Source organism: Lipophrys pholis, assembly GCF_963383615.2.
Source record: "Lipophrys pholis genome assembly, chromosome: 6".
Lineage (NCBI taxonomy): Eukaryota > Metazoa > Chordata > Actinopteri > Blenniiformes > Blenniidae > Lipophrys > Lipophrys pholis.
The window spans coordinates 12,883,718-12,955,806 of NC_137629.1; positions in this window are offsets into that span (position 1 = coordinate 12,883,718).

Sequence of the window (72,089 nt, forward strand, 5' to 3'; positions counted from 1 at the left end):
TATATTATTGTTTGATACAGAGCGTGACAGTACATAAAACAGAACTTTACAAATTAAAAAATACATTTTGGAGATGATTTTGTCACAAAGGCAAAGTTGTGGGAACATTAGAGCTGAGATCAAGTCTCTCACCACAACATCAGCAGTGTCTCTAAAGGCTGAGAACATTTACAAATCATTTCAAAAGTGCTGTAAACACACGCAATCATAAGTATCTGCAATGTTTCCAGGCATTGTAAATCACTCTGGAAGTTGTAAATGCATCGGTTAGCAGAAACTCCTGCATGATCTGGTACACAAATCCCATATTACAGATTTAAAAAGGCAAACGTGTTAAATCAATAGTGTGAGTTACTCTGTGTCTATCAGAAGTGATCCCCATTAGTGGATCAAAATATCAAGTTTGCACCCATCTTTAAAGGTGCAGACCTTTAGTAGATGTGTTGTGATTATTATACACAGTTACTAGATGTTCATGAAAAAGTTCCAAACCTCATATGAGCAATTTTGGGAAAGCCACAGACCAGTGATATTTCATTTTTTGAAAGGGGTTATATTAAACAGTTTTTCAACACTTCCACACGGTCTCGTTGGTCCAAAAGCATTGTATTCAATGTTTATTGTCTCAAATCCACTTTTTCCTTGATCTTCATTCATTTGAATATTGGATCATAGGAGCTGCATTCAGAATCTGCTGTGTCGGTGTGAGCTGGACTGGCTCCGCCCACACATGTCCATCTTGGAAAGAGGAGGAAGTACTTCATCTCATGGTGCCATGTGACAGAGCAGAGCTGCCTAATTGTGGGAGGGTCAAAGGAAGGGCCTACCTTGATTGGGATTGGCTAAACCCCAGATGACACTATATAGGGTTTGATTTCTGATTTACTAGTTGGAGCAACACACTTTTTAAAAATAGAAACAAGCCATTGGAGAGAGAGGACAGACTTTCCTTTCTTCTGGGGCGTCATTCCCAGGAAAGGAGACACATATTACTGTCGGAAAACCATTGGAAAGTGAATTTTGCATAATATGACCCCTTTAAACTTTCCTTTTTTGCCAGTCAATTTATTCTGAGGAAGTTGCAAAATACGTGTGCGCTGCAGCTCGATTCCCTCGCGACCAACAGGGACAGTTAATCTATAAACTGGAAGCGCACACTTGTTTATCGGACACAGAAAGACATTTGGCAATAATTCTATCAGATTGTACCATATCAGGTTTTTTTTCTGTAAATAACCGATAAACTGTTTGCGAGAAATGGTCTTTTTTGTAGTCGGCACCTGCACTGCCGCCACTTGTGTGACGGTGAGCAGGAGGTGAACCCGTCACACAAGTGGCTCTCTGCTATTTTACTGTCAAGGACCACTCAGAGCTCTTTCCTCCCTGTTCAGACCAGGTCAGCGATGCACCACAGGATGAAAACATCCTCTTCAGCAGCACTCAGTCCTTTTGTTGTCCATCAGACTGCGTCTGTTTTTCACCAACAGGAGAAAAATGCTTAACATTTCCTTGGTTGGATTGACGAAGCAGGAGGTCAGAGCCGGGCTGATTGATCTCATCTTTCTCAGGAGGTGGCTGAAGAAGTCGATGGTTGTGCTTCCTGCCTGATATCGCTGCGGACCATCTTACAATATATGAACGGCTCCTTCAAAATCAATCTCTTTGGAAGAGCAGGACAAGCTAATGTGCTCTATCCGCTCAAGCTAATTTCATTCGAGGTGCTGTGGATTTGCTGCTGGTGATTCTGCACCTCCCACACGAGGACATTCGTTTCCTCAGTAAGGTCCAGATTGTTTTCTTCATTATGTGTTTTTTTTTGGGCACTGAGGAGAACAGAGTGGTGCTTTTCAAGGAATGGGGGAATAAAAACAAGTGATTTACTTGGTCATAAAAGGGACCAGCATTACTGCACATGCTGATTATAGTCTATATATTACTACTAAACCTTCCCTGTCACCTGGTCCCTGATGTCTCTTCTCCTCTCTGCCCATGTCATCAGGTAGTGACTGTGGCGAGCATCACACGGACACGTGAGGTCTCAGCACCAACGAAGCCCAGATCAGTTAAAACTCATTCTTGACTCATCGCTATGCATTTTTTTTTATTGACACATGACATCATTTTGTGAGGACATTAGACGAGTGATTACAGTCCAGGAATGTGTCAACGTCTGTACAGCAAAAGGCCTGAGTCACTGAGATCTTGTAGAGCCTGCAGTTTTCATGGAAATAGATCAGATTTCACTTTGCAATCAAACCGGATCAGACCATGAATGACATCAATGCAAACAGCACTATTCAAATAAGGGTTTTGTGTGTGTCTATACTTATGGATTAACTAGTTTATATATGGACATTATATCATTTTAAATCAGATTCCGTTTAAATTAAACAACCCAATAACACAAAGTGTGTGTGTGTGTGTGGGGGGGGGGGGGGGGGGTTATCTTTCACAAGTTCAAGCGACAAGTGGATAATTAGTTTTAACTATGTACAATGGGGTTTTTGTTACGCCACATTAATCATCCTTCATCTTCTTCACCACTTTATGTAGAGTGAGGGCGACAAACGACAGTCTCCTGGATGAAAGCCAAATTTCATCCACAAAATCTGTCCTGTCTAGATTCTCTCTAGATCTTTGAGCTCAAAGGAGGTACAGATAAACCGTTCTGATCTGCCTCGAACTGCTCAGTGACTGTCTGAACCCTCATTCAGCTGGTGCTTTGTATGTCCGGCATAGCCAATATGACATTTTTATTCAGTGTGGTAATCAACTGCTTCTCAAGTCTGTGGTATACATTGCTGTTGGGGCGAGAGGGAGTAAAATCTGAAAACATAATTGTGATATATAATGTGCACACAGCATAATAAAATGTGCTGGACTTTGACTTTTGTCTGCTATTTTTGCTGTATGACATGATTATGTGTGATTAAGACAGAGTAGCTAAATTATTTGGTTATACAAAATAAGTACCAAATCATTTCTGCCTCTACTTTAGGAACATTTAGCAGGCTGCCTTGTAGAGTCACTGAACTTCGTTGAGAAATTGGCTTCAGAACAGAACAGAGCCCAGAGACTGAAGAGGGATTGTTTGTTTTTGCACAAATATATGTACAGGTGCTGCATGAATTCAGCTGCAGGACAGTGTGGGAGTGTGAAAGGCTGTGTGTGTGTGTGTGTGTGTGTGTGTGTGTGTGTGTGTGTGTGTGTGTGTGTGTGTGTGTGTGTGTGTGTGTGTGTGTGTGTGTGTGTGTGTGTGTGTGTGTGTGTGTGTCACATTTGCATCTCATTGTGTGTTTCTCCAATTAGATAGAGCCAGCACAACTCGCACGCGCACAAACACACACACACACACACACACACACACACACACACACACACACACACACAGCTGTGAGATGCAGCAGTAGTGTGTTTCTTCTCTCTCCTCCACATGCTCATCGTGCTCTTCCTCTCTAATTACAGAATGAGCGGCGTGGGCAGCTCTCCCCAATCTAGAACACTCAGTCACTGACATTTACAGAGAAATGGGCCAGCGTGGATATAAACAGGCTCCAGAATGTTGTTTGTGTCTGTCTGTTCCGGTTAGACTGCCTGAGAATGACAAACTCATCCTTGCACTCATGTGTAGGCCAGCCATACTCTCTTTGGGGTGTCTATCTGTTTCTCCAGACTTATCATGAATGATGATGACATCAGTAACACGCCATACGACACGAAACATGTATCAAAATGAAATTAACCTAAAAATGAGGCGCTGAAATAAGCTCCTGCAGCATCAGTCCTGAGAAAAGTAGGTATCACTGGAGGAAAGTTGGAGACTTAAACTTCTTAGCATTCAGTTTTTGTAAAGAAGAGTACTTTTCTTCTTGAACTCTCATGGTGAAAACAGTGAGCAGAACATAGTGAATCACCAGATACGTTCTTCCACCCATGACAGAAGCAGCAGGATGGCTGCATATAAACTCTCAAAATAAGGAAGTACAACTGGAGCCGGAGCCAAACTTTTTGGGTTGATACTTTAAGATGTTGGCTCAAAACCAGTACACACACACACACACACGCATACACGCATACACGCATACGCATACGCACACACACACACACACACACACACACACACACACACACACACACACACACACACACACACACACACACACACACACACACGGCAAATATTTTTACACTTGTTTAAACAACTCTTATTAAAACCACTCCATTTTTTCAGTTTAAACTGAACTGTCAAATACTGATACTGATCGGCTGCTACACAAAGTGGAGGAGGTTAATGCAGTAAAAGGGCTGAACACTTGGATCATACTGGCAGAGAAAATCGTTATAAAGCAGTGTTTCCTACTATGGCCAATACCAACCAAAACTATATTTAAAGAAGGACAGCGGGTATGCCAACAGCATCGCCCTGGCCTAAACGGTCCTTGCGGTCAAGAAAAGATGGATAATTGGCAGTTTGCTAAAGTTATGGTATAACCAAGGTGCTAAGTTGGTCAAATAGATTGACATACAGAGTAAAGTAGAGCATGTAGACTCTGTGTGATGTTCTGCTGTAAAATACTGAGTCCATAATTGTTCTGGATGCTGTATAGACACACAGCACCGTTCATTCAGTTGAACTCCACATACTCCATGCAAAGAAGATTGGAAGGATAAAACAACCAGACACACCACACAACAATGTTCAGCATGACATGTCCCAGACATACATAAGGAAGAGTTCAAGAAAGTGATTGAGCCTCCAAAATCTTTAGATCTTCATCTCAATTTTCTCAATTCTCATTTGCAATTAGGAACCCTCATGAAAACGTCACCTTACAACTTAAAGGACATTTAAACAAATGGCATGGTGCAAAATAACACAGAGAGCTCTTTAAGGGTGGCTTCCATTTCAGAAAAGAAAAACAAGATCCAATTATGTGAAAATATCAGTCAAAAAATAAAAAATAAATAAAAAGCTGGATGTTGGGTCTTAGGTTAGATTGAAGAGATCAGCTGTGAGTTTGAGAAACTGACTTCTCGAAGTCTTTATCATGGTTTGCAAAGTGTTCCTAAACGTTTTTGTTTGTAATTGTCAGCTCCATCATGAGTTGGTTTCCATGAAGGTACCAACAGAATCTGCACCAATGTTTAGTTAGATTGTTCTTGTCCAGCTCATCCCAACATCCAGAAAACAAAGATCCACTTAAAAATCATCCAATAGGGTCAAACGGCTCTGATTGAAGTGTACTGTAGGATGAATCTCTCTGAAACCTTTCTCTTTTTTTATTTCATAGCCCTGTATTAATCCCAAGAGGGGAAATGTGTTTGAACCCACGACCTTCTCAGTGTGAGGCGAGAGCATTAACCAATGCCCCACCACCACTGGGGCCCCGGTTTATTCCTGAGAATGAATAAATAAATAACATAATTATTCAAGATGAACATGGCAATAAATTGTGTATTGAATTATGCACCAGATACACAAAAAATAACATTCATATCTTTGAATAAATCATTGTTCTGTTCAGTCCATCACAGCTGCTCTGCCGAAGTGATTTTCTGTTAAAGAAATGCAAACAGCCGTCCATAAATGTCCAGAGTATCTCATAAACATTAATTTAACACTTCAACACTGATTTAATTTAACACTTCAACACTGATTGGAAAACTGTTATTATGGTCTATAATTTGACAGTTTTCACCTCAGACAGCCAGAAAAAACTTCATGTTTGTCTGTGACTAATTCTATCAATGAAAGTGATCAGAGAGAGTCTAAACTCAGAGCCAGCTGTAGTTTAGACATATTTTAAAGTTAAAACTGTAGTGTTTGTAGTTGGAAGAAGGGATACACAAAGACAGAGTAACCATTGGCCTGCTTTCCGTTTGATTCCAACAAGCAAGAAGCCCACAAGAACATGGGCCATAGTCAACTGGACTACGTCAAGATCATTAAAGGGCATTTAATGCTTTTATTCTCTACAAAACCAAATTCAATTGCAGAAACTGAATACTGACAACATTGTATTTACTCAAACTTACTGTACCAGAAAAATGTTTTAAAAATACTTCCCGTAAAAGGCATCACTTCTGCACACAGAATAAACCAATAAATGAAAACCAGATCATCACCACTCATTTCCACAAATTTTGAACCCGCAGTTGCCCAAATCGATCACAACAAAGTCGATATGTTTACAAAAACAAACCAGAACTTGTCGCCATCAAATTGTGTTTATGTTTCACATCATTTTCAGGAGTTTCCATGACGCTAAGCCGTCAACAAAACCGGGTAAGTTTGGCGAAATTTAAATGCTGGAAGTACGTGTTTGTATGAGTATAAAGAGGAATTTCTTTCAGAGAGTTATTGACATCGTATTAGAGATCTACATCAACAACTGAAACTGGGTCCTAATTTTTGGACTCTGGTAGAGTAACTTTAATGTAAATAACTCCCACAGCCCAAGTGCAATCCCTGTGGATCACCGGGGGGCTGCGGCCCAGACTTTGCCAATCACTGATGTCACCATGCTATGTAATGTTGTGGCTGACTGATGTAATATCATGAGACAATGTGCATGTCGCTCACCTGAGGATGCTGAAAATAACATAATCCATCCGTCTTTGACAATGATTTGTCCTTTTTCATGGTCATGGAGCGCTGACCAAAACTATGGACAAGGGTAGGTTCACCTGGACAGGGACACATAGACACGTCTCCAGTCCATCATGAGACAAACAATCACACACACTCACATTCACGCCTTGGGACAACTTAGGGTCACTAATTAACCTCACATGCATGTTTTAGACAGTCGGAGGAACCTGTAGAACCCAGAGGAAACCCACGGACAACGTCGTGAGACAGGTTAGTTTTACCCTACTGATGATGTGTTGTTGCAATAGTAATCCTGCTCTGGTGCTACGCTGGCCCCACTTCGTTGCTGCGCCAAAGAGAAACCAGACTGGGGCCAGACTCGTCACCAGGTGGGGGCGGAGTTATCGCTACCTAAAAGGCGGAAGCGAGGTTGAACCAGCTTTCTGAAAACTACAGCGAACACGGAGCCACAGAGTGGTTATAGAGAAAAAAAGAAAAATAACGCGTGGGAACGATATAATAAGTCGCTACCTGAAGTTAATAATATCAGGGAACGAGGTTATTTACTCCGTATTCGCGGAGCTCCTCCGCTGTTAGTCAGCGACATCGGATATAAGCTAGAAGCAGTTTTCCATTGTCATTTATTTTTCACACTTTTCATGGTAACATTATTATAACGAACGTCACGTCCAGGTCTTGTTTCGCGTTCTGACCGCCAGCTGAGGTCTGCAGCCGCTGCAGCCGCTGCAGCCGCTGCGCAATCCAGTGTGCTGCTGCTCCGAGACGCTCCAATATTATTTTCTAACCACAGAACTTCTTTATAATAAATACTTTTGGTTTATCAGCAACTAAAAAACAAACTACATACCACTGTAAATGAAAGTTTGGATTTTATAGGCATAAAATGAGCCTTTTAACAGCTTCATGTGAAAGAACTTTAATCAGTGTGTTTACGGAGGTTACCATTGGAAACGTCTGTAGAGCGGCGTTCTATCATTCCACACCTGCACTCTTCTCCAATGTTGAAGCATTTGATTCAGACACACCCAGAAATAAAGTGAAAAGAGCAGAAATTCACAATGTAATGCTGAAATGTTGAAAAATAAGCCCCAAGCTCATACACGAGTTATTTTTTTTTCTCTCATTGGCCACTCCGGGGCTCCGGACTAAAACAAGACAGACGTAAAAAAAACACCAATAGAGAGACGAGGAGACGGAATGTTTTCTGGCTCTTTGGTGCATCTGAGGTTCAGGCCAAACTAGATGGAGCGACCCGGACTAAACCAATGACTATAGTCCGTCTCCTGGTACCTGGATGAGCGCTGTCAGCGTGAAATTGTTGAAATCAGTGAAGTATCACGTTTTGGAGTGACGCGATGACGTGGCTCTCACTTGGCTCCGTTAATGGTGGAAAAAGAACCGGTTCTTTGGTGGTGCTCATTTAAGAACTGGCCCTGGCACCAGCCCTGAACTAGAACCTGGTTCTTTTTGGTGGAAAAGCCCTAACGGGGAGAACATGCAATCTCCACACAGGAAGGCCCCGGCTGGTATTTGAACTCAGACCTTTTTGTTGTGAGGTGAGACTGCTAACCACTGCACCTTCGTGCAGCACGTCCACAACATAATGACTTCAGATGATGAGTAACTCCTTGAGACAATTCTCTAAAATACTCTTTGTGAAGTGTCAGACTTATAATTCAAGAGTACTCTGCAGGATGTTTGAATTGTGAAATGATATACTACACCTCAGACAGAACAAATATTACTTGAGTGAAGCTCCTGGAAGTGAATCCTGGAAGGTGCTTTTGTCACTGTAAGACTTACCTGTAAGTGAACACTGTAAGCTCACAGTCCTAAAGGTAAAACCCCAAAAAAACTCAGTCTCCGTCTGTCATTCCAACATTATATCCCTCAAATCACCTCCTTCTCCAAAAGAAGGTGATTTCCAGTCTTACTTCCTGCACCTACACACAACAACAAATGGCCACTCATGCAGGTGCAGACATGTTTAATTCTAAATAAAATAGTTGCGTGTAATTGTAGATAATGTAGTGAGGAAAGACAGATGTGCTCATTAATGATGGATGGCGCAGCCTGTTGATGTGTATGTATTCAGCATTTCATTTGTGATGGCTTTTAATTGCATTGTAACTAAGGTAGAAGAGAGACAAACAGACACATGTCGTGTTGAGCAAAATGTATGATGGCTGCATGTGGTATCAATAAAACCTTACATAAAAGGACTGCTGTGTGTGTGTGCACTTTGATAGAAAGATGTGGATGTTTATTTACCCCCCATTGTCCCGACAGGCAGGCTGACACTGACATCAATCGTTGTTTGTGATCAATGGGAGCCGCCCTGCTCTGAATTATCTCTGTGTGAGGACGGAGGCAGGTGCTGCAGATGGAGAAGGCTCCCATTCATTACAAGCACCTCCATTACCATCATTACCGGACGGATGGAGGGAAGCAAGGAAGTGCAGAGTCCAATTCTGTCCCGCTCATCAACAACACAGGACATTAAGACACGGACCCACTTCTCAACTGGAAGCAGAGCTGCAGTGTTCAAACTTTACCTGGCTGTAAACTCAGTCATGAGTGCAGCGGGTCAGAGATGGACGGAGCAAATCAATGTCCTCAAAGGTCCTGAAAGGTCCCGCATGTTCTCAAAGTCCTTGAAAGGTCCCGATAGTTCCTGATACCAGTTGAGTTTCTGTCCACTTATGTATTGTGTTTCAAGTAGCTGTATTTTCAACTCAAGGTTTTATGGAAGTGCTGTTTTTTGGTAGAGTTTAATCAGTTCATTTCTATTTGACCCTGAAGGCAACAGACACTAACCAAACTCAGGCAGCGGCGTGCCTCGTCAGTGTGGGTTAAGGGATTGGCACTCTCTTGAACAAAGGTTAACTGTGGATGAACGCCGTTTATGAATACCAGAAAGAATGAGCATGCTCACTGTAACCTTCGTCAGGGAGAAATACAGTAAGCTCGATTCACGTTTGCCCAAAATACGAACAAGTTTATTGAACAATCGCTCCTGAAGGCACAACACGGGTCAAGACCCGTTCTTAAACAGATGTAATAATCCTCTGGGCCAACTGATCCAGTCCCCTCTAGACCGCAGTTTACAGTTAACAATAGTTTGCCCAATCATACATTAAGGGCTGAAAGATGTTGAATAAAAAGCAGACAGCAAAGTTTTAGAGGGCATATTCGGCTCAAGAGCTTTGACAATTTCAACAAAAGTGCTGTGTGCTGTGCTCAGTGATGTGGGAATGCAGCTGTGGTGGCATGTTTACAAGCTGCAAAGTCATCAAGATCTTAAAAAAACATAAAAGAGTCCAAACACCACCACTGAAGATCCGTTGCAAGGATGGGATCAGCTTGGCTCTGTCTGTCACATCTTCTGTCTGCTCCATGAAGACATCCTTGGTTCACGCTGCATTCGCTTCCTAATCGATCTGCATACGTTTGCTCAGTCGCGGCTCCACTTTTCAAATGGTCTCTGCCAGCTTGGCCAGAAACATCCTGAAATGAGCGGCACCGGCAGAGCAGAGCAGACCAAAGGCAGCGTGATTTGTTTGAATCGGGTCATACACGCTCTGAGGCGAGCTCTGCATTACTTCAAAAACACTCGGCATGAAGAAATGAGTGGGGTCGTTTCTCACTCCCTTTCTCCATTTGAAGCACAACTCCCACTTCATGCTCGATGGCGAAGAATGATATACAACGAGGAGAGCTGGCTCCGTCTCTCCATCTGTCTATCTATAGCTCTCCCTCCCTCTGGCCTCTGACAAGAATCAATGCAATCTTCTTACCTTTGAACTGTTCTCCTTCCTCACATCAAGCCACGATAGCCTGTAGCAAGGTGTTCTTCCATTTTGAAAAGTGTTGGACAAGTGGGATGATCGATGTTTACAGCCTGTAAAACAGCTACTATTAGACCTCAGTGTTTTACTTAAGCTTTGGATTCACTTGTCAGTTGTCTGTCTGTAACCCTCAGGAGCTGATAACACCATCTTCGACATTAGCTTTTTTTTCTTCCAGAAAAAGGTCTGAGACAGCCTCCCTTCAAACCCGGGCCGGCCTCCAGGGCCACAGAAACACAGCAAACAAACAGAAATCTATTTCATTTTTCTTCTTCTCTCTGTCTCTCTCTCGCTCTCTCTGTTGGTCTGGTGAATAGGTAGGGTTAGGGAGCTTAAGGGAGATGTTTGTTGAGTGAAAAAGTCAATGCGTTTCATCAAACGCAAGACAAAAAAACAGAAGAAAGAAAAAGAGTCGCTCCATTCAAGATAAATGCATGCAATATGTGGGCCCATATGGTGCAATCTCATTAGCCTCTGCAGCCTTGCATGTTGAGGTTTGTCATGAGCAGACTGCGTGTAATAAATGTTTAGGGAGGGAAAGAGGCTTCTGTTTACTCTGGGAGACTGGAGCGAGGCACTTCCCCTCACTGATACAGACTTTTGGTGAGCTGATACTTGCACGGATCTCGCATTATACCGGCAATAATGAAGTTCTGTATCGTCCTCCATCACCCCGAGATAATGTACATTACAGGAAAAAAGGAAACTTGCTCAGGGTGGGGAAACATTTACACGCACTGCAATGAAACTACATCGGAATTTATAAACTCTGGAATCTGTTGTCCCTGAATTCAGTAAAATTGTATTACCTGATTTATTGATTGTTTGAATATTTCTTTCTTCGCGCATAAAATATAAACCCTGGTTTATGGTTTTCGACAGGGTGAAGTTAACTGGTGACTGTAAAACTCTAGGTGTGTGTTTGTGTGTGTGTGTGTGTGTGTGTGTGTGTGTGTGTGTGTGTGTGTGTGTGTGTGTGTGTGTCCTGTGATGGACTGCTCACCTGTCCAGTCCTGTCCAGTTGGATCGGATCAGCACAAATGATGATCGCATCACATTCAAAATAAACCCCAAAATTCCCAAAATGAACAACAATGACTTTAATATGTCGGGTTTCAAGTTTGGTTCTAAGCATTAGATTACTGTAACTATAGAGTACTGAAAGTGATAAATCACTGAAAGTAATTTATGAAAATTGTAAATTATTAATTGAAGCAAATTGTCATTTTCTCATTAATAACTACAGTAAAGTAAGTGAATAATTACTTGAGTTTGATAAATGATTAAAAACAATTTATTGATTGAAATTATTAATTAAAACAAAAGTTTATTTATTCATTAGTAATTGTTGGGTACCACTGGGAAACCGGAATTCACCAAACTATCAGGCTCAGTTGAAAGAATTGACTTCATGTTCATTGGTTTGTCTCTTTAGTCTCTCAGAATAAAGGAACTTATGCTCATGGCCCCTCTGCCAAGACATATAAGGCCTAAGAAGTCTTTGAGATGTTTTAATTCAAAGGATTTCCAAGATTTGATCATTTCATTGACAAAACCTTTACATCATCGACCTTAGGGGAAGCTGGCTCATCAATAAAAGTGTTTTGTGTTTGCTCTGAACCAGCATTGCAGTCCTGCTTGTTTCAGCCACCATGAAACAGAAAACTTCAGCTTACTGACCCTTTATTCCCCCAGGAATAAAGATAAGGTGAGTTCTACATGGGAAATATATGTTCTGCAAATCCAATGGTCAGAATTTAAGTAAGTATCTCTAAGGCATTATGTTGTGATTAGGATATTATTGCCTTTTCTACATCCATATTAAACAAGGTTTTCAGTCGCTGACATTCTGAACGAACTCTCCAGATGGCTCCTCAGACCTTCCTACCTGTTGCCTTGCTCATCCACCTGTGCTGTATTAACCTCTGTTAGCCATCACCTGACCTGTCACACTCACTTGGACATCTGTTCCCATTCCACCAGGAGAGTCGTCTCCATTCACACCTTTTCCTTCCCACCTGCTCCCTGTCATTCAGCTCTGCAGCTCTCCCTCTTTCCATCCATCTGTACTGCTTCTTTCTCTGTCTGAACGGCTTGGAAATCTCTAGATATCTCCTGAATCTATCTCTCTTCTCTTTGCTTAAACCACCCCTTTGACAGTTGTAGTATTCTTCTAGACAGTGTTGTAAACTTTTTACAGAAAGTTGCAATAACATATCCACACACACACACACACACACAAATACACACACACACACACACACACACACACACACACACACACACACACACACACACACACACACACACACACACACGCACACACGCGGGGGAGAGCCAGAGAGAGAGAGAGAGAGAGAGAGAGAGATGACACACACTCACACACACATATACAGGAGAGCGAGGGAAAGAAAGAGAGAAGAAATTAATAATTCACCCACAAGTATTTTATCCAGTTTTAGCAGTTTGGTGAGCTGCTGGTCAGCCAACATGGCAACCTGCTGTTTAGCTGCAGAATTACTTCTGTGGTCATTAAATTTGGCTTTACAAATACTTCACAAATTGCTGGACTAATTGTATATATATATATACACACACAATTAGTCCAGCAATGATAAAGTCTTTAATGAAAGAAGCAGCGTTACATTCATTATATCAGAGGTGGTGATATATCAGTGGGACAGGGGCAAAAGAGAGGCTGCTATAAAACCTCTGTTTATGAAAAATTGCTTTTATTGCGCGGAGTGTTGAAGGTTGATGACTGTGAGATATGGGCCAACAAAGTGAGGAAAGCCTTTCTCCCTTCTGTCTCGACTGCCTTCAAGATCCCAATCTGAGATGTTCCTGTGCATAAGCTTTATTAATGTTGCATGTAGCCGAGGAAGACAAGCCCTGTGGCGGTCGATAGCACAGTGGTTACGTGATTCTGTCACCCCCACCACCTCCCTTACACACACTCTCATTTACCCCTGCTCTCACACAGCCGCGTGGAGGCTGCTAGACATTATTTGAAGGAACATCACTTTCTATGAAAGATAATAGCCTTGCAGCTGGGAGCCAGCAGTCAGGATACGATGTGCAATCATTAGAAGTTCAGGGTGAGATATCAGCTGGAGGAGGCATCCTGTGCTCAGAAGGTCACAGAATTGATGTCAATTAAAGATAATGTACATCTAAATGTATCATTGGGGCTGTTTAGAAAAGGTAAGCTTTATTTAAACTTTGTTATACAGACTGCAGAGAGACGGCAGACAAACGTGTGAAAGATCACTGGCGTGGAGATCTGTTTCAAATGGAGCTGACCTGTTCAGGAAAAGATTCAAGTTACATTACCTCTTTGTGCGATCCTTTATGCTCTGGTCACTGAGGTCATGCGGATTGTTTCACAGTTCAATCTTCATTTGGGTTGTTAAGCTGTCTTCGAACCATTTACATGAAGAGTCAGCCAGTCTTCCCTCGCACACCTCCAGGTAGTCCAGAACGCTGCAGCATGCCTTCTCACTGGAGCACCTCAGAGGGAACACATCACTCCCGTTCTGGCTTCCCTCCACTGGCCGCCCGTGCATTTTAGAATTCATTTTAAGATTCTTTTATTTGTTTTTAAATCTCTCTGAGCTGCAACACCCCTCCACTCCTGCTTGGTGCCTCAGGTCAGCTCAGAGGGACGGAGCTTTTTCTGTTGCCGCCCCTCTGTTGTGGAATGAGCTGCCACTGCCCGTCAGACAATCCCCTTCACTGTCCACTTTTAAAACCAATATTAAGACCCACTTTCATTCACTGGCTTTTAACCATGTTTGAGACTTTGCACCTGTTTCTTTGTTGCCAATTTTATAGTTTGTTTTACTATATTATATTGTTTATTGCTTACTCTTTTCTTGTTAATATTATTAGTCTATTTATGAAAAGCACTTTGGCTTCAGCCGCAGTTGTTGTAAAGTGCTCTATAAATAAAGATGACTGGACTTGACCTGACTGGATTGAAGGGTTACGAGACACTGGCGAGGTACGTCACACAATCAGAGGCACGGAGGAAGGACACACAGGGAGGACAAGTGAGACGAGACAGAGACTACAGACCAAGTACAAAATAAAACAAGAAGGAGGAAAACACACTGGCAAGACGAAGACAGACTGGGAGTACTGGCAGAGAGAGCATTCAGCCAGAAGGGAGTGGTAAAAAGCAAGCTCAGAAATCGGACGTCGTTGCAGAGCTTTAACTCCACCCTGTACATCTGGTATGGACTGAAGCTGTCTGATGAAGCTTGCTATCAGCACCAGCTTCCTGATAATGTTTTGTGGCTTTTTGGCTCATCAGCTGCTGACCATCGTGACCCATATCTGATTGTCACAATTGAACATCCATCTTCTATCCTGCTTATGCTGTCCAGGGCCACAGGATGCTGAAGCCAATCCCAGCAAACTGTGGGCTACGTCAGAAAGACTCTTCTTCAACACAAAGGGCTGGACTGAAAAGCCATGGATGATGACATAGGTTTATTAAAGTCTTTTTTTAATTTTATTCAGCCTTTATTTAGCCAGGAGAACCACATTGAGATTAATATTCTCTTTTTTTAATTAATTTGTCTTTTTTTTTTAAGTGTCTCCTGGAGTACTGAGGGGGCCCCCAGTGCGGGTTTTTTGTACTCTGGGGGAATTAGAGAGCCGACATGGCAACCTGCTGTTTTGCTGCTCTGTAGTCATGGTGCTACGTGGAAGTTAACAAAACTAAGTTAATTATATTAAACGATTCAAATCAATTAACACACACACACACACACACACACACACACACACACACACACACACACACACACACACACACACACACATATATATATACACATCTACATTGAAAAAATGAAAAAAAAAATGCACACAGTTTACATTAAAAATTTTAAGGGAGTATATATATATATATATATATATATATATATATATATATATATATATATATATATACTCACAATCATGGTTTTCTCCATTGTCCCTTAAAATTTTTAATGTAGACTGTGTGCATTTTTTTTTTTTTTACATTTTTTCAATATGTTGGATTAGGTTCAAGTGTCAAGGTCTGGATGACGACTGAACATATGGAAACATGATTACTTAAAGAGTTCTGATGAACACTGAAACAGGAAAAAACGTGATGGTGCTTTAAAGACCCACTCAGACATCCTCAAAATAGATCACTCTCACTGTAGATATAGAATGTAAACATGCATATTTTAACTGTACGTTAAAATATGCATGTTTTAATAGTTTTAACTGAGCTTTTCCTGCCAGGACCAACCAGAAGGTCTCCTTCAATTTACTGCATCTAAAGAAAAAGAGCTTAATTTCAAACTGAAAGTAAACACAGACGTACCTGTGAATCTTGACGCCACATCACCAGCTTTCCACTATTAAATTTCCGACATTTGAGCGTAATGCAATACATCCTTGGTTGTTATGTCTACTGGAAGCGTGTGCAGGTTAGAGAGAGCAAGAGAAGCAGAATTTGATGTGATGAATTGACACGAGAGCATCGGCACGGCTCCCGTGGGTGCTCCGGTGCTTGATCACCCACTGAACAGGTTGAGCACCCACTGAGGAATAGCCCATAAAAACAAAGCAAAAAAAAAATCTGCGTATTTAAAATGAACATTTATGTTATTACATTAAAGGTTTTTTTGAAAGGTTTTTTTTGGGATAGGCAGGCAAGACTTCTACCACTGAACCACAGCTATACTGCATGATAGGACTTTTAGGCTATTCCTATTATTTAGGAACCCACAGGCAAAACTAAAAAATAACATCCCATGCAAGTATGAGAAAAGCAGACCGTCGTCTGGATTTGATGCATGTTGAGCTGGTCACAGTTTGAGCGTGAGAGAATTCAGGTGTGTTGCTGAGGTCAAAAGTGAAGACAGCTATGCAAACAGAGAAATGGCCTTTTATGTCAAGGTAGGAACTTGGTGGACATAATTCGTAGGTCTGGGAAATATGGAACAGCTACATCTTACCTCCATGTTTATCCGAGGGGAAAGTAGGTTTGAGGGCCTCTTTCTACACGCCACAGAACTGCAACTTTGCAAAGTTTGAGCTCCTTCCCCTGATTTCTTTCCAAAACCGCTTCACCACAAATGACTAACGATTCCAACAGAAATAGACTGAAAACGTGGAAGATATTAAAAAGAAATTATAATAATATAATATTATGTATAATAATATAATGTTTAATACATGTATCAAAATATATATATATATATTTATTTATTTATTTATTTTTTGACATATTTTATCATTTAAACATCTCAATGTCTCTGTGGAGATGGTTCACATGTTTGTTTGCTCTGTGCTCCGTTTTTGTTGCTTTGAATTTTATTTACACTTACAAGACATTTCTTAGTCTTTTCGAGAGGAAAACTATTAAAAAGTTATTATTAGAATTTTTTTCTGTGTGCAGTGGTTAGCACTATCACCTCACAGTGAAACAGTCATGGGTTCAAATACCGGACTGTTGCTTCATTGTTAATTTATGCTTCTGCTTGAAAATCATGTTACCGTCTAGATAGAACTGCTCAGGCTTGTTTAACCTAACAACAGATGGAAAGTATTTGGAACAGTGTGATAACTGTAAATAATATTTGCAGCACTAACAAGGGTATTGTATGTTGTCCCCCCCCCCCCACCCCCACCCTCTCGCCCTCTCTCCTCAATCTCCTCTCTCTCTTTGAGCGTTCCCCCCCGGTCGTGTACAGCAGCCATGCCAACTTCTAATAAAGGAGGAGACTCTTAGTCTCTTCCTGTTGCAAGAGCAAAAACTGTTCTGACACCTTAAGGCTCTCAATCGCATAATATTGTTTGCCCAAGCTGCCGAACAGGACAAGGGAAGAAGAAAACAAACAAAATACCGGACGGTCCTTTCAGTGTGTTGTTTGCGTGTTCTTCCCATGTGAGCATGGGTTTTCCTCCGTGTACTCAGGTTTCTTCCCACAGTCCAAAAACATGTATATGAGGTTAATTGGCGACTCTAAATTGTCTCGAGGTATGAAGGTGAGTGCATGCGATTGTTTTTCTCTGCGCGTTTGCCCTATAGACTGGGTCCACAGTGTACCTGTCCTCACCTGTCCAGGGTGGACACTGCCCTCGGCTATAGTTAGCTGGGATCAGCTCCAGCACCCTGCAACTCTGCGCAGAATAAATATGGAAGTATATTGATTGAATTTAGATATATCACCAAGAGGTTAAATTCCTCTCCAAAGAAGTTATATTTATTTATTACTCTCTGGTAATATTGACCCGAACTTGAAGTTGTCTGCACAATGTTTCCTTGCTTTTTCTGAGGCAAATAACATTACTCCTGGGGTTGTTGGTGCTGGGCTAAAGACAGTTTAATCTCGATCTGTGTGAGGGATTGAAGCAGCACGTGGTGAAACACAGATGTTTGGTGCTGTTATAACTGTGAGGAGACAAACTCATCCAACATGAACTAACATCTTTGAAGTCAATCTAATAAACCAGATTTTCAACAGATAGTTTATGTATAATTATTAATTCAAGCAATTTGATTTGATACTGAATTTTGAAGCAAGTTTGGTGGAAGATATTTATGGTGAAATAACTAATTCAGCTGGTTTTAAGTTATTCACACCATCAAGATTCCTTGACTCAAAGATAATATAACATATTCATATTTAATTTGACAGTGTAAAACCAAAGACTAAGAAAAATGTATCATGAGTAAAAATGACATTTAAAATCCTGGCAAGTGACACATAATGTCGAGTGTTCTCGCTGATGTTGGTGCTGATCAACAGTAACGTTTACACATCAAAATGAGGTCAGATCGAAATGTTTCGCTCTGAATATGTTGCTGGTTCATCTCAGTGTGAAATAGCCTGAGGAGTCTGAGGAGCACTCAGCACATGAAGAAAGGAGCAAACTTCTCCTGAAACTTCTGATAACAAAACAAACAGAGGCGCAAATGGATAGAATAGAATAGAATAGAATAGAAGAGAATAGAATAGAATAGAATAGAATAGAATAGAATAGAAGAGAATAGAAATACTTTATCCGCACCTTGCAACTTCCTCAATCACATTTGAAGATTACTTCAGGGAAATTATGGTTCTAAAAGCAGCACAGCACTGAAAGTAATAAAAAAAATTTAATATAAATGGTTGTTATCATCATATGGCCCTGATCAGATTGGGACTCTAATGCAACACGTGAAAACTTTCCGAACGGATAATGTTGCGGGGTAGTGATGGCCAAATGAAGCTTCATGAACCACTATCTTTATTTTCTGAAGCCACTAGATGGCGCTGTCTGTTCAACAAACGTTTGAAAGCACACTTCATTGCCAGTCATTCAGCCTCTATCTTCAAACAGAGAGCGCCACCTGGTGGAGTCAGAATATATAGAAAGTGGTTCATGAAGCTTCATTTGGTCATCACCAGTTGAGGGTATTTACTGTATACTTCCTGTTTGATGGCAAATATGAAAGTTTGTGGCACATCCACGCCCTCAAGTGGAGTGACGACTGAGATTTGTGCGATGAGGACCTGACTGTGATGCAACGTGTGAAATTTGAGGCAGAACAGAGCGTATACATAATATACGGAGACGCCTCATTGACTGGCGCTGTCTACTGGAACCATCTTGGATGAAGCACCCTGCGCCTCCAGCACATTTATTTCTACTGAGGAAGGCGAAGTCCGCCTGTAATAGTCATCACGCCCTGAATTTTCACACATGGGAAACATGATCGTTAATGCTGAGATACTTTGTATTTTGCTTTTTTTACAAAGACTGACATATGAAATGGCATATTAATAAATAGAGAGAGAGCAAGAGAGAAAGAGCGTGTCTTCATATTTATGTTGTTGTGTGCTGTGAGTATATTCAATTCACTGTAACTATTTGAGGCACATGCACGTGTACACACGCACACACACACACACACACACACTCTCAGTTGTTTTAGAATAAATCTTCACTAAAACAATATGTTGGGGTTTTTTTTGTTCTTTTTTTATCGCTCACAGCCCACTGTGTGTGTGTGTGTGTGTGTGTGTGTGTGTGTGTGTGTGTGTGTGTGTGTGTGTGTGTGTGTGTGTGTGTGTGTGTGTGTGTGTGTGTGTGTGTGTGTGTGTGTGTGTGTGTGAATGAAAGGGAAGTTATTTACTTATATATATTTACTTATTCATAACATGTAAGAAGTGTATCGGTCAGTATGCATGAAAAGATTTGTAGAAACAAGGGAGGGATTCTAATCCGAGGAAAGGCTGAGAAAGGTCACAAATTATAAGAAGGATGTTGTCACATTGACAAATAAGTTGACAGAAATTGTTGTTTCATCTATTGTCGCATCATCTATTTGATTGACCGAATAAACTATTACTACGACTACTACTACTACTACTACTACTACTACTACTAATAATAATCTTTATGCTTTGTTTAGGACTCAAGTCATTTTGTTAAGGTGAAAGAGGGTGAAAGGTTTTTTCTGTGGTTTGCAGTGTAGTTACGTTTTGATATTTCAAGTAAACGTGAGGCTGAGTCTGTGTGGGAAAGAAGAACTGAGACGTGGCTGAATATTGGTGCGCTGACACTGGCTGCCGGAGCTTGAAAACACCTGGTTGTATCTGAGGTTCATGGAGGCTGTGGGGAGCCCCAGTCAGCGGGACGAGCACTACCGGGGTCTCAGTAGTGTGTTTTCATACACACACTGTAACATAAGGAAAAACCACAACCTTACTTAAGTATGTATGAAGCGCCATGTTCATAAGAATGTTGGTTTTGCATTTCACTTTCATGTGACAAAAGAGTTCCACTGAATTCTTCAAAAACACAAACCGAATATTTCTTGTGTTTTGAACAATCTGATCCAGTGAGTCACTGTAAAGCACTGATCCATGGAAAGTTGCTCTTTTGTTTAGTGGAGGTTGTACCTCTTTTCCGCGGTCGCTTCTTCACTTAGAAACAGAAATAGTATTTTTAACTAAGCAGATGAAACACTTTTTGCAGTTTTAGTGACATCATGGGAACATTTCTGAGTCACACGCGATGAGAGTTCATAAGTAGTTTTCGACGGTCGACCATCTCGGGTGTTTCTCTGTGGGGAGTCGTGCTTCTGCTCTGGCCTGCTCAAAGTATTTCTCCTTGTGTTTTGATAATAACTTCCACGGTGGAGAAATGACAACACATTGTCAGCACACACACACAGACACAGACACACAAAGACAAGCCAGCTTCTTGGTCGCAGAGAAGAATCATGACTCCCGTCACATCCAAGTTTTGATTAAATCAAGAAAAATGTTCAACCTACCAAATTCATTGAATTAAAACATGACGCATTCCATATTAACTTTTATAACTTTTTTACCCACCAGTTGAGTCACTGTTTTGTACACATGCAGGAGATCGCTGACATTCCATCACATTATGTGGGTTGATCTGAGTCGAGCTAACATGTTCACATCTACTAATATAGTCTGTTTTTATTCAGGCCTATGCAGTAAATGTTTTTAGGTCTAATGTAAATATAGTGACTTGTTCCATTCGCTCTCTTTTCCCCCACAATGCATTTCTTTACTCACTCTTGTTCTCCACTGAACAGGGATTTTAGGTAGATTTTATTCAACAGTCATTATCCCATTTGGAATTAGCTTTTTTTAGGATAAAAGAGGTCATATTATACAGTTTTCAACTCGTCACATAGGTCTCGTCGGTCCAGAAATTAGAAGTGTATTGCCCCAAATCCACCTTTTCATTGATTATCAACCATTTTAATATACAATCATATAAGCTGAATTTAAAAATCTGCCGTGTCTGTGTGAGCTGGACTGGCTCCGCCCACACATGCCTTGGGATGGGTACCTAATTCGGTAACAACCGAATTCTGTCGGTACTACCGGGTACCAATTCACGTTTTGGAACCTAAATGCATCATTGTGACTGTGAGGGAGTGGAAAAGTAGGCAAGCGTTGCACGCGTGAGCGTAATGACGTCAGTAGCTGCCCGTTCAGAGAAACAGAATAAGCATGGCAGAGAGCAAGTGCTCAAAATAACTGCTTCTCTCTTCAAAATACGATGCAGATTACACTCACTGCAATGTTTCTGATGGGAAGTGCAAGGCCAGTGGCGTGAATACTTCTAATCTGAAGAAGCACCTGGTTAAGTGCAAGATTTGTCTCAAGGCTGAAGAGATTGCTCATTTGTTTTGAACTTATCGGCCCTCCATGGACACCCATCACAAAATGTCTCCAGAGAGGAAAGGAATAGGAGTTACTGGAGCTGGGTTTAAATTTGTGTGTTTATCAAGGAAGCACAGTGCATAGTCGTAATTAAGGGTTTTCATTAGGGATGCACCGAGACCACTTTTTTCCCAAAATGAGTAGGGTACTCACCGAAACCGATACAGAGTACTGTACACACATACACACATTCATTTTTTTTCCACAGATGTTATTTGCTCAACATTCATACATTGTGATGTACTGACATTTAAAATTAGTTCTTTTATGGCACTGCCACATTTCAATAGAACTTTGGTTATCAGCATTGCTCGCTTGACCACTGTGCATAAGTGAGCGAGCGTGCATATGCTGAGTGTATCTAGCAAGAAGCAGTACATAAAAGTAAGTGGCCAATAAATACAACAAGTGTTCATCTCCGAAACTGAGTTCCATGTCCTTCTTTCCACTGGCTGTGAGGCGAGGGAGTTAACCCTGAAGCTGCATCGGCCCTACAGCAGAAGTTGGTCTCCCTTGCATCTTCTGACCACGGTCTGCAGAGCGGCGCAGGAAGGGATAACACTTTGTCATAGCTGAGAACTAACATTGAACAAAAGGTGCTTTCAATGAAACTTCATCAGAAACCGCAGGGTTTCCTCTACATTCATTTAGGAGGGGTGGGCCGCCCGAGGTGGGGGTGCGCTCGGTGGAACAGCTTTGAGCAAGTTGTGCGCTCCTCATTGACCGCCACGCTTTGCAATGAAGTGCCGTAAACTGCGCGCTGCTGTAATGTATGAGTACTCATGCCTGGTATCGAACCGATACCCGATACTGGTATTGGTATTGGTGTATCCCTAGTTTTGATGTTTTTCAAGAAATTTGTGAAACAACTACGATGTTACAATAAAAACAGGTGGATGTTGTTTTGATAGATTTCCCAAAGTTTATATATCGAGAAAAGAAATCTGTTAAAGTGAAACATTTTAAGATTTTGTTATTAAATAAATGATCATTTATTACCACATAAACACCCACAGAAGTACCAGAAATTGGTACAGTTGAGTACCGGTATTGATTCCAAGGTACCGGGTATCAGTACCTTACTGGTTCAAATGTGAAAGGTAGCAATCCCTACACATGCCCATGTTGGGAAGAGGAGGAAGTACTTCCTCTTGTGGTACCATGTGTCAGAGCAGAGTTGTCTAACTGTGGGAGGGTCAAAGGGAGGGCCGACCTTGATTGGGATTGGCTAAACCCCTGATGACACTGTATAATGTTTGATTGCTTATTCGCTCGTTGGAGCACAAACTGAAACAAGCCAGTGAGAGGAATGACAGATTTTTTTTTAAGTTGTGGGGCATCCTTCCCAGGTATGGGCATGCATGTTACTGTTGGAAAACCATTAGAAAGTGAACTTTGCATAATATCATCCTTGTAATTGTAGAGGAGATCACATATCTATATAGTACAGTAATACATATGAAATAAGTTCATTTAAAATGGTGTACTTTGCTGATGAGCAGTTGGTAATGATAACCAGTGTTAAATAGTTCTGTGTGTTTGGACTGATATAGACATATTCTCCACATGTGGAAATGGTCCTGCAGAGACCCTTCCAGGCCCGTTCTAGCTTTGTAGGGGTCTTCGGCAAGATGCTGTTTGGAGACTCTTAGTTTGTCAAACTGCCAGGAAGAGATTTTTAATCCTTAAGATTTTCCTCTGATAACATAACATAAATAGATAGTGGAATCCTCATGGTTGATAATGATTATGGCAAGATCACTGAGGCAATCCTGTCTCATTCACTAATGTTCAGTGAAAATGATGATAATGAAAGCATCATGTTCTTTTTGGGAAATGTGAAATCTGGGCAAATATGAATTGGCCCTCTGGCAACTACATCTGTCTTGAATGAATCAGAGAGAACTGATTGCCAGTGAGCTGGATCTACTGGTTTACCATCTGAATTGCAGCTGAAGAGGGCCCTGCTGGTCCCTGGTCAGGAGGAGGTCCTGAGGAATGGGATGGACCATGGGCTTCCTTGTCAGGAAGCTGTAAAGATCCTTCTCGCTCAATGCCTGGAGCGCCAAAATGTTTGCTCCTGCAAACAAAAAGCTCCTTAAGTTTTCTAGCAAAAATGATTTAAAGCACGTATTCCTATTTCTTAGCTGCAGAGATGTTGCATTGAAAATTTTTTTTATCAGTTCTTATCTGAAACATTGTAGGGTCCACTGTCCCTTTTACCAAATGTGTTAGTTTTAAGAGACTTCTGCAGTAATTTACACAATGTACAAGTTAAAGATAGATGATCGATAGGCCAAATATTCAATAATCACTTAAAATTATACCTTTAAAATACGTTTTACTGGTAAAGCAATCCAACACTTCTATTTAGAGGCTGATACAATACACACTAAAATTGTTTTATTACTGCTAAGTAATGCTAAGTAAAGCTAAAGTACTTGTATCCGAGAACCCTGCCAACCCATTCATAATACTCGCCATGATTTTTGAATTACAAAAACAACAAACTACAACTCAGTTACCTAGTTAATTTTAATATTTTCCTTGTGCATATTAGTATTTACATATTTCATATTTTACTCTTACTTATTAGATGTTTTAATATTGCAGTCTATTCATAGCCTCTTCTTTTCTGTGTGGAGCCACTGTAAAGAACGTTACTCTGGGATTGATAAAGTAGGCCTGCACCGTGGAGCAGTGTTAGTGTTCTCCCCCTCACATCGAGAAAGTCATGGGTACAAATTCCGACCTGGGCCTTTGAGCGTGGAGTTTCCATGTTCTCCCTGTGTGTGTGTGGGAGTTTCCTCCAGGTACTTGGGTTTCCTCCCACAGTCCAAAGAAATGGATGTGAGGTCAATTAGTGACTCTCAGATCAGCAGCCACCTTTTGCTTCATGGACTGAATGCACAGAGAGTATTTCACCACATTTCTCAGTGGAGGGGCGATTTCTGGTTTGTTGTTGAAGGAAACAGAAGCTGTGACTTCTGGGAAAGATTCCAGCATCAATTTTCTATTTGTCTTTGAAGAGAAGACTCTTGTGAACAGTTGTTGCCCAGGTTCACATTCAGATTAGCACATTTTCAAATTTTGACCACAGCGTCACATCGTTTGATTGAGGTGCACACATTTTTTTGCACCAAATCTACTGTAACAATGTCAGAGTATCAGTTTAAATAGGACGTTTGTTTTGTACAAAGGTTCTAATCTATGTTTGAAATGGTTGTGGAGATATATTAATATACACTTGGTAATTTCATGTTCGTAAAAATAAGCTAAAAGGACTTTGTGTTGAAAGTGTTTCGAGGCGGAACCTATAAGTTCCAATAATTTTGGTCCGACAGTGGAGTTTACACACGGACCACACAGTTCATGAACGCAACATGAACGGATCTTAAAGCTGCTCAGATTTGATGGAGAAACACTGATGACTCCAGTCTGAGGATGTCCATCAAACCCTGCGGTGACTGTGAGACTCACAGACTTTTAAACGACATGTTCATTTTCACATGTTAAAGATAGATGATCAGTGTCTATCATTTGTTTTAAAACGGATGCTGATTTATTAACTTTGTAAAGTCGATTGAATACTGTTTGAGATGGATTAAATGAAGAATTGACCGATTACAGGACTTGACTTGAAACGACCTATGACTTGACAAAGAAAAAAATGACTTGGGACTGATTTGAGACTTTCACATGTATGACTTGGTCCCATGTCTGGGAAACACTAAAACTGGGTTCATGACAAACAAATTCTAGTCAGCTAGCTAACATTTACCGGAGGATAGCTCGGAAAAATGCTAGCTGAAGAACAGATAAACAAATTTGCTATAAACTCGGTGTTAAGAGCCAACATCATCAACAAATGCCTTATACCTTTAATTATCATTTGACTGTTTTTCTTCCTCCGTTTCCTTTTTATTAATTTTTTTTCATCGCACTGGGACACATTCTTTTAAATGACTATGCAGTATTTGTCTCATTTATCTGTCAATCATTCTTGTCATGCTTGTGTCAGTCACTTATAAAGACAGATCATTTTAATTCTCCTCAGATGAGGCTGCACATGTAGCTTTGGGGCCCCCTGGTGGTTTTGGGGCCCCCGACACTCGCCTAGTCAGCCCATAGCAAGGAAAAGCTACGTCTTCCAGGGGAGGTGAGACCTCGGCTGATGCAACTAATCCCTGAGCCGCCTTCAATCTGGTGGATGGTTGTGTTGGAGTGGTAATGAACTTCTGCGTTGTTGTAGAATAAAGCGTTGCCACATTGTGTGTCAGTCTTTCAGCCAGCAGCTCAAACAGATTGAAGGAGACAAAAGCGTCAGGCTGCTTTTGTTCTGCTGCTGGAGAAAAACATTGCAGGCTCAATGTGTGAAACACTCACATGATGTGAAACTTTCTCCTGCTTTGTCAAACGTAACTGTTTTCACACCTCATTGCTTCGTAATTTGATGAGCTGTGTGTGTGTGTGCGCAGCCTGAAGGGCCTCAGCTGTTGTTAGACAGTAATGTGCCAGCATAGCGCCCCTGACTCCAATCAGACCTGCCCAACAAGCTCTCCCATTAGGCCTGTTGTATTTGTCTCTTGTTATTTTTAACCACATGCTTATTATATGGTTCAACACAGTGAGTGTGTCAGTGGCTGTCATTAAAGAAACACCAAATTTCCCTGAAACACATATTTCATGGCAGCTTCAGACTTGTGTATTTCTATTTTTATTCCTCAGGATTTGTGTGGTTGCTCACCTCCTGTTATTAATCGTCTTCAGACTAGATCCGAATCACCTTCCTCCAAGCTGATGAACTCATCTCATTAAGAGCATCTAAAGAAGTAGAAGATAGTGGGAAACTTAATTTCTTCCATGACTTAATTCAAACTGTTAAACTTTCATTCATTACACAAAGTTAAACACTGCAAGCCTATTTGTTTTCCAATCTTCTTCAAATTTAGCGTATGTCATAAAAATGAAATACAGCACATCCAATATTCTTATAACTTAATGTAACCTGCCTAAATAGAGGTTAAATAACAGTTTCTGATCGTTATCTATTTTCATCTTATGTTGATATGTACTTGAGTTTTATTTATATAAGTTTATTTTCTATGAAACCGGAAGTGTTGTGCTAGGCTATTTTAGTTAGCTTAAAAACACAAATTTATGGACGGAGCACATTTCATTTCTCCAGTGAGAGGGAGAAAAAGAAGAGAAAAAGGTATGAAAACCCCAACATTTGTGTTAAAATGGAGAAATTATTTGGTTGATAAGATCCTGAATTTAAATCTTGTTTTAGAGGTTGGAGAACCGAGGAAGAGGAGCTTTTATTTGTTTCGGCTTCTCCAGAAAAAACTATTTCTTGGTAAGCGAGCTCCCACATGTTCCTATTGGTGTGTATGTGAAAGTACCATGAGGTACAGACGCGAGCACATGGTATTAAGGGTGAATTATACATTTTGAGGGATATTCTTACATTTAATTTATGATTTGAGTTAAAATTATACTTTGACTTATTCTGTAATTCTCTACAATGCATGAATTGTACAGTGTGAAATGCTAAACACCTTAACTGAAGAATAAAACCATCTTCACTAGGAAGGTAAAATGTCAATTTAAGTTCATTTAGAAAAGGTAAGGGCAGCTAAGCTGTAATTTATGTACATTTTGTTAATTAAAAAGGATTTATTTCATTTATTTTATTTAAAATCTAAAAGGCCTATATTAGAAAACATTGAAAAGAGAGACAATATAAATAAGTGAATTCATTGATGCAATACAAACTCATGGAATATTTTCACAACTTGAAATGTATTGTATGGAAATTACTATGGTGATCTACCCATGAACTGTAATATTTTGGTTTCCTTATAGAAAAGAGAATTTAATGCTGTGAATGATTATAATTTGATAAGAAGGCATAAGAAGAAAGAGCGAACAAGGAGAGCCTTCTACAAAGACCCCTACAAGTTCACCAAAGGCCTCTTTGCCACGGAGAAAACCAGGACTGTGAGGGAACTAGAGGAGCACCTGAGAAAGACCTACTCCGACGACCAGAGGAATGTGCCAGCCACCATCATAACGACATTCCACCTATCCAACCACCCGAGCACCAGTTGGACACAAGAGCCCAACATGGACTGAAGTTGAGCAAACAGTAAAGCGGGCAAGAGCAGCATCAGCCCCAAGGCCCAACGGAGTTCCATATAGGCTCTATAAGAACATGCCACGCACCTTGAAGGTTCTCTGGAAGCTTATGAAAGTGGCCTGGGAAAAAGGCATCATACCTAAGGCATGGCGAAGGGCAGGAGGTACCCTGAATCCTAACAAGAAGAACTCCTTAACCATCCACCAATTCCGACAAATCAGCTTATTGAATGTGGAAGGAAAGATTTTCTTTAGCGTTGTGGCCCAAAGACTCTCTGATTTCTTGCAAAACAAACAACTATGTTGACACCACAGTGCAAAAGGCAGGGATAAGGGGATTTTCTAGTGTACAATCGGCCAAGAAGGACAAGAGGGATCTGCATGTGGTTTTCTTAGACCTTGCCAAAGCTTTCGGGTCACTTCCTCACGAATTGCTGTGGGCAGCCTGCAACTTCTTTCAAGTCCCTGAAAGCGTCACAAGGCTGGTCAAAACCTATTTCCAGGATGTTCAGTTCTGCGTCACAACTCAGGCTGGTACAACTGCCTGGCAGCATCTGCAAATAGGAATAATGGCAGGCTACACCATCTCCCCACTGGCCTTCACCAAAGCGATGGAACTAATCATCCGAGCATCTCGGTGGATGGTTGGAGGACAATGCCTGAAGAACGGAATGCGGCTTCCTCCAATAAGGGTGTATATGGAGGACATTAAGACATTTACAACTACAAAAGTATGCACCAAACGCCTGCTGGACAAACTCCAGAGAAACATCAGTTGGGCAAGAATGGACATCAAACCCAGCAAATCCTGCAGTATCTCCGTTGTCAAGGGCCAGCTTACCAACGAGAGGTTCCAGATCAATGACGAGCCAATTCCAACAATCCTCGAGAAGCCCATCAAAAGCCTGGGGCGGTGGTACAACGCTGATCTCAAAGATTCTATACAGCTGGAGCAACTCAGGCAAGATACGATCAGCGGCCTCAAGAAGATCAACAGCACTGCCCTCCCAGGGAAGCCGAAGCTCTGGTGCTTCCAGTTCGATCTGCTGCCCCGCCTCATGTAGCCAATTTCTATCTATGAGGTCACCTTGTCCCACGCCAATCGGCTGGAGAGATTGGTGAATGTACAAGTGAGGAAGTGGCTTGGAGTACAAAGATGCTTGGAGCCCTCTCCCTGCCAATTTCAAGCCTGGTGGAGGAGTACAAATGGTCTAAGGCAAGACTTGAAATGACCTATACAGAATCCCAAGATCCTCTTGTCCGTAGTGCAGTTCCCACCTTAGCCACAGGGAGGAAGTGGAGGCCAGGTACAGCAGTGGCACAGGCAAAGTCCAACCTGAGGCATCAGGACGAGGTTGGCAGAGGAGGCCTAGGTGCAACAACAACCACATGGCAGAAGGCAACTGCAGCTGAGCGCAGGTGAAGGGTGATTTAGGAAGAAGTGAACCGGTATGCCAGAGCCGTGTCCCAAGCCAAGCCGCTGGATGAGGTGGGAGGGCATGGACAGGAGGAAGATCACTTGGAGCAAGCTGTGGAACATGGAGGCTAATATAATGAGCTTTACCATCAGATCCACGTATGTAGGTAGGGATCAACGGTCTAGCACAACGGAAGGCCATCAAAGAACTGGAGGCAACAGCTGAAAGAAGCAGTCACTGGCTGTGGCTGAAGCGGAAGGAGACCTGCCAAGTGACCTCATGGAGCCTCCGGTGCGACACACGCCTGCGGTGGGCCAGCCTCGGGTAAAAACCTGTGTAAACGTGGCCTAAATGTGGTCATTCTATTATTGTGTTGTTTTTCATGCGATCAATTAATCAAAATGAACTCATTAGATTCCCATTTTATAATTTTTTTTGTCACACTGTATTTCAAGTCTATTTTAGCTGACCTGTAACTCACATCGACAGTAGACTATTACACTGGGACTTCATATTAACATACAAGGTTAAAGGTGGCTGACATAACCCCTGAGACCACGAGAGATGGACAGGTTCAATCATTGGGACTGAGGTTCACGTGAGTAACCAAACTGTTCTCCAGATGTGGACCAGCTGTGTTAGCTCTGCAAGCTCACATCTGGTCACATGGTCAGTATTACATGAGATCTCACATAAAGAATCATTTCATCCGGTTTGACTTTGAGTTGTAGAGGCTGATTCATATTGCAGGGTTTGGGTTACTTTGGTGGCAGAAACATCCTGCAGAAAGCAGAGTTTGATCCTCAACAACATGGTCAAATTTGACATGCTCATTTTGAATATTATGGCACTGAATGAAGCTCCAGTTTCTCTGTCTGGGACTTTTTCTGCACATACTCTGTCTCCGTCTGATCTGTTGTCTGTTGTCATTGGTCAAATGTTGACTGTCATTACAGCAGCAGGGTCTGTGGTAGATCAACCTTGTGCGTGCATGCTTCACAAGGAATGATTATAGAGCAATTGTTTGTGCTCCACAACTGTTCATGATATGAAGCTCTAAGGACAGCAGGAGTTCTGGGAAGGGTCCTCAGAGGATCCATGAATATCAGCATGTGAAGAAAAGGCAGAACCAGATCAAAGTCCTGCTGATGGAGTTTCAGGATGTGCAACAAGACGAAAAAAGTGAAAAAGCAGAATAGGTCGACTGGATATCAGCTGAACCTGCTGGAATCTCAGATGGACAAGAAAAAAACTTCACACACTAAATAAAGAGTTTTACTTGACTTGACTTGAGTAAAAGTGACTCAAAAAGGTCATTTTGATCAGGACCACCTTCCATATATACAGAAAAATGCTTGGTGAGAAAGGTGTCAACCATCTTCTGGCATGCCCTGCTGCAATGATTGACGGCGATCATGTGACTAATCTGGATACACAGCAAACACCAGCCACGGCAAAGAAAAGACCATGAAAATTGTTTGAATCTGGAGCCAGTGTTGTCATATCTGAATATCCTTCTGCTGTCAGGACAGCATTGTGGATCCTTGATGACCCCCAGGACCTACAGCGGCTCACTCATCCAAGTAGGTGTAGTTATTGTTCACTCTGGATGACTTGGCTTGAACGTGGAGAAATCATCAGCTTTTTTTTTTTTTTAACTAAGTAACTTTGGCCCCCGACAAGCTCAGTTGGTAGAGCATGAGACTCGCAATCTCAAGGTAGTGGGTTCATGTCCCATGCTGGGCGCCACCTTCCTGTGGGCTCACCACCTGCAGGAAAGGGTCTTAATCGGTGCAATATGACGGTGCTCAGACTGCCATCCCCGTGAGCGGGAGAAAATGGATGGATAATAAGTAATTTATCAAGGACACTTGGTATATCAACAGGAGGAGATGGGAATTGAACTTGCAACTTTCTGATTAGGACAACCACTGAGCCATACTGCCCCTGTTTCAGAAATGAAATATCAAAACTACCACAGATTGAATTAGACTCTTTCTTTAAGAATTGGTAAAAAATAAACACTGACTTTTTAAAATGGTCTTTAATGGGTTTTAAAATGTGTTGAACTCGTTGTTTGGTGGTGATGAGTTAATAAGCAGGGTTCCACTTTCTTTTTTTTTCTTTTTGTCTTTCTTTTTTCTTTCTCTTCTTTCTCTTTTTTGAAAAAGAACAAAAAAAACAAAAGGGTTCCACTTTGTGGATGAAATGGAAATAAAACATTTGCAATGTATTTTCAGAAGTGCAGTTGCACTTGTACATGTACATTTTATCAAAATATACTGTAAATGTTTTCTCCATGTCCTCTAACTGCTTCAGGTATTGAGCACCATCATCTGATGGAGATGATCCATGAGCTGTGTGAGAGGATTAAACAGCATCACTGTGGCTCTAATTAAATCAGCTTTACTGTTGATTGAACACCATCAGAGTTGATATAGTCTAAACCTGTTTAATGTGGCAATTTATTTTTAGGTCTAGAAAAAGAAAAGAAACTGCAGGTAAAGACGGTAGTCACCATGTGGAGGGGTTAGTACACCGATCCCCTGCACAAACGTGTTCATTTGTCTCAAGCACAATGGTAGTTGGTAATTCATATAGTCAAAAGAAAGACACAGCTTTCAGATTCATATGCAGTCATATGCAGAAGATAGCATTTAACAGGACCCCCCCCCCATCCACATCGCACGCATGCACGCACACACACACACACACACACACACACACACACACACACACAGAAGAAGAGTATCACAGATGTTCCCTCCGCCACCGAACATTCTGCTCAGCATTTTCCCTCTTTCATTGGGTTTTAAATGAGTGGTTGTGTGGAGGTAAATGCCAGCTCCCACCTGCACCCATCCCACAGACAGAGCAATAACAGCTTAGCTATTTAAAACTGGCTCGCTACAATCTCATCCCGTAATAGTGGGGTGGGGGGGGGGGGGGGGGGGGTGATAGATCTGCCCCCAGCACACTGGAGCGAGAAGGGAGGGCAGTTATCTGAGAGAGCTTCTCTAACGGGTTCCAGTTAGCTGGAGGCGAGTTCCTCTCACTTTAGAAAGCATCCATTAATCATGACTAAAATGTTCGACTGCAACAATGGAATGAAAGAAGGCAACTGTGTCTGTTACAAAAAAAAAATAATAATAATAATAGCAATGTGCATGACAGAGCTGGGACACTATTCTATTAATGAAAAGAAAGGAATGGACTTGTTTAAGCATTATTGCCTTATAATGCCCACTGCTATCTGGGATTTATTTTTCCCAACCACCTAAACGGCTCCCTGGGTGCTGAGCACACCCAGATAATGCCAGCCAAGAAGCAGAAAACCAATAACTCTGGCTGGGCCGTGGAGCTCAATTGGATTTACTGTCAAGCTTCTTCATCAGTTTAATAAAGTCCCTTTGCTCCCCTCCCATTCTAAATCCCCAGGGTCTTTGTACCTACAAGACCACCAGCATCAGTCATTAAAGTAACTACAGCAACTGTCTCAGCAAATGTTGTCATTAATTAGGACTCATTAAAAGTCCTCAGTTGCTGAAATCTGACCTGTCTCGTGGAAGGCATTGTAATTACTGTTTGATTGAAGCTGCTTTTAATGCGGTTTGTCAGAGCCCAGACTGTGTGCATCACATCAAAGGAAGAGTTTAACACTTGGAAATGGGCCGCTTTGCTTTGTTTTCTGATCATTGAATGAATTCCATTGCTTGATGGCAGTCTTATTATAGGTGTGTCAAGTGCATACTTATCTATTATGAAACTAATTATAAAAATGGTGTTTTAGAAGCTGAGCCTCATTTACTATTTGGAATAGTGAGTATGTTATTGTGATCCTACATATTCTGCAGATTGCAGTTACAATTCAAGGGGTGGCATAAATATGACGCAGTGAGTCTAAGCTACAGATACAGGATCATTGTTGTGGTGACCTCGAGCAGCCTATAATGGTTATAACACCAGCAGCACAGGCAGGCAGGAGTTCCAGTATGAAGATGTGAGTAAAGAGTTTAGGGAGGAGGATGGCACTAATGTGACATTGACACAATTTCCTTAAGGAAGTGGTGTGAATCGACGTTTTGAGAAAAGTTGATCTCTTCCTGGCTTTTTTTGAGTATAACTATAAACATTAGACAAATAGTAGCGTGTACAACGGCTAATTGGAGAGAAATGGTCATTGAATTGGTACCAACAAACCTCTGCATGTTTAAATGTCATTAAAATAACATTAAAACTGTCTTTACACCCACTGGCATGTTAAAGTCACTGTTTGGATTCCTTGAGGTTTCTGACATGAAACTTGGATGTTTGAATTCTGACATCTGAGGATCGAATACAACTTCCGAATGAACCTCAGAGTCCCGACTTTTCATTACACCTGAAAAGCACCACAAAAGCAGTACTTTCATTCAGAAGATTGAGATCCAACTGAATATGCACCATCAAAACTCCATTCATACCCCAAATGAATACAGAAAACGTATGTTTCTTTGCAGGAAAATACTCAGTTAATGATGTGAGTTGTTTGTACGGGATGAGAACCCTGAGAAAAGTTCTGACTCCAGTCGTTTTCTGATCTGAATTTGAATTGTTACTGTGTCAGCTCCACGGTTTAGTCTCCCAGTGTGAAAATCCAATAAATATCCAATAATCCAACAAACATAAAAAAGAAAATCTGCTATAGAGTCTGATATTCTACCAGACCAGATAATGCTTATGACATTATTTTTACAGTGTTAGTTACAACAAAAAGAATCGTAAACAGATAATAGCGACACAAGCAAACATTAGCATGAACAGTGAGGGTTAGGGTTGGTTTGATGTCATCAAGGTGCTGGAGGAGCACAAACTAAAGCTAGACAGGCGTCAGCGGAGACGCTGGTTCAGATCAAACAATATAGGTGGTTCAAAGTGACTGGGAAATGTGATTACACACATCAGACGGACCACCCAATCTCAATCAATAGTCTTCGAACGTTCCAGTCCGATGATGTTGACTGACATGCCTTCATCCTCAATCGAAACTAAAGTGTGTTGGTGTTTCGAATAATGACTCAAAAGTTATTTTGTATATATTTTATGATGTTTATTCAGTAAATTGCAATCAAAATCCAACTTATCAGTAAACATGCTGCCTTCTATACTTAATTCACCCCCTGCTGGGGCAATCAGTGACAAAAAGGCAATATGGCTTTGACCTGTAATTTCAAGCTGCATTGGAACAATCAGTGTAATTTTTAAAATGTGAAAACATGTTGTTATTTTACTTTTATTTTTAACTTTGTTCCGTGGCAGGCAGGATGTTGTTAATTGTATTCTTGTATAATAAAGATGCAGAGCTCTTCTAATAAACAACACACATATTTACCGACTAATTGTTCGATTTTACAAAGAACAGATGATCCTAATGAAAGTACTGATGGGAAATGGAGCATGATATCTTATATTGTCATTATGTTCTCCACTTTTCACATCCTGCCCAGTTAATGCCGGGCAGCTTAGAAATTCATGAAAATGTCCAGTTCTAATTGTTTCTCAAGTAAATGGATCATATTTTATGGTGCTATTCCACAGATTTTAACAGTATGCAGAGCACTTTACAATGTTCCCCATATTCACCCATTCACACACCGATGGAGGCGATGGAGCTCAGTCCATCCACAGGGAGCAGTTTAGGGTTGGGTATCTTGCTCAAGGACACTTCAAGATTGATCCTGCTCTATCAGCTTTGTTGCGTGTGGCGTAATCTCCAAGACAATATTTTGTGCCAGCGCCACAACACTGGCAGAACCCAGATGCAGACTTTCACACGAAGGTAGAGTTCAAAAAGGTTTATTTAGAAGAAAAAAAAAGGATCCAAACAAACCAAACAAATGAAGCAGTAATCCAACTGGAAAGTCACAGAAAATCAAAATGGCCGGCACATGGGACACCAAGGCGTTCCCAGGCCAGCCGAGAGACATAGTCCCTCCAGCGTGTCCTAGGTCTGCCCCGTGGCCTCTTACTGGAGGGACAAGCCCAGAACACCTCCCTAGGGGGGCGTCCGGGGGGCATCAGAAACAGATGCCCAAGCCACCTCAGCTGGCTCCTCTCAATGTGGAGGAGCAGCGGCTCGACTCCGAGCTCCTCCTCCCTGGTGACTGAGCTCCCTACCCTCTCTCTGAGGGCGCGCCCGGCTCATTAGGTGGTTCATACTGAATTCCCAGAGGGCTGCTCCTTGGCTTCATGAGTTCACAAAACTTTTTAACCCCGCAGACTCCAAGACATGATGCCTTTCTTTCTGTGCTGCCTGGTTCAGTGTTTGGTGGATGATACAGACTGAAAGCAGTACAGCCTGTAACACTTCCTCTTTCAACCCTCCCTCACTTCTCTCATTGAGTTCTTCACTCTGCATCCAACACTTTGGTGACCATGAAACTTGATCAGAACGTGACAAACTAGGAAAGCAGGCTCTGAAGATTAAAGCCTTTGCTCTTAAAGTTTATATCCAAACTAAACAAAAGCGTCAATTATTTTTCTAGTTTGGGTGACTATATCATCATCAAAGTGGAGATAATGGTATTGTCCATAGTGTAATTTATGTTTTCATTGATTTTGAACTTCAAAAACATAAAGTGTGTATTCGTCTTCTTGTGGCTCAAAATGCCTGTAATTTTTTATTATTTTTTACCATTTTGCTTAATTAAAGATTGCAAGTACACACAACTATTTAGATAGATAGAGAGATAGATAGATAGATAGATAGATAGAGAGATAGAGAGAGAGATAGAGAGATAGAGAGATTGAAAGTACTATATATATAGAATATCTAATTAAAAAATAGTAATAATGTCAACACATTTCTGCCGACAAACAAACAATGGGCCCTGAATTGTACTGGCTTCATTTTCTAAATATAATCTTCAATAAAAGAGAGGATTTCCTTATTTCTCTCTGTCTCTAGTTGTGTGTGTGTGTGTGTGTGTGTGTGCGTGTGTGTGTGTGTGTGTGTGTGTGTGTGTGTGTGTGTGTGTGTGTGTGTGTGTGTGTGTGTGTGTGTGAGCAGCCTGGGGTGCTATGAAATCCACGCAAAGCTTGCGGTGTTTTGTCACGTTTTCACCAATTACTGATCAACACTAAGAGTGAGTGTCATGAAATTAAACCAATCACCATCATATCATGTTCGAGAGTTGGGGCCTCTCCGATTGGCTTAAAGTTAGTTCTGGTTTGTTCTCACGTGTTTCTAAGAGATGTGGTGATGGAGACAACGTGCGGCGAGTCTCTGACTGTCTGAAACTGACTGCTGACTTTCCACGGACACGCCCCCGAGTGTCCTTCCTCATGGACTCCATCTTCTCGTGAACCAGGATTTGAATTCCCACCCCCTGGCCCGACCCAGGGTCTTTATCCCTACCCTACCTGAACCAGTGTTTTGAGTCTCTCGCACAATCTGTCTGTATGTCTGTCTTCTCCTCTCCTCTATCCCCTCACCCCAACCGGCAAGCAGAAAATCTGGTTTCTCGAAGCTTTCTTCCTGTTGGAGGGGGTTTTTCCTTTCCACAGTCACTCTGCTTGCTGGATCTGTTGGGTTTCTCTCTGTATTTCACCTAGAAATGACTGTGTTGTATTTGGTGCTATATAAATAAAGTTGAATTGAATTGATTATTAACTCTGTCACTTCTCTTCTAATTCACCCGTTTGAAAGGAGAAAGTTGGCTGAAAAGCTGCAGGTCAGGTTCAACTTTCTCCATTATAGTTATTTTTAAATGCACACAAACATAATTGAGTTTAGAATTTTGCAAATGTGTCCAGATTTGTCAATGTTTATAAATGTTTAGTTCATACCTAATAATGACGTAAAATCTAAGAGCTTAAAAAAAGCACAGTTTATTCTGCAAGTTGTTTTGAGTCACAATTCTGAAATGTGTTGAAAGATGGATTGATATGTTGGTGAAAATACACTTGAGATTTAGTTTTACATAAACTCAGGCAAACTGTCATTTCCAGTAAACCAGCCCCAAAACACATTAATTTTAAAATATTTTAAAAGGGAGTAATGAAGAATCTGCTTGTATTTGTTCACAAGTATGTTAATAAGCATTTGATCTCAATAAGTGCTCTCTATTCACTCGCTGTTTAACAGCACAAGCGTTTTCATCACCGGGGGCCTCTCTCAATCTATAAAGGCAAGATTGTTGCAGTGTGCTTTATAAACACATTGTATTTAAATGGAGTTAAAATTGGTTGAAACTGAATAATAATATTGAACCTAAGAAATTATTCACCAGACGCCACTGAACAAATGTATATAGCCAAGTTCAAAAGCTGTGTTCTGTTCATTTTAAAGGTTAAAAGTCTTTTGTGACTCTAAATGAATCATGTTTGGTTGAAATTGGAGAAAAAATGCTGTTTCAATCAGAAATGTTGTCAAACGTTGCAGAAACTTCTTCATTCCACTTTAGTATAGTAGAATCATTTTAATAAAATTTTAATTATGTTGTTTTCATATCGCTCCAACATAATTCAGAAAAAAATCACATGACTGAGTGGAAAGAAAATGCTCCTTTCAAAATCGAAGAAACTGTAGATCAGCACTCAGAGGTTGATGAATTGATGAAAAAGACTGTTTAAAAAAAATCTGTCATCGTATGAGCCCCTAAGTCCTGTAAACATATCACATCCTGCGTAAACTGTACAAACGGTAGTTTATTGTGTTTCCGTTTATGTCTGCTCAATTTTCTTAATCAATTGCTATGATCAATAGTGCAGCAGCCCTGTTTTTAATTGAACATGATGTTTCTGCAGGGACGGTGTATCAGTGTGATCAACGTGGAAGAGAAGCCGACAGAAAACACAGCGAGTGCCGCCTCTCCTTAATGTTAATGAATTAGGTGAGTTGCTCGGAACACACCAGAGCATAATTAAATGATACGGGCCGAGCATCGACAAGCACGGGGCTTATCAGATGTGCTACTTAATGCGACCAGGCAAACCCAAGCGCGTATTGATCAGCCGCTTAATGTTCTGAAGCTCAGCCTCAACCCTTGACCTCCTTTTCATTTTCCAGTCATTACAGTCGGCCGGCAGGATTTAATGCTGTTGCAGGCAATACGAGGATACATCCACAGGCATAAGAACCCCCCCCCGCAAAAAAAAGACAATATTCTGAGGTATATTGCTACTTCAATCCCTCTCCACCCAGGTTCAAATCAATGGGTATTGCTAATGGCTAACTGCTAAATATACCTATCTTCTGCTGGCAAGAGAGCTTTTTATTCCAGCCTCGTCCACTCCAGGGCCCCAAAGCAGCTGTGCCAGCAGACGGTTTGGAGCCCCGAGTAGATAAGTATTGATAAGACCATGATTTGGGAAAGTGGAGGGCACAGGAGGGAAGGTTTGAGGTTGAGGGTGAGGAGGAGGAGGAGGAGGACAGAGACGAGAAAGGAACGGTATTGATTTGCGCTCCTATTCAGAAAGTTCAACGACAGTGACTTCTTGGCCTGGTATAAAACAATATGATGAGTGGAGATCAATGAGATGTCAAGAAGGAGAGAGGTGGGAGGTTGGAGAAGAGGGGAAGCACCGCCTTGTTGGAATACACAGATGAGAGGAGTCCGGTGAGACTCTCTAAACTGGCCTCATTTAGTATGCTTGTCCTCCCAGTCAATAGACACATGGATGGGTGACAGAGAGGGCAGATTCCAGGGGCTCTGGGGATCAGGGGTCCTTTAAAGCACACTGAATCCATATAGAAGGAATTCCTCCTCAAAACTCACACAATAATCACATCGCACCACATTAAAATGTCCTTTGTGACGATACTTTAGAGCAGGGGTGTCAAACTCATTTCCACCGAGGGCCACATCAGCATAATGGCTGCCCTCAAAGGGCCAAATGTAACTGTAAGACAGTATAAATGTAGCTAAATGTAATAACTCTGACTTAATAACTTATTCATATTACAAATATTCCTTTTGCATTTGCATAGATATAAAAAAATATATTTGCTAGTTGCTCTATTAAGTCTAACTTTGGGAGACTTACCTCCGTGCTTGGCGTCAGAATGTGGACTTATATTGTTCTCTTTGACAACCGACACGCCTCAGAACACAAAAGACCGTTTTTTTCTCCTTGAAGCACAAACATGTATTCGCCTTCCCATCGTTCATGAAACAGCCTTTCATCTGCATCAAGTTTTCTCTTCCTGGACATTTTGAGATCGTTTGTTTGAAAATTGCATTGATGTTTATACACTGCAATCTTCAAGGGTAATATTATATTTATTTATTTCATTGGGACAACACACTAATGAACAATCATATACAAATTGCACACAAATTGTAAATGTGCCATATTGTAGCAAAACTACAAATTTACATCTTTAGTGTTATAAAATTAATAGAATCGACGTGTATTGTGGGAAATGTAGTTTATGGGGGGTTCGCCAAGTGCAGAACTACTTCCGTGTCAACAAAGGCACATGTAATTACCATAGTTTATAGAAAGTTTGAACCTGCGCTCACATGTTCCCAATAGACACGCACCCTAAGGCTTGCGCTTGTGCACTGCGCGTCTATTGGAAAAAATAAGGTAGTTATTAAGACAATCAGACCTTTAAGCCCTCGTGGGGCAGATAAAATTACGTGGCGGGCCACATTTGGCCCCTCGGGCCTTGAGTTTGACACATGTGCTTTAGAGGAACTTGTTCTTTGTATCAGCATTTTAATGCTGTGTGTTACTGCAGTTGTGTAACTGTATTTGTGTTACTGTGGTACCATTGCCAGTATGATTGAACTACAATTCTTCTCAGCACAAAATACATTAGCAATTATTTTCTCTTTTCACGCAAATTTGAAAAAGCTGTAAATGTGTTCAAAAGTAAATTTAAAGGGGTCATATTATGCAAAATTATTTTTCTAAAGATTTTCCAACAGTAATACGTATCACCATAACTGGGAATGATCATCTCTCTATCCGGCTTGTTTAGATTTTTTAAAAGTGTGTGTGACCACAAGCGAACCAGAAATCAAACCCTATAAAGTGTCATCAGGGCTTGAGCCAATCCCAATCAAGGTATGCCCTCCCAAGGTATGCTCTGCTCTGGCACATGACACCATGAGAGGAAGTACGTCCTCCTCTTCCCAAGATGGGCAGGTGTAAAGAAAGATCTCCATCTATATTGTCTAACTAAACTCTTTAATGTGCATCTGGTCTTCTCCTGTTTAATGAAGTTAAGTATGTCTTTTAGGAGGTGTGGGTGGGAGGCACAGTTGACTTCCACTTCAGCAGAATTGAATGTTGTGCTGATGTGAGGACAAAGCTACAAAATCTGCCTGATTACTGTGGGGTGACAAAATGGGAGGAAGATCCCAAATAGAGCAGTTAGTGTTCGGTTAAGTGGAGCGCTCGTGCACACTGCGGTCGAGGGAACACTGAACAGACGGACACGTACGTTCAGATGTTTAGAGAAGGTCACATTAAGTTCTCCTTTGAAACTTATAGAGCATTTCAGGTTCATCATGACAATTCGCCTGCCAGCCAAATATCCCCAACTTTCAAGAGGAGCATGAAATTACACCTAAAGCATTTTATGTTTTCACTTCACTCAACTTCCCCACACCAGACAACAATGGGAGGAAGAGCAGGAGGAGGAGGAGGAGGAGGTCCCTTCCCAGAGGAGGTATGAAGTCTACATGGAGTCCATTCTTCATCTATTTGAACCAGACATGGTGTTATGATCCTACACTGTGCTCACCTCACCAAAATCCCACTTGCCAAGAGTTATAGTAATCTCAATCCCAACTGTGATCAAGCCCCTGCCATCCCCACACAGGCGGGTCACGTCCTTCATTACGCACTCATTGGTCAGAAATAGGAAAGTTGGGGAAATGGGGACCACGATTTTAAACAAAGCTACGGATACATAATGGAAGAATTGCTGTTTTGGTAAAGACGACTTTACCGAGCCTGAAGTATCCAGATGTTTTGCTTACGTATAGATCCCATAATGTGGAGAAGGCTCCATCAACCAGTGATGGATTGAAAGCGGGGTTGGCTGATACGGGAGGCAGAATATATTGTGATTGATCCAACTGAATTTAAACCAGTTCAACAAAAATACAAGAAAAGATAAATAAATGAAAATAGTTAAATAAAAGACTGATCACAAAAATATGTCCAACAATAGAACAAAATACATTTCGTAAATATTCAAAATGACCTAATATGACCGCAAAGAAACATAAAAGAAAACAATTGCACAAAAAAACACTGACGGCCAAATAGGTAATAACACTTCAAAGAGAAGAAGAGCAGGTATTTTGGGCCATTGGCCTGCTTTGTACCTTTGTAAGGTGACGGTTTGAAACCACAGCCTTCAAGCTGGAAGGGTCTGATTCTGAAAAAGTGAGACTTTAGTTTCCTAAAATGCCCCCACTGTTGGTGTACTGCCTGCTGTGTACACCTAATCACCTTACAACAGGCACTGTTCTTAAAGGCACAGGGTTCAGAAATACAAAAGAACTTGACCATAAAATCTTGTTTATAAGAATCCAACACTGACGGAAATTGTAGGCTGTCAAACAATCCAAATTCTTACTTATTATTCTTACTTATGGCATACCTACTGAATGCAGGTTTCACCCTTGAAGAGGAATGAATGCTGAGTTTGGTCTGAGTAAACTTTGGTCAGGCAGGTTTGAGAAAAGCTGCAGCAGTTACATCAAATAAATGGAGTACTTTTCTTTCTGCGAGCGCATGATTATTAATGAGACCCCTCTGGCAAGTACGAGTGTCTACTTCTGAGCTGAAAATTAAACCTTTTGAAGAGAACTGTGTAACGTTTACATATTAATGGTGACTTGAAATGAGTGCAATTGCTGTTGACATCTGAAAACTTCATGCGAATGAGAAATGTTGGGCTGAAAGAGGTAAACTTTTCAAGAACTAAGAGAAACAGCGAAGCTTGATGGCTATTGGTTTAGTCCGCTGGCTGAAAGCGGCCCACTTGAAGAAGGAGTCACATGAAAATGGAGATCAGGCAGTGGAGGTCAGATCCGGGGGCATCTCACCCTGGATCCGTGTAGCATCACATTTTTTACCAGCTTTTTTTGTGGGCAGGCATGTTTAGAGCTGACCAGAAGGCACAGCCCAGTTTCTGTCTCCAGAAGAATCCTTATTGTCCATCACTGCTAAACAAAAACAATAACAAAAAAACAAAAAAAGACATTTTGGACAATCCCGTCTCTAACTAGGGGCCAGTGTGGACATTGTAAATATCTAGGGGTGCATACAGACAAAAACACTGGACTGGGTTAAGAACACTGTGAAGGGTCGAAGCTGTTTCTTTTCATGAGGCAGCTGAAGTCTTTCAACATCGGTCTCACCATGCTGAAGGTCGGGTGCATACAGACAAAAACACTGGACTGGGTTAAGAACACTGTGAAGGGTCGAAGCTGTTTCTTTTCATGAGGCAGCTGAAGTCTTTCAACATCGGTCTCACCATGCTGAAGGTCTTCTATGAGTCTGTGGTGACACCGACAAGCTCAACAAACCAATCAGAAGGCCAGTGACATGGTGGAGGTGGAGATGGACACTGGACAGGTCTGAGCGAGGAGGATCTGGTCCAAACTGAGGTCAAACATGAACAATGTCTCTCCCGCTCCATGAAGTCCTGGTCCACAGCAGGAACTCCTTCAGTAACAGACTAGTCCCACCAAAGTATTATACAGAGGCTCGGGAGATTATTTCCTTCCTGTCTGCAGCTCGTCCCTATAAATAGTATTCACTGTCAAGATGTTGATTATATCCATTCAGTGTTTGCTGTGTAAACATTATTATAAACTTATTTCATATTCTATTCTTACTTATGGCATATTTTAATATTCTTTTCAGTGTGGAGGAATGCTGAAAAGAAATTATCTCTGGGATGAATGAAATAGTTTCTATTCTATTCTATTCTATTCTATGCACTTTAATACCTATAATTTATAGATCAGATCAACATATTCTCTAAGTTATAATTATGGTGAGGTTTTTTGTGCATGTAATTGCAATCACAGCTTAAAGGAGATGATTGTTGTACTTTTATTTCAAGTACTTAGAAAAAAAATCTGTCATAGCTTTTGTATTAAACTTATATATGAAAGAACATGTTGAAAATATTTCAACCATGAAATTCTCTAAGTACAATATCTGCAGTAGATGTGACTTATAGTACAAGTATACCAAGTCAACAAATAAGTTTGGAAGGAACAGGAATCAATGCAGAAGTTAAACAGTGAGAACACTTGCTGATAAAGACTTAAAGTGTCATGTAGTGTGACGAACGAGTGCAGAGACCCAAGACATAGAGTGAATCTTTTCTTATTTTGTTGATTTCGCAGAGTTTGGCACATCTGTCGTCTGAGTTTTAGAACAGCTCAGTACACACAGAGGTGGTGGTGCAACTTGTTTTCCAGTGCTCTGATCAATGCTTCAATCTCCAGGTCCAATCACCACAGAAAACATACCAACTACTTGTTAGTACAGTGTCGTTACTCTGAGAACACCTTCTCCCCTTTCTACAGTGTGTGTGCGTGTGTGTGTGCGTTTGGGTGTGTATGTGTGTATGTGTGTGTGTGTGTGTGTGTGTGTGTGTGTGTGTGTGTGTGTGTGTGTGTGTGTGTGTGTGTGTGTGTGTGTGTGTGTGTCCGGCCTTCACATACTGTTAGTAGCCTCAGATCAGGGCCCTTAAGTATGTAAGTAAGTAAATTCTATTTGTATAGCACTTTGTATAGCGCTGTTCTAAGAGTATGTCTTAGAAGAATCCAGGTGGTTGTCACATATTGGTTGGTTGTTCCATCATGAAACTCTAACAAGACTCATCATGCTGCGGTATTTAATGTTTTTAACATGTTTTATTTTCTTAACAACACACTCCTTTGCTCTGGTGGGGGAGGGGTGGGGGTGTGGTCTCAGGTTATTCATTGACAAGATCTTTTCTCTGTTGTCTTCTTTTCAATTTTTTTCTTCTCCTCCCCCTCCTCCTCCTTTCAGCTTTCTCTTCTCCCGCACATCCTCTTCCTGCTCCTCCTCTCCCTGCTCCTCCTCTTCCTGCTCCTCCTCTTCCTGCTCCCCCCCTGCTCCTCCTCCCCCTGCTCCTCCACTTCCTGCTCCTCCTCTTCCTGCTCCTCCCCCTGCTCCTCCTCTTCCTGCTCCTCCCCGTGCTCCTCCTTCCCCTGCTCCTCCTCTTCCTGCTCATCCTCTTCCTGCTCCTCCCCCTGCTCCTCCTCTTCCTGCTCCCCCCCTGCTCCTCCTCCCCCTGCTCCTCCTCTTCCTGCTCCCCCCCTGCTCCTCCTCCCCCTGCTCCTCCACTTCCTGCTCCTCCTCTTCCTGCTCCTCCCCCTGCTCCTCCTCTTCCTGCTCCCCCCCTGCTCCTCCTCCCCCTGCTCCTCCACTTCCTGCTCCTCCTCTTCCTGCTCCTCCTCTTCCTGCTCCTCCCCCTGCTCCTCCTCTTCCTGCTCCTCCCCGTGCTCCTCCTTCCCCTGCTCCTCCTCTTCCTGCTCCTCCTCTTCCTGCTCCTCCCCCTGCTCCTCCAAACCTGCCAACCTAACCCTGGAGTTGATTGGCATCAGCCATATTTGCAGAAAAGTCTTTTACTCATCCATTTTATACAGTTCAAAGTTCTTCACCAACTGTAATTTACTAAGGTGAATTATTCAAAAACGTTATGCAGATGTGATGTCAGTCGTCCTCGTTGGGATCATTCAACACTGACTAAAAACATTTGATCCTAATGCACAACTGTTGATATTTGGTGTTTGGCCTCAGCTCAGAGGATCGCTTCATTTCAGATAAAACATTTATAATTCACTTTATTACGAGCACGTCTATTAATGTGAACAAGGTGGAAAGCCTCCAGCCCTTTCTCCTTCTTACAGGGGACCAAGACTGTAATGATGTCTTAAAATGGAGAAGCTGAGATCCACTTCAGTATCATATAAAAGATAAAACAGAACCGGGTTTTACTTTACTGACTGTGTGAAAGACCTTCCCTGCAGTCTGGAGCCAGATGAGAACATGTAACCTGGCTCAGATTTTTCTTCTGGTTCAATTCAAGTTCTTTGTAACTGGTGGGTTTCTGCATCAGTTGCTGCTTCGATCCCACTTTAATTTTTCTGTCCAACTTCTCTGTTTATTGCTGGCTTGATGCCTTCCTTAATTGTCATATTGTTGGAAACATTATTGAAGAAAGACTTTAAAATTGTTTCATTCAGAAAACTGATTGAGGTTTGTATCTTATGTATTGGAGAGGGAAGCAGATGTTGACACTTTAGTATTTAGGTTAAACAATTTACAGGTTTTGCTGAAGTAGTAAGGGGAAGTTACTGGTAAGTTAATGTTAGTTCATGTCCCTGTAAGTTCATTAAGTAGGTAGTTTATCTTTTATCAGGTTTAGCATTTTATGACCTAAGTCGCAGATATGGAAACCTGCCATTAATAAAGTTTAAAAAAAAAAAGAAAGTAGAAATGCTTCTAACCACATCTTTATTCTGAGTTTGGTTTTGTTCAAGACATCTCGATTTATTTGTCCTGTATGTCAATATATGGAGAACTTATGTCTCCAGTCAGTGTTTCTTTCTTCAGGCTTCATCTTCTAGCTTTACCTTCATGATTGTACTCTTGGTTGACAGAAAACACTGTCCGGAGCTCTTTTCCCCCTTCACCTATCTAATAAAAACTGAAGGAGGACCTCCGTCTGTCCATCCCTGGGGTGCAATTGTGGTCATTACATCGGAACCTAAGACGAGGACACGCCACTTGCTTTGCAGTCATGATCCATGCTCAGTGTCTAAATGTATGTGGGAAGAGGTGGATGCACACTGACACCTTCAGTACGATCACTGTTGTTTTGTTTGAACACTGTTGTATCAGTGCTCACGTGACGGAGTGAAATGTGATGGAAATCCGTATTGAATGTCACCAATAACAACTCACAGCAAGGATTTTTGTTTGAATGCAAGTTCAACAGTTTGTAGATGTAACAGCACTGAAATGGAAATATAACAAAGCAACATTTTTAATGTCTTTATTCAGAATTTTTCCATATCAGTTGGGACGAATTCCAAATAATATTGCTGCCAAGCAGCCCTGATCACTCATGATAGGAAATCCTCTGAACCTCTCGGGATCTTAGCGGCATATCTTGTACATCCTAGAAGCTGTATGTTTGGCTAGACAAGACTTTACAAATTTGTTTGTACAGAATCAGAATCTGTAAGATGAAATCTGCATTGAAATAGTGAATTTAGAGTCCATGTTATGGCATGGAATGGTTTAGCCATTCTGCAACTATTTTTACTTTGTAACAGGGGACGTGATCCCCCGTGACGGGGGCCATGGTGCTCCATTTCAAAATAGCACCCAAATGGATGCCAATACTCAAGGTTTTCTCAGAGCGTCAGACTGTCTCCGCAGGCTTTCCTTCTTCTCCTCGTACACCCTGTTGCCATGAGTTCACCAGGTAATGCATATCAATAGATTAAAAAAAAACACCAGAACTTCATCAGATGAGACCATCTTCTGCCAAGTGTAATTTTCACATCTCCATTGGTGGTGTTCTCAGCGGTACCAAGGGTTAGTGATGATGGATGACTTTAATTCCTCACATGCATCAATGAGCCTGATGCCAACTCTCTGGTTTGCATTCTTGAACCGCACTTGGCTGACACGGTCCACTGCAGACTGATAACACTGTAGAAGAGCTGCTGTTTGGGCACTTGCCACAATGTTGTCCTTGTCAGATCCTCTCAAATCATTATGCCAGCCCATTTCTAACTCAACAATTATATATATATATATACACACACACACGTGTCTGTGTGTGTGTGTGTGTGTGTATGTGTGTGTGTGTGTGTGTGTGTGTGTGTGTGTGTGTGTGTGTGTGTGTGTGTGTGTGTGTGTGTGTGTGTGTGTGCGTGTGTATTCTGTGATTCATCTTATCCCAAAGGTCCTTCTTGGTTTGGAACATAATCTTCTGACACTTGAATCTAAACCTGTGACCATGTTTCCACTGTGCAGCTTAGTCAGCGATGTTCTGCTGGAAACTGGAGGCACGGCCATATTTATAACAGGTGAAGAAGAACTGCAGCTTGATTTATACAAAGAGCCTCTCGGGGGCAGAGGTTTCCAAAGTTCTTCACTTAGTGGGGGAACAGATGCTTGCGTCAGTACTAAGTGAAAGTCTTAACTGTAGTAAAGCTTAAAAGTACAGCCTTTAAAATGGACTATAAATGGTGAAAGTCGGCATGTCGTCTATGAAAGATTTTTCCTGCAGCATCCTCTCTTGTCTCACATTTTTTTCTGTGGTGTTGCGCCTGCCATTCATGGAATAGAAGGATGGAGATACGCTGGGATCATCTCTCCACAGCTGGATTGAACCACTTACTCAGGCGTAGATCGTTGGTGATAATGCACCAACGTGCAGACAAAAACACTTTATAACTTTTCAGAAAACTAAATTGAACCATTTTGCCTGTCATGTTGTCTCACTCCTGTGTTATAATGAAAACAAGGACTTCATGAATACTTAAGTACTTAAATGTTTGCAGGTGATGTCTGATCTCACTCATGGTATTAGTCCTAGTGAATGACCCGTTGAAAGCTAAGTGAAAGCACAATGCATCTGCAATCCAGCGCCCCATAGTGATGTGTTATTCGCTCAACGAAACAAAAGCTTTTTCCAGTCCAGTTGTCCTGCTGACCTTTAAAATCTATCATAGGATTTTAGCAACCACATGGGGGCAGCTTGGTTGCAACCCTGTTACATCATTTTAGCAATAAAATAATTAGATCATTACAGGAAAATGCTGCTGAGTACAGCTGTGTAATGACTTGCCTCCATTCAAAGCATGGTCACACCTCTCGGGAGTCCTCTTGCAATGAAAGAGAAAGCATCATTAAAGGCACAAAATTAGAATTCAAATAAAAATACAGAGCGGGATGTGATCTGCTGAGGTAAATGGAAACATTAGTGCTGATGTAAACTCCCTCTGCCTGAATGCTTTGTGGGAAAGAGACGGAAATACGGATCGGATCCAATCTTAAGGCCAATTATCCTCCTATCTGTTTGAGCTCAGGAACATTTCCCAAACCGCCACCGGCTGAGGCAGCAGGAAGAGCACAGCTCCATAAGCCACTTTTGTGTCTCCATCAGCTGCAGTGGACGCTGTGGAGCGGGTTTACTGAGAGAAAGGTCTGATGATGAGGAGCAAACACAATCCAACAATTAGAAGGTGAGATCCTGTGACGTGCCACTTTTTATCTAGATGATTGCTTTAACTTCAGTTGACCATGGGTTTTATTCCACTTCAATATGGACATCACATTGAGGTGTAAAACACCAGCTTCATCACGATACGATACGATGTCGATATGTTTGGATGACGATACAATGTTTGCCGATATCACAAAGTTTATCACGATACGATTTCCATTTGATTTGATTCACAAGCCTGCGACACAATCATTTACATTTCTATCAACTCACAAAAAACAACTGAATTATGATTTGACTATTTTATTTCTAAGGTCTTTCAGGTATCAGGCATTAAAAAAACAGTGTAAACAGTAGGAGTGTAACAATAAAATACTGTAAGGTCTCATATCTTTACAAATGAAATATGTAAAGATACTCATGATACTCATCATTCTTTTGGAGTTGTTGCTCAGCGTTTGTGGAAAGAAACTGGTCCAAGCGGGTGTGACATCAGACACGGTTACGGCGGAGCTAGCATGCGGGTCGAGCCAGTGCTTCTTCTTAAGGCGCGTGGCCAAGTTCGTTGTGTTTCCCAAGTATTTTACCTAGCACTGGCAGTGTTTGCAGATGGCATGAGTTTTGTCTGTTGAGCCGTCTTTCTGTCGGAATCTGAAATTCTTCCATACCACCGATTTATTACCAAGAGGTGAGCATATGTCAACCTTTTTGGGCTGCTCGCGCTAGCCATGACGCCGCCGTTCACATTGTGTGAAGGCGGCAAGAGTGCGCAGGAAATGGTGACACCGCCGTACAGTTAAGATGAATTCCACCTTCCTGTTTGTACCAACAGGCTGTACGGCCACATATGCCTATATCGACTGTCACTGCAGGAAAAATGAGCTTAGTACCAGTTTGATCAGCTCCTGAACGTCAGACAGAGTTACAGTGTTGATTCCCACCAAGGTCGTTTCCTCATTTGTTCAAATCAAACTTGTCAGGATTCTTTTCTTTCTCAACTTAAAAACTTTCGTAAAAAAGAAAAAAAAAAATCTATGGACTGCTCATCCAATTACTAAACATTTCCTCTTCATTATCCATTATTTCCTCTTTTAACGGCTACACTTTTAATTAGAAGAGGACAGCCTCTTCTTTTCAGCAATAAACACTGTACTTTTTACATTTTACACAATGGACCAACTTCCACGAAGTCGTTCGCAGTGTAAGCAAAAAAAACCCCAGCACTTTCTTCCCAACAATGTTTCAGAAATTCTTATGAAGTTTTAAATGGGAAAACATTACAATTCTGTTTAAAATGATTTATATTCATGACCGTGTGGATTCGGCTTTTCTTTTAAACAAGCAATACAACACATACATCTGTAGCCTATGTATAGCGCCACCTGCAGGATCAGGCATAGAAACACATCTTCTATCGAGTAAACACAGCAACTAGATAAACACGAGGCCTAATATTGATACTGTAGCAGGGCTTGTGTTGTTGTTATTGATGTAAAAAATCTTTAATGGTAAAGTTCAGGGTCAATCAGCCAAACATGAAATAAGGGAGTGATGAGCTCCGGTTCCCTCCCAGTGAGAGGAAAGTGGTTGTTCACCAGGTAGATGTAAATATCAGCTTGGGGTGAACTGACAACTCTCCAGTGTGCTGTCAAGATTCTAAATACTTTATTTATCCCCTAGGGGCCATTGATAACAGCCCACGCTGAGTAGTCATGTAAGCACAGACATAAGAACTTAAAAATCATAGCATAGAAAAAGTGCCCAAAAACCACATAATACTTATCATAAATACAATAAATACTCAGGAGTCAGGGGGTCATTTAGAAATAAATAAGAATCAAAACCCAGCTGGTTTGTTTAAATATTGGTGCTTTTTGTCTGTGGCTGTTTATTACTAAAACTCGCCAGACTTCAATGGAGCCACAGCAAGATGAAGCTGTGACCCTAAAGATGAAGTTATGACTGAAACCTAAGAAGTTGCCCAGGCATGGAACATTAAAGCAGGCAGTAGAGTGTCCACTCTGTGCTGTGCGAGCTGAGAAGCCATGGAGACAAAAGCACCAGTAACCCCAGGAAGCTGATTATTGCAGGGGCACATTTACCAAGGGAAATACTATTAGCATTGCTAAGTGCAGTAAATATGATGTGGTGTATTCTACACTCACACACACACACACACACACACACACACACACACACACACACACACACACAAACACACACACACACACACACACACACACACACACACACACACACACACACACACACACACACACACATATTGCTTTTAGCAGCATCAGTGTGAGAGTTCAGGCCTCGGCAGCGTCACCACAAGAATCAGAACCAACTGAATGAACTGAAGTGGTTCACTGCTCGTGAAAAATGTGTTGTCTTTATGATGAAAATCATCTACATGTGGCCACAACAGGATCCATAGTCCCTGATGATATGAATACAGGAGCAGCATAACTGCACTGGGCACTTCACCAGGTCTCATGTAAACAACAGTGGTGTACAGTATATTGTTTGTGCCGACATGTCTGAGTTAAGCTCTAACGTCGGGGATATTATAGATGTTTTTCAACCTGAAATCACAAAAAACACATAGGAGCACTTTCACTTACATTCTTTTTTTTAATCTCATGCTGCAGATTAAACTCAGCCAAATAGTGTATTCTTTATATTTTGTTCAAGTTAACTGAACAAAAAAAAAATGATACTGACAAACAAATAGCAGATTTAAAGTTTTCCTTATCTAAAAATAACGAGTCAATCAGATTGTGTGAAACAAATAAACGAGAAATATGGTCTTTATCCCGATGGTGCAAAGCATGGAGCGAGCTGACGTCACCAAAAATGAAGACAAAAAAGGACAACAAATCCAAAAGTACAAGTTAATCAGCAAAGGTCCTGTTTGTTCCCAGCAGTTTTCAGCTGCTTCCTGGACGAGGAGTTGGGAGCAATCTGTGTGTGAAGGCTAAAAACAACACACGACTCATGAGGAGAACTTCAGAATGAAACAATATGCAGTTTCCCCCTCCAAACATTAAAACCAACAGGACTTTTAGGAATTCAGTTTACCCGTATATATGTATGGTCTCAGGTGAAGCCTAGAAAGATAAGTCCAGCCTACTGCTAAGTAAAGCAAGGAGGAGGTACCATCATAGCATGATGGCTGCTTCTTTATCGGATATTAGAGGTATTGAACATGTTAGAAATACAAATAGAAATGTGTTTGCTGGTGCTAAATAACTGAGTGAAGTTCTTGGATCCTTCAGCAGTAAAACACAGTGAAAATGTGTTAATGCAGATTAATCTATCATCATGATTAATCTGATTAAACAGTATGTATCTCACATCTCATTCATTGTTTATGTGAAATGCTTTGAGCTGCATTGTGCTGCGCCGCCCTGGAGCTTTAGTGGAACTAAAGCAAGGACAGATTCAGCAACTGCTTAGCTTATTTCTCTCCTCAAATATTTTCAGAAATACTTTTCACTGAACTCTTTTAATAATAGAAGAGAAAGTTTGTGACTGAGCCGCCATGTTGGTTTGGTGTGAACTCCAGGAGCAGACAGCCCCGAGTGGCGCGTCTCTTCTTGAAAAACGTCAACAAGTTAGTTTATCTTAGTAGCTGCTGGAAAAGGAATAACAGGAACATATTAGTGTGGCTACATGTTTAAGTTTTTTTGTTAACATGAACTGTTAAAGGTGTTTAATAACCACGTTAAGTGCTGATATATTTCTCTGGTTGCTCCTGCAAAATGAAACACAATTAATATAGATTAAAAATTAATGACATTAATTGGTGATTAATCAGAATCCACGGCAACTCTCTGATTAGTCTTCAGATTAAAAATCTTTATCGTTTGACAGCACCAGTAAAAAGACAAAATCCTCCCATAAAGCAGCAAAGACAAACAGTTTGGTCATATTGGATGAACAGTTTGCTCCTTGTATATTTCCAAGGAAGAGTACCCTGAGTCAATGTAATGACACTCCTATTTCTTACCCACAGTATGTGTGACTACATATGCCAAACAGCAACCTGTGTCAGGCCACATGCATTACATTCAAAATGACCCCTAACCTTTGAAAGCAGAAGCACCACTTTTCCTTTGTCAGTGTGAAAGTTGTTTTCCGTGATTTTCCGACCTACTGAACGATTCCTCCCTCTTAACTCAGCCCGCTTCCTCTAAAAATATCTCTCTCCCTCTATTTGTTTTCCTCTGCTTCACACAATCAGCCTCAGGTTGGAGGAATATTGTACAGGCGCTTCTTCTCTCGACTTTTATACATCGCCTGTATATGAGTTGTCAAAGAATTTAAACTTGTTCTGATGCTGCGATCCTTGTAAGTCAGTCATCTGAATGCCCAATGTATAAATATATCGCAATGGAAATGAGCGGAGGAGCTGTGGAGATGGATAATAGCAGGAGGAGGATGAGAGAGAAAAGAGGGGGAGAGCCAGGAGAGGAGATGAGTTAAAAGCAGTGTGAGGAGAGGTTAGAGAATACATCTCGCTGGGTGTTTGAGTGTGTGTTTGAAAGTGAAACCGAGAGCGTGTGGTGGGAAAGGCAGACTGGAAAGCAAAGACATGCAATGAAATGAAAAGGACTGTTGTCTCAGCAGAGCATGCTTTTGGTGTGGTGGGGCACAAATGAGGGAGACAAAAAGAGGGGAAGAGGCAGAGCATCGGGGGAAGGCGGGTCAGTCCTCGGGGATCAATGTGCAGGTCAGACGTTGTGACGAGGACAGGTGGAGGTGAGACTGTCAACATGCATGCTGATAATCAGCAGCTCACCTGCAGGGTGGAGAGCTGACTGAAAGTAATCCTTATGAATGCTGTCGACAGACTGAGAGATGAAGTGGGGTTGAAAAACCATCATGTGTTCGCTACTGTGAGAACTATCATTTACTTTTGGGCTGTATAAATACTACATGCATCGAAGAAATGTTCATGCTAAATACTTTGAGGAGGTTTTTTTTGCCCAGCAGGGGTGTCAGTGTTGCTCGTGAGATTGTCTCTGGCACAGTTTCATAAAAATACAGCAGTTTATCTATGTGGAATAATTATGAACCGCACATCAAATGTGTTATTGTTGTTTTGTTTGTTTGTTTTTTCTCTGTAAACAAGTAGTGAACAGGTGATGAACAGGTCGGTGGGCTTTTATAACCTGGTAGCTTTCTTTTCTTGTCAATCACTTTAAAAGTGTAAATGTCTGTGAAGGAGAGGAGGTAGAGTGGACTAGAGAGCAGTGAAGTAGAAGCAGTAGAGTAGAAGCAGTAGAGTAGAAGCAGTAGAGTAGAAGCAGCAGAGCAGAAGCAGTAGAGGCTGTGCTCGGTTCATCATGTGCTCTGCCTCAGTCACCAGCCACTGCAGGTCCTGCTTTCCTCTGTACAGCCAGAGCAGCTCTCAGTGCAGCAGCTGAAGAGGCTCTGGCTCAGATCGGAATGGATCAGCAGTGGATGAAGGAGCTGGATGTCCTCAGCTCAGCCTTATTCAACTGATCAGAGATGTTTGATGTCCAGGTCTAGGGCTGCAGTCCCTCTGTCCTCACATCTTCTGGAGTTACCAGTAAGGAACTTCAATGCTGAAAGTGACCAGTTTAAATACCAGTTTGACCATTCAATGCATTAATGATGAACCTTTATTGGATCAGGCATTTTTACATGGGAGTAAAAGACATGCCATTGCTGCTTTATTGCAAATTCTCTTCCTGAGTGAACAGATCTATTTCTATTATAAGGGCTGCATGAAGACAAATTTGTTTGGATGCGTTCAAGTTTTTCTTTTATCCCTCCATCACGATTGTGTGGGAACGAAGAGTGAATTCCCCTTGCATCACAACAAAATGATTTATCTGGCAGGAATGTGATATGAAATAGTAATAATAAAAAACATATTGACAGGCTGCAGAACCGAGGGACCCTTCATCAGATCTAAGTGTAGCCTGAACACCTTTCATTAAAGGTCAGCTCACAACAGGCGCGTTTGCTTCGATCAGCCGGACCACCGAGAGTGATGTCTCTTGATAGCGTGGAATAGCTGCAGTGAGACGCCTGGAAATGATTGTTTCTGTCTGCGAGGAGGAAAAGTGAAAATGTCACCCCCACACACTAAATCAAATGACATGAAATCACAAGAGCCAGTGGGGAGAAGGATAGATGTTTACATGTGATAGCTATCGGTTTTTCTTCAGTATTTATCCAGGAAGACTTTGGCCTCACAGAATAAAGTGAAAGTTTTCTGGGCTTATGATCTGAGCCCAGTGTTTACATGCAAGACTTCCAAGCCTTGCAATATGTTCACTGAAAGCCTCACTGGATGCTGTGATCATTCATCTCCTCTGGACCAGACATTAAACCATTTCCCTGCAGTTTGACCCCCAGTGGCTGTCTTTGAAGACTTTCCAGTTGCATGATGATTCACACTGACTGTCTCTCGGTACAAGTATCCATCTTTGTTGAATGTTTCCACAGATGGGTCTTTGGGTGACAAAGTAAGACGTCCAGATATGTTAATCCACTGTGCACCAACTGGCTGACTTCTTCCTCTGTACAGTCTCTTCCAGACTGTACAGTTTGAGTGATCTTACTGCATTAAGGGACACACTGAGTGACACCGATCATAGGAACTTTGGTACATTGGGTTTAATACATGCAGACAGCATAGTGTCATTCGTCACTGAATCGATTGGAGCCACCGCCACAATAAAGGTAAACATGTGAGCAAAACAGCATCATACTGCACAGCACGAATGTGTACCAGCAGGGCAATCAGGAGAGAGGAAAACATGAGCATAATGTGCTGGTTATGAGCATGAAAAAATGGAACAGATGGAAATTATAGCCTGGATGTATAGTCAGGGTTGCATGTTGCAGTGTCATTTTCTGCTGTATTTCAGCTTGTAAGTATGTAGCTGGAGATGGAGCTGCAGTCACAATGTGGTAAAAATTGATTATAAAATCCTGACATTAGGAGATTATTCAAATTGAATTTTTTGCTTGTGGGGGCTCAGGTCTTCATCCAATCACTTTGTGAAGCAGGCAGCAGGCAGCAAGCAGCAAACAAACCCCAAAACAAGGCCCTATGCACCCTGAAAATACTCCTGTTTTGGTAGAACAATTAGCTGATTAGCTTCCAAATGCATACAAACTCAAGCACAATCCATTTTATGTTGAGTGTGCAATTTAACTTTATAGAGGATCTTACAAAATCAGGCCCAAAGGAGTTAACAGAAAATGTAGGCAACGATTGTTAAAGAGTAAAGGATAAAGTTGTTTGCATTTGCTTCTATCCGATCATATTTGCCACATAATACTCATTCAGAGCACAATCAGCTTTGTATCACTGATGAGATCACCCATACCGGTTTAGGAGATGCTCTCCCCACACAGAACAGGTGAGGGATTTATTGATGTTAGCAGAAACGGCTGAGAAATCCTTTTGAACAGCAGGTTTCAGGGAGGTGGTGACATTTGTCAGATGGTCCACCTTGTTTTTTTGCGTCTGGCCTTGGTTAGGTCTACTCTCCATGTACAGAGGACACAGTGAAGTTACACTCTCCGGCAGCGTAACTTGTTTCCGCTGCTCATCGGTGCGTGGAGGGATGTAATCTTACAGTGACCTCGCCCTGAACAACAAGCCACCTGTGACTCCGTGTGTTTACAAGCTGAGGAGAGCTCAGAGCAGAACACTGTGATGCTACTGGAAATGAAGCTGAAAATCAGCTCACTTAACATAAGTGTGGAGATCCATGGATCCATCTTCTTTCTCGCTCAGTCCGGAAGAAAAGGCAAAACCTCTGTCCAGGGCTACTTCCTCTGGCTCTTCTAGGGGGACCCAAAGTCCCTTCCCGGACTGTGGTCTCGTTGTGGTAAAGGTCTTGCGTGGTCTAGAGATGTTCAGAGCTATGTTGTCCACATGCTCCTGGTAGAGCCACCCAAGTGAAGGCTCAGATAGACACATTCAAAACGCAACCATAAATAAGAAACACAAAAGAATCATGTACCCTGCGTGGACAAAGGTCACCAGGACCCACCCCTAGAGTAAGGCCTGGGCTTGGTTTTGTCTGGTGACCACGTAGCTCATGTGTCCCGACTGGTTTGAACAAACCATGTGGGAGGGCTACATGGGCCCACCATCGAAATAAAAGTCTCATGAATATTTACTGGCACGGATTTACATATTGTGCAATAAAAGCAGAAAAGCTGATTCAGCAGGTTGACTACATCTCACAAACAAGCAGAGTTAACATTTCTTGTGAGTAAAGTCCAGCCTGATCATATCAGGATTTTAGTATTAATAAAATCTTAAAATCACAGAAAACTCAAAGAAAACTTTAAATATTTGTATTTATTGATACCAGAGTAAATACGTTTGAACTAATGTAATCAGGAGCAAATTAAATCAGGAACACAATTTTCCACATTAGCAGAGTAAAAAAAAAATAATAATCTGATCTTACAAAAAACCCTCTATGTTGAACAAAAATGTTCTCGAAAATAAGGTTGATTATGTAGCAAGAGCCCAAAACATAATTTAAAAAAATGCAATAAAAACCCAAAATGTAATGACTGGTCTATAATGTGATAAGACCCTGAGTCCAAAACTTAAAAAAAAAAATAACAAAATTACATTATGGGGCAAAATGTGTTTCCTCTAATATTGTAATATTCTTATTACATCATAAAGTGAGTCAATAATTTATGGTTTGGACTTAAACTTGACCTGCTTCAATTTGAATAACACCGAAAGAATGACTTCTAAAATTTTGACATTTGTTTATACGTAAATCTATATACCGTTTATGGTATTTATGTATGACTGCTGTTGCTGAAGTCATTTATAGTCTTGTGTTCTCTATAATCTGTAATCTATTTCTCTAATCATCAGTACAAAATAATGTATAACATTAAACATATTAAGATCACATTTAAATGCTTGTTAAATCGTTCTACATTATTGGCCAGTTATTACATTTTGGGTTTTATTCGATTTTTTTAATTACATTTCGGGTTTGATTACATTATATTTTACATTACAGTACTTTATTTTTTAATAACAATTCTGGTTGGTGTTACATTTTGGGTGATTGTTTACTGATTGGGCTCTAACACGCCTTAAAGATATTTGAGATTTTCATGAAACGGTCATGAAAAGAGGATTAAAGTTTCGATGTTTATCTGTGATCATTTCTGATTTTTAGCCAAAAAAACAAAAAAGAAAAGCATCAAATAATCAAGGTTTTGATATCAGGAAAAACAGTCGGTCTGCCTCGGTTTCAGTGTGTCATCTGCCATGGTGATATTGTTCATGTTATTCTTGCTTAGAGCAACAAGTAATGAGACTGATTGAAGAAAATGAGATGCACATTTATTTGTTTTGAGATGTAAGGAAGTCATCCAAACACCTAAATGCTCTGTCAAGGTCCACCTCTGCAGGATCGTCTGGTGTTCAGGTCCTCCAGCTTTTATGTTCAGCTCCTCTGTGAAGTGTGGCTATAATGTGGGATGATGCCGTTTCTGTCAACTCTAAACAGTCTGACCTCTGACCTCTTTCATGCGTAAAGCGTTCATGTCTGAGTCCCTGCCTACCATTTTTTCTAAACGCGAGACAATGGATCAGCGGCTTCTGAAGCATTGCATTAAAACCTCAGTGTGACCGACTGAGGTTCACCGAGTTTATTCATTGTACTTCACAACCTGAAACTGAAGCTGTTTATGAGGGAAACGAAGGAATGAATTCGACCGTGACGCTCCTGTGAAGACGTCTGGTCCAGTTTCAGTCCCTTTAAACAGGTTTTATAGAAATCAGAGTAGGAACAATAATATTGAAGTTCCCATCACTTTGAACATTATTAGCTCAGTTGAATATGAGGCTACGGCACACATCATGTTTCACAAGCCTCTCAGCTCTCTTATAAATAATGCTTTTTATTTTCATACCTCAGATAGAGGTAGTTTCTCTGCACTGTTGAATAAAAAAGCTAAATTATCAAGAAGTATTCCACTGATTTCATGCTGTTGCTTATCTTTTCTAATAATGTTAAATTATTGAACATTTCTGTTTCGCATCAAACGCTCGTCTTTCTTATTCAGTTTCCATTACTGCTGTATGGATTCCATCAAGGTTTGCATTTTTAATAATTCCCGCTGGCTCGATTCGGATAAAAGCAGCTTGTACACAGTATGGTCAGTAATTCACTGACTTGACCTGGCTGTTTCATCTGAGAGGCTGAACACAGTGTACACAGACATAACTCAACCTTAAGATGTATGCAACACCCTGATGCTCAAATGTAAAAAAAAAATGTAATTGAGCTTCGTTAATACAATGAACAATTACTATTTCAACATGTTTGTGAATCTTCTGCATTTTTATCAAGGAAAAAGTATATTTTATTGTCAATGCATTTCCTGAATATCAGGAAATAGTTTAGGGATGCTAAACAGACTATCACATGCAGATTTGTGCACAAGTAAGAGCTGGAGATGGAGAACTTTATTTTAGATATTCAATTTAAAAAAGAATAATCCAAGACTCGACAATCAATAAAAACAATGGACAATGAACATTTATTTTTACAATTTCTGGAATGGACTTTAAGAAACTAATTGCACAGTAAACTGAGGCTTGGGCTCACTGGGGCAGCCAGAGGGGAAAAGGTGGCTCTACCTAAAACATCATGTGACACAGCAAGCCAAGAGCACCCAGAGTGCTGCACTGCAAAAGAAAAAGGAAACACGGCCACCAGGGAGTCTGGCTGTCATGCACTGAGGGCCTACAGCTTCTGTCAGGAACAAAGAAAAAATGGTGAATGCCGACCCACCAATAGGCAATGTTACAAAAAGAAAAAAATAAGAAATAGACAAATGCTAAATTTCCAAACAATGATAGAACACAACGAAAGAACACGGTGAAAGAACACAGTGAAAGAACGCTGAAAGTTTAAAACTTATCCTGCTGCAAACTCAGGGAGCAGCCCCACCTAGTGGTGACGTGCTGCTGCCGTGAGCTGAGGTCAGCAGTTTGGCCGCCTACTTTATGGCAATGATGACATGGACCAAAGACCCCAAGCAGAGAACAAGTGGCATCGCCCACAACCAGTGTAACGTGTCTTTAAGCACCGAACAAACAAAGTTGTGGGGGTGCAATAAAAACACAAGTCAGTGAATGAACCTAACCAGAATTATAGCTATGAATGACTAAAAGAAAAAAGAAAAGGAAAGAAAAAAGAAAAGTTCAAACCTAAAAAATGTGCTTAATTGGAAATAGGAGCTCTCGAAACCGTAATCATGAATTACATAAACACACAAAAATCTAAATTGATCTGAAAGAAAAGTACACAAATAAACAAATACAACCAACCAACAGTAACAATATGACCCACACTTTCACGCACACATTCATTCAGTATAAAAGGGGACCAGACCCCTGCTTAAGATCGTGTCCCAGTCCGCATCAGGCAGCCGAGTCACCACGAGGCATGGAACATTAGGACGCTGTGCTGTGCGAGCTGAGAAGCCATGGAGACAAAAGCACCAGTAACCACAGGAAGCTGATTATTGCAGGGCACCTTTACCAAGGAAAATACTATCATTGCTAAGTGCAGTAAATATGATGTGGTGTATTCTACACTACACACACACACACACACACACACACACACACACACACACACACACACACACACACACACACACAGACCTGCGACCACACTAGCACTTATCACCTGATAACATCAACCATACTGCAACAAGAGAACACCACCCACAGCCAATCAAAGCAGGAGCACATACAGGGGAGCATGAAGCAGCACACAGGCAGTTCCCTTAAACAAACCATCAATGCCTGAAGCACACTGACTGAAACAAACAACCAGCAAGATGGTGAAGCAGTATGCAGCTACGCCTGTTAGCCAAACAACCTCTGACAGCACCCTGTACACCCTGCACACCTTGTACACCCTGTACACCTTGTACACCCTGTACACCCTGTACACTATGTACACCCTGTACACTCTGTACACCCTGTACATACTGTACACTCTGTAGACCCTGTACACTCTGCTCACCCTGTACATGCTGTACACTCTGTAGACCCTGTACACCTTGTACACCCTGTACATGCTGTACACTCTGTACACCCTGCACACGCTACACACACTCTATGTGAACATCTGCCCACTTAAGTCAGTTACGATGATGAACTGCAGTCAGGTGGAGACCCTGATGAGGACCAGGAGCAGTCAGGTGGAGACCCTGAAGAGGACCATGAGCAGTCAGGTGGAGACCCTGAAGAGGACCATGAGCAGTCAGGTGGAGACCCTGATGAGGACCATGAGCAGTCAGGTGGAGACCCTGATGAGGACCATGAGCAGTCAGATGAGCTTCCCTGTGACAATTTCTGACAGTTTATGCTGAAAGGTTTTGGTTCTCCAAAGTGATTGTTGCAGCAGCTGCCTGGGTGGCTGGTCTCAGACCATCTTGGCAGTGGAGATGCTGGCTATGGACTGGTGTGGTTACACGTCTGTAGTTGTGAGGAGGGTTGGATGTACTCCCAAATTCTCTGTTGCCTTTGGAGTCAGCTTATGGTTGACAAATGAACATTCAACTCACGGGTAACAGCTCTGGTGGACATTCCTGCAGTCAACTGGCCAATTGCATGGTCTGTCAAAGCAACATCCATGTTATTGAGCTGTGATCAAACTGCACATTTTAGGGTGTCCTTCCTTTTATTGTGGCCAGCTTAAGACACAGCCGTGCAATAACCCTATGGTCAAATCAGCATCTCGATCTGCCTCCTGTAAGGTGGATGGAGTAGCTCAGCAAAGGAGATGTGGTCACTACCCAGATTTAGACACATTTATAAACATATTTGAAAGGAAACAGGGGAATTATGTAAATAGTAAAGGTCTTACATCTTTGGGCTCACATCATGAAAAATGGGAGCAAAAAAGGTATTGCATTTCTAGTTTTGTTAAGAGTATTTCACACACACAAAAAAATCGAGACCCACGGCTGGGTTAAACTAGCAGTGGCAGCCGAGCTGGTAATACCAGCTTCTTCAGAAAACAAATATACAACATGAGTGGAATGCAAATCAATATAATGAAGAACAAAGACAAAGGAATTAGCTGTTCTCTTCTGGGCTGCAGCAGTGATGGATGTTAAGTTATTTCACCACGGAACATTTACAGTGTTTTATAGCTAATTAAACACAAATCATTCATTCAGAGCATGTAGTGTGTGGTTATTGAACTGGAAACTGCAGGCATCTGTAGGAAGAAGCTAACAGATGTAGTCCATGACATGTGCGATCATTGAAAGTACGTGAACGTAATTCTACTACCAGTGGATTCTCCTCTGAATTTTAAACGGTGTTCATGAACGAAGTAAACAACGCTTTCACAGCATTCACCTCTCTGTGCTGGGTGCATGGATGAATGCAACTGTAAGATTATCACAGTGCCGAGGACAAACGCTAACAACATGGTGAATTCTGAGGAGACAAATCAACAAACTGAAGCTGAAAAATGACGAGACGAACCTCCAACAGCAGATGACTGTTTCATTGTGCCAGGCTGTTTTTCCTCTTGTTGGGATCTCACAAGGCCACAGACAGTTGGTTCATTTCTGATGAAAGACAATCTTCATTTGTCACGATATACAGTCAGGACATGTGAAGTCTGACTCAGAAATCTGCCTGAGCTTCACACCCAGCAGGGGGTCCTGCAGACAAGAGATAACGAAACCTCACAGAACCTCTTTGTGCTTTTTCCTGAACAAGCAGGAAAAGCACCACAGACCTGAGCGACCAGCTCTTCCGGTCTGGACGAGGGAACAACCAGGACGCTGCAAAGAAAAACTCTCCTGAATCATTAACTTCGTCTTCTCCTCAGCCTGCAGAAGCCACCAGAGTTCCACAGAAGCCAGCAGCTTCTCTACAAACAAAGCAAATTACATTCATATGAACTCATTTTAGAAATGTTCCTTTAACAGAGACACACAGGAAGCAACGCTAAAGACGAGCTTCCATGTTCTATTGTTCTCCAACACCTGGTGGAGACCGAGGACAGACTTCCTGCTCTCTGGTAACCTCCATTCTGAATGTTTATTGTGATCCGCCATTTTCTTTTGTCGTTCCGTCACACGTCTCACACACACTCCCTCCACTCTCTCTCTCTCTCTCTCTCTCTCTCTCTCTCTCTCTCTCTCTCTCTCTCTATCTCGTGCTCTCTCTCTCTCACTCTCTCTCTCTCTCTCTCTCTCTCTCTCTCTCTCTCTCTCTCTCTCTCTCTATCTCGTGCTCTCTCTCTCTCACTCTCTCTCTCTCTCTCTCTCTCTCTCTATCTCATGCTCTCTCTCTCTCTCTCTCTACACACACCTACACACACAAGCTATATCTACGTAGTTAGAATCTGTGTTTTATTTGTTTTCATTGTAAATCAATATAATTTTTGGAATCAAACTTGCTGTCTTATTAATGAGCACAAAGGTGAATGAAATGTCGACCTCTTCTGTGTCAAGAACTCCAAAATCCTTCAAGCTTCATTGTTAATTGTAATTAATTTAACAATTAATTGTTTAGTATATCTTATGAGACCGATATAACTAAATTGGCTATCATTTCCTGTTAGACAGGTGGTGCTCCCGAGGAATCTGGGACAGATCAGATAAAATTTTCAATAACATAATTAATAACTACGTATCTTTGATAATTATTAATCACTATCGATAGCCAAACTGCCGAAACACTACATAAATGGTACCGGGTGAAACTTATGAGGTAAGAAATCCTTACACTCTGGTGAACACTTATCCTCCAAATATTCTATCCTGATATTGTTCAAAACGCTCAGACTCACTTCAGAACTTGTTGAAGAAATGGTGAAAATAAGCATTTGTTCCAGTTATCGTGAATACCAACGTGTCTCAGTTTGAACCACTTAGATTTTTAGATCCATAAGCAATAAGCAATGCCATAGAAAATTAATTAAGAGACAATAAACTGTGTTTTCTGTGCTATATTCATTTGTAAGTGTATTTGTACATGCAATTTGCCATTTCTTCGATGAACAGCTTAACTGGGATCTAAGCATTGACGCAATGATCTATACTAACGTGGTAATTATATCAAAGTTCAGTTAAATCCATTATCCACTGGTCAAAAGCTGGAATCGCACAATAATTCTCCTGCTCCAGGTCTGTCTGTTAGAGAGTTACGTATATAAATGAAAGATGAGTGTATATTTATATCTGCAGTCTGAAAAACATACTGCAACTTTAAAATGACTTTAGAAAAAAGCACAAGCATGTTCATTTAAAAAGTGAAAAAACAATGGTGAAGGTCTGTGGGGTCCAAAGCCACAATATGTGTAAAAACAACACGTTACTCATAGTTTTCAGAAAGAGTTATATCATTAGACTTCATATCATCAGAATTCTTCGAACACTGGTCATCAGCTCGGGTCCTGTTCAGCTCTTTCAGTGTCAATCAAACCATCTTGAGAAGCTTTTGTCTGGATATTTTCTCTGGATATCAGAGTTTTAGATCATCAATTTTACGAAGTTCACCTCCACCTGATGTTTGCTTGGGTGAAACGGTGGTTTAGTGTAAATGTGGCTATATTTTAGAGTTGCATTCATGCACACAGTCTTCTCTGCACATCGTTCATCCAGATTGCCAGTGAGTTGAACTGTGTATTAGCCACGGTCACTCTGCAGAGCTTCTTAATTCGTCACAGAAATCACCCTTCATGCAAGATTAATTTCCCTCCGAAGACCTGCACTATGAAAGGTTATAAATTGACTTTAATATTAACTAACCTTGCCTTAAGGATATGAAGCTCATTCTGGTTGGTACACTTTGCCATTGCCCCCCTGTTCACCCCACCTCTTACTCCTCTCCGAGCATGCATCACAGCCGTGCAGGCATTCATGTAATAGAATGTGATAACAAATCCAAATTATACTGCAGAAAAAGTGCTTTCATTTGTCTACCAGTCGCTGAGCGCGAGCTCTGAAATAGGGCTTTGGTTAAAGTAAAGAGGGCTTTTTTTCCGCTCTTTCTTTGTTTCTGCCAAGTGTGTATGTATGTGTATGAAAAATAGATCATTATGAAATTCTATGTGTAGCATTTTCTCACAGAGTTGATTTATAATTCTCTGCCCCCACTGTCAGCCATTATTGCCTCAAACAAAGACAAAGGGGGATGCATTAGAATAAGAACGAAGTCTTTTCAATTTCTTTTGACTGTCAGAACCTAACGTACATTTTTCTGCTGTCTCTTCCTGTTTTGTGTGGGGTGAAAGTCTATCACTGCCTCTCTGGGCTCCTGGACAGGCTGTGCTTGTAGAAACTCCTTTTATTTGCCTCTCTCAATGCAGTATATCAGCCAACTGGAACACCAGATCCATCCCCGTGTGTGAAAATTGAACTGATGACCCATTTCATCACTTTCATGCTCTCTCCATCTACTGTGGTCCTTCAGTCTGTGAGTGGATCACCGGAGTGTCCCCTGGAGGAGCAGCAGCTGAGCCTGGATCGAAAGACGAGCAGACTTCTTCAAACTATCTATGGTCATCCTGCTGAGAGACAGCACTCAGCAGAGGATGAAGATGATTAGGGTTGTCAAAGCCTGAACTCTAAGCCATGTAAAAGACGACACGATCGATCTCTCATAGAGACCTTTTGTCCACGGCTCCATGGTCCAGTTCTGATGTTCAGGTGTTGGTCTCATAGATCATCACCATGGCCTGACCAGCTGTGGTTTTGAAGAAGAGCTGAAGTAGTTCAAGCTTCTCTCACAAAATCCTTCATAGATAGATGGACAAGCAGTCACTTCTAAAAGATTTTATTGAATGAATATATAAGCTGCGACATTGGCTGTAACTAAATCCGTTAGACATATGTGTGGAGTATTTAGATGAAACAGCACAGGAATCTCAGCAGACATATTTAGAAGCAAACAGAATACCACGATAGGAGAAACCTTGTTTCAAGTGGAAAATTGCAGACTCACGAGTTCTTTTTTAATGTTTTGTAGGCACACTCATCTGGATTCATTTTCCTCAGCTCAAGCGGTTGAGGACAGGACATCTGGGCTCAAAGCATCTTAAAGCATCTCAGTCAATATTGTCTACTTCCTCTTCACTTTCTTTTATCCTCACACATCAAACCTTCTTCAACCCTGTCGAGAAACTTCACATGATTTTCCTCTGCTGCTTACTACAGTAATGAAACCTTCACTTTTTAATACAGCCTAGGTCCGTTGCTCCTGGAAAGGAAAAGTGTAAATAACTTCAATTCATATGCAACATTTGAAGAAATTGTCAACAAATTTTATACGTCAACATCAAATATTATAACACAGATACATTTATTAGGCTGCATATTCAGACTGAAACTTTACTCAGAGGCAAAACATCTATCTTCTTCCATCTATCAATCTTCTTTCCCTTTTAGTCCGTTTGGGGTTGCAGTGGCAGTATAGAGAGAATAGAATAGAATGCCTTTTATTGTCACATGTACAGGTACAGTGAGATTAAAAACAACTCCAGTGACAGTGCAGCAGTCAAAAAGGGCAGAATATAGTGCAAGAAGGAGGGTGGGGGGTGTAGGGGGTAAGGTGCACGGTCCAGTCCTGTGAACGGTACAGAGGGTATTTACAGGGGTACAAAGTGTATTTACAGGAGTACAGAGTGTATTTACAGGATAATAAGAACTAGAATAAGAGCAGAGAAGCCCAGGCATCCCTGTCCCCTGCTACTTCCTCCAGCTTATCTGGGGAGACCCCGAGCCGCTCCCAGGCCAATCCAGAGATATAATCTCTCCAGCAAGTCCTGGGGCGACCTCGGCGCCTCCTCCAAGTTGGACGGGCCTGGTAAACCTCTAAAGGGAGGCGACCAGGCGGTGTCCTGTCCTTATGAACCATCTCAGCTGTGAAGGAGCAGCAGCTTGACTTTGAGTGTCTCCCTGATGGCTGGGCTCTTCATCACGAAGACTGACGCCCACCACCCTGTTGAGAAAACTCCTTTCGGCCGCTTGTACCCGCGATCTCATCTGGCGAGGGCATGCCATCCTTTTCCGTGAGACGACCATTGACTCAGATTTGGAGGTGCTGATCTGCATCCCAACCACTTCACACTCAGCAGCAAACCGTTGCAGTGAACACAGGAGGCCCTCATGTGACACTGCCAGAGGGACAATGTCATCTGCGAAGAGCAGCAGAGATGTCACCCTCTTGCCCCCCACATGACGCCTTCCTGCACCCGGCTGTAAAAATCACGAACAAAAGGGGTGACAAGGCCCAAACCCTGCGGAGTTCAGCACTGACCGTGAGCAAGTCTGTCGTACCGAGTATACGGAGACAGCTCTCACTCCGGGAGTACAAAGACCGGATTGCCCACAGCAGCAGTTCCGGTGCTCCGTACTTCCTTAGGACCTCCCACAAGATATCTCAGCTGTGCCCAACAGGGACAGGTGGGCTTGACACCATCACAGATACCACCTGGTATCCCGCTGACCCTCATTCGTGCAGGGTACACACTCTTTTGTGTTCTGTTTGCATGAGTGAGGTGTGGAAGTGTTAGTCTGGGCCTTCACTCCACACCTGTCCACCTTGGAAATAGATTTTTATACCGTAATGTGCTTTAAATGGTATTTCTGCAAAATTAACACAATTGCAATCATTTTTAGGATCATAGTCACCAAATGTGCTTATTTCCTGTTCAGATAACTGAGTGACTGTATATTTGAGGCAGACAGAGCTGAGCCTCACCTTGCATTGTAACAAATATATTACAGGTCCTCAGTGTCCATAGAGACACTGAAGTATGTTTTGGTGTGGCATTCAATAACTAAAGTCCGCCAATCTGCTATAGAACTAGTAAAAGAGCAGGGCATGATGCAGGTCGTATCCTTGGCCTCCCTGTAGCAGGCAGTGTTGAGAAACAGGTTTAATCTTCTACTGCTGCTTTTCTTCTTGCAGGTCAACATCTTCCTATGTTAGGTATTAGTATGAATTGAATAACTATGCTCATGTAGTCAATATTTTCTTAAATCATTTTTCAAAATGTTACATGGGAAGAAACACAAGGAATCAGGATGAGATAAGACTCAGACGAGAGTGAGAAGAACAATTGTGGTCCAGCTATAAACAGGGTTCTGTATATATTCCGACCAATATGGTCAACTTTTTTTAAGGTAAATTTAGCAGATATTGTTGTCAAACATGGCTCAAACATGTTTTTAGTTTAATAAACTTCCTTCTTCCTGCATGAAGTGTCCTTTTTGGGCACGTTTGGATTTTTTTGACTGATCCATTTCAACTCAATCCCTTTTTATTAAAACATAATATATTTAAACTTGAAGATGGAAACATTGCAGTCAAATTAGCGGAGACTGTCTTTTATTTTGGTAAGTGCAGTTTGTTTACATTGACCCAGTGAATCAGTTCACACGTGATCTGGAGGGTCAGCTCCATCCACAGACCAGAGAACACGAACTGCATGGACTGGTACATTGAGCTGAATCCGTTTGTCTTCTTTTTTGAAAAATAATAATTGTCATAGAGATCATAACAACATAACAAGAGTTACTTTTTACCTGTAAAGAAAGATTATCACATACCAAATGTAATCAAACTCCACCACAGTACCTATACACATTGCCTTTTAATAATTTGGGAATCATTTTCATATTTTACAGCACAGGTACTTCATGTGCTTATTGGACTCAAACATGTTTTGTATGAACCTGCCTGACTGACTTGTGACTGAGGAGTATTGTTGAAATTCGAGCAGTAATGATGTTTGTATCCTCATCTTGTCGTACAAAATGTTTTCCAGTTCGACAAGGGAATGAGCCCACAGTGAGTCTGTGTTTTTAAGGTATTTTTAAACAAGAGCAGGAAAAATCTGTGGTTCAGGGTGATTCATGTGCACCCTGCTCACTCTGTTTCTGAAAAAACTCAAATGAAGCAAAGTCAATAGCAATGAGGAAATAAATATCAATGTTTTCTGAGGCCAAAGATGCTTTGGTGGAATGAGTCAAATGTGTCTTTTTCTGATCAGTGTCTATTCTTCTTCCATACAGCTTTTAAAGTGTGAAAACACAAGTTTGTACAGTGAAATACCTTTCTATGTAAATACAGTTAAATACTGTAAATTTGCGTGGCTTTCAAGAAATGTGTTTATCTTTATTTTGCTGAATAATTTCAGCATCCTGTGAGAGAGCGGTGTTGAACTAGTGATAATTTTCTTGCAGGTAAATTATACTATAAAAATGGTCATTTGCAACATTCAGTATGTGCAAAAACCTGGATAAATGTATTTGCATATTAAAAAGCACATGCAAACTCATAGTTGTTTGCCTTATGCATCATTCAAGTGTTGTTTTCCTGCATATACTTGAGTTAATTCCAAGTTTTCAACATTAAAGTTTCACATTTATCATCACTATGAACATGGAAAGAATTGGACTAAACTGGTGAGCGCGGGGGGTTTATTGTCATATTGAGTTATGTAGCACAAGGTGAGAGGATATCCGCGGTCTTCGATTGCATCTGAAAAAAAACATATTATTGAAGGCAAGATGATCTCATGTCCTTTCATCAACCCAGTGCTGTTCAGTCCACATTCACATCGCATGTGTCAAGAACGCCTAAAGCTTGCTCTGAAGAAAGTTTTGTCCGTTGTCCACCAGGGCGGAGATGTGGAGTCACTGTTCACCTCGTCCACCTGCTGATGGTCGACGGTGAAGAGAGACCAGCCAGACTGATAATCGTTGCTGATGTAAGTTTTTTGAGCATTATTTTTTCACAACTGTGCTCTGCTATGACTGTACATACGATTCCATTATTCATTTGGATAACGTTGTACAGATATCTGAAACTGCAGCTGATGTTGAGCCCAACCTCACCCTCCCAGCAAGTCCACGGCTGACACCATGGGGCGAGAGTCACCTAAGTGAAGCATGGAGTCATCATAACGTACACAACACAAAACACAACATATGCTTTAGACCTCAGGTCGCTTTAGTGTAGCTTCAGTTCCTAACATGTAAAGTTGTGATATCATGAGCTTCAGGTTGTGTGATGTCTGCAGGAGCTCAGCAGCTCATGTGGAATAGTTGTGGATTTCTCTTTGAAGCTGCTGCCCGATTGTACTCACAAATTCTGTTTGCCAAAAAACTGTCAATTACATTCAGGATGTTAAAGAGGTATTTTTTGTCTTAATTAAAATCACTTTTCACTGAGTGAGCCCTGATACCAACTTGTTGAAAATGCCATTCCTCCAACCAGCTTTTCTTGAACTGTGCTGATGCTAAATGCGAGGCTGACTTCATATCAACTCTGCATCAAATCCTTCACAGAAAAGGAAATTGACATTTAATTTTTGGACACGGGTACAAGTAAAGTAGAACATTTAAATGACAAAGAGCCTTCTGTTGGAGATTTGCTGCAGCGTTTGGGGTTATTTAATACTCGGAAGGCTATATCCGAATATGAGTGCAGAACAGACGGTGGTCCTGCTGAATATGAGTGAAGTAAAGCCCTCGGGGCTCCACAGACACATAGCACTCAGATACATGACATCCACATTGATCTGCTGCAGCAGGATTACTGACGTGTCTCAGTGCTGCTGAAGAGTCAGACTGATATACTGTATATGTGTATATATATATATATATATATATATATATATATATATATATATATATATATATATATATATATATATATATATATATATATATATATATATATATATATATATTTGTATATATATATTCACAATCTGACCTTCTCTGTACTTCTTGATCAGCATTCTAAAATCCCAACTTCAGTTTCTTTAGTGAAATAATACCAAACTGCTGCTCACTGACCTTCATTTCTCTTCCACTGTAGGGCAACTCTGGACATGTTCTTCATTCTTAAGAATGAAAATCAGCACACTCTTAAAGTCCTCTGGCACCTCCCCACTTCCCAGGACTACATAAACAGTCTGGCAGGAAATAAAAGGACAAACAGGATTGTGATTTTGATGATTGAACAATCAAAGGAAGCTCAGAGGAACTATGAGAGGTGTTAAATAGACCTGGACGAAGTTAACAAAACCTTTACTGCTAAACTTTGAAGAGCTACTCAGAGACATTCTGGACCAGGACTGTCTCATCATCAGGAGCACTTTTGATGCTGCACCCCTACTGACAAAGGTGCACTATGACTCTACTGTTAACACATCAACCTGTTAGGAAAAAAGAAAAAGAGATTATTAACCCAGCGTTCGGTTCATCCCGCAGTGACATTTCTGCCTACAAAAAGTGGCCCACTGGGCAGCTCACATTCCACGCCCAGCTCTAAGCCAGCGAGCCGAGCTTCTTGCCCATTTAACGTTTGAGAATACAGTAGATTGAGATCGTTTTGGCCCCAAGACCTCTAATCATTCACTTTACCAGATAAAATTGCAAGGATGAGCGCCAGCTTTCCTGGGGGAAACTTCAAGGGGAACCAGCTACTAGAGGGTTCGATTAGTCTTTCGCCCCTATACCCAGGTCGGACAACCGATTTGTCAGAACCGCTACGGGCCTCCACCAGAGTTTCCTCTGGCTTCGCCCTGCCCAGACATAGTTCACCATCTTTTTGGTCCCATCACACGTGCTCATGCACCACCTCCCCAACTAAGCAGGCGCGCCACGCCGCGGGGTTTGTTCCACCTTCTGATCCGCCAGCTCCACAGCTCAGTCCAAAGGAGGCACACCGTCCCAAGCAGCCAGTCTGAGCGTGTGCAGGGCTTCACCCCTGCAGTTCTGCCCTCCTCCGCTCATTGCAACCTTGTGCCACCAGACAAAAGCTTGGATTGAGGGATGACTTTGAGTAGATTGCAGCGAGGGAGCTGCTCTGCTACGTACAAAACCCTGACCCATAATCAGGTCATCTGCAAGTGATTTAGCACCAGGACCTCCACAGGTCTTTTCCCACAGCGGGAGAGGGGCGACCATCATCCAGCTGCGCCCAAGCCCCATCACGAGCAGCAGTCCTCACCGGCCCGGGGGCCGGCTACTCTAGACCAACCGAAGTTCTTCAGCGCTCTGGTATTGTCACGTCTATGGGGGATTCTGACTTAGAGACGTTCAGTCATAATCCCACAGATGGTAGCCTCGCACCATTGGCTCCTCAGCCAAGCACATACACCAAATGTCTGAACCTGCGGCTCCTCTTGTACCGAGCAGGAATACTATCGCAACAACACATCATCAGTAAGGAAAAACTAACCTGTCTCATGACGGTCTAAACCCAGTTCACGTTCCCTATTCGTGTGGGAACAATCCAACGCTTGGTAAATTCTGCTTCACAATGATAGGAAAAAGTAGAGAAATCACACCGTGTCAACAACTGCCGAGGGCCTTAGCGATGCTTTGTTTTAATTAAACAGTCAGATTGCCCTGGTCCGCAACAGTTCTAAGTCAGCTGCGAGGCGCCAGCCGAGGCAACCCACCGAGGCGGCCCGTGCGAACGGGACCATGGCGAGCACTGCAGTTGGAGAAATCAACGAGAAGGGCCCAGCACTCATCCAG